This window comes from Myzus persicae, unplaced genomic scaffold (genome assembly GCF_001856785.1).
Source record: "Myzus persicae strain clone G006 unplaced genomic scaffold, MPER_G0061.0, whole genome shotgun sequence".
NCBI lineage: Eukaryota > Metazoa > Arthropoda > Insecta > Hemiptera > Aphididae > Myzus > Myzus persicae.
The window spans coordinates 174,291-246,379 of NW_019103839.1; the positions used below are offsets into that span (position 1 = coordinate 174,291).

Sequence of the window (72,089 nt, forward strand, 5' to 3'; positions counted from 1 at the left end):
ATATTCAATATTATAGAACTCACTTCAGTAACATTTTGTTTTTCAAATAAAGACTGAGTTGGCTGTATATTTAAAATAACCCCATCGTTCTAAAATACAATTTAAAAAATAAACTTTTTTGTATTTTGTATTATAGATTAAAATATGTAGTTGACTATGTTGGTAATTTGAAAAGTGCATTAATACAAATGTTTTCAATACAACCAACTTATTACTAACTACTAACTACTATGGTTAAAAATGATTAATAGGTCATTTAAAAAATGGCTAAATAAATCTGAGAGTATGTGAAATATATTGTTACCTTATCAACTCTAGAAGTAGCTGACTTAAACAGTTTTCTGGGTTTGAAAAATTTGTATTCATGGATTGCATTTGGTTTCTCCAAAGCTATCGAGTTCGATGTTTTATTCTAAAGTTCATTCATACATAACAGACAAAAAGTATGTGACAGAATATATAATTTTAAATAGGTACCTACCTTTGTTACAATAATTGTATAAACATATTATATTAACATTATATAATTCATTTTACTTACCTTCTTTAATAAAGAACTATTTACAATTCGTTGACTTCTTTTGGACATGGTGGTTAGTATAAAATATTAAAATTACAAAATAAAAAATGATGATATCATAATATTAATAATGTTAACGATTAAAATATATCGATAATACCTATTTTGTTATAAATATTATAATGATTAGGTATTAATAAGTCAATATTCCTATCAGTATAAAATATTAGTGTTTGTTGTATACGTATTACGTACTAATAAATGTTATTAATAGACGTCATATTGCTGGAAGGCCAAGTTTGAGCATTCTTATCTCAGTCAATAAACAACACATGATAACGAAAAATGTTTTGAAACGTTCCAAATGTTGTCTTGAAAATTAAAACGTTTTGCTCCACTATGTTTGTTTATCAATGTTATCAATATTATAAAGATAACTTTTTTTAAAACTTTTAAAGATTCGACTTACGGAAATCGACAGTTTTGATAAAAAATAAATATTTTGCCTATACTTATAACATAGGGAAATAGGCATAAAATATAAAAAGTTTTTAAGCTGTATATTAATTACGTTGGAAATAGTGCATTTTGCAATAAATGGAAATGGTTCATTTTGAAAAAAACTACCTATTGATGGAAATAGGCAGTTTTGAATTAAATGGCAATTTTTATATCGAGATTTAACGAGGAAATAGTGCATTTTGTCAAAAATTAACCACGCCATTCGATTTCTCGTATTTTTCTACATATATTTCCATATAAAACTCAATTTGGTCGAAAATGGAAATAGGCAGTTTTGGAAAAGAACCCCTCATATATAGGAGGTCGATTTTTTTTCTCACTTAATTGTTGTCGCTTCACGTTACAATTGACTGGTTGCGTTTGCCACGTGAACCATGCATTCGAATGCCTTTGTTCTTGGATGTTGGTTTTTACATTTGTCACATTATTTGCAAGGGTATGTTTTGCTAGGACATGTACTCCCGTGGTGTTGTCATTTTTCTTCCTTTACGTGACATTTTTAGCGATGATATTATAAACGAGACTTGTATTATTATATGTGTGTGTGGATTATGTGTTCTGGTCGTACGTACTTTTATTGAAGTAGAATTAAATGTCCGTCATTGTGTCTTTTGTGTACATTGTAATGTGCATTGATTCTTGTAAGTTGCCTTTTGATGAAGTTATATGTGGTATAGCTTATCGGTGGTATAATTGTTCATTGTAAAACATTTAGCTATTAGGCATTTTATTGTTTGAGGTGATATTGTATTTTTGCTTGGGATTGTGTTGTGTACCTATTTCAGCTTGTGCAGAAATTAATATTAAATTGAAGAGGTACTTGATATGATTTAATGGGCCTTTGAGTGAGCATGTGGAATTTTGATTACGTCATAACGTGTTGTTGTTCGATATTTTATCATTGATTAATTTCGTTTATGCCCAAATATGGGCATGTTTTTAATGAGCGTCCGTCTGGGAATTTTAATGACTTCCTGTTGTTTTCACGATTATACGATGATTTTTTCGTTGAGAAATGTCGATTTTTAATATTCAAAATAGTATATTTAATTACGTTTATTTTTATACACCAAAATATGTCTTCACCTAGCATATTCATCCCATACGTTTATTAGAGTATAAATTATGAATTATAAATTATAAAGTATACTATTTATATATTACACATCGAACACTTTGAACAAAATGGTGTATTTTCCAAATTAACACTATCGTTAGATGGAGTTTGAAATTGTCCAACAGTCAGAACCTCTTCAGCCAAATTTTGAAATATTGTTGGGATTGCCTCAGGTTTTAATGTATTTTTTTGTTAGTTACTAAACATTTTATCTTCAAAATGCAAAGAACAAAGTTTATATTTTCGGTTCAGAACAGCAGGATTAATGTACATTAAACATTCACAATTACATTTGTCCAACCAACTTGCACATCTAGAACAATAATAATAATAATACATATTTGAAAACATAATAATGACTATAACATGACCTTATAATTTTGGGCGGTACTGGTTTGCGCACAAATACCAAAAAGACAACTTTTTTGGGCACAAAACTACCACTCGTTTGGGAACAGTTGAGCCGTAAACATGCACATGGTTTGCGCACAGTTACCTTTTGGCCTTACCTTTTAATACCCTCTTAATAAGTAAATTATTAAAGTACCTACATACATTTTCCTTCTCACTTAACAGACTATAAGGACTGTCTATGAATATATTCATAGGTGTGGTTAAAAATGAATATTTCAAATAACTATTTATAGAAAATAATATTAGTATAATATAGTATACATATTATATAATATCATTTTTTTAAGATATATCAATTTAGAAAAACTACTTATATAAAATATTTATTTTGGCGCAAATGATATGTCATTTTTAACAGTTAACAGTTAAGTTAATGAAAAGCCAAAAGTAACTAGTTAAGTTAAAAAGTTAATATAAAATTAAATTATTAACTTAACTTTAACTTTTTAACTCGTTAAGTCCCAGCCTTGCATTTTTGCACCTTTGGCGCTTATGTCATATAGCCTTATTTTCGTGTGCGCAAACCAGTTGTACATTTAGGATAACCGTGTGCGCAAATGAGTTCCGATTTTTCATGTAAAAATTATAAAATGTGCGCAAACAAGTTGCAGCCATAATGTTTTAAGTTATTATTATAAATTATAAAGTATAATATTTATATATTACACATCGAACACTTTGAACAAGATGGAGTTTGAAATTGTCCAACAGTCAGAACCTCTTCAGCCAAATTTTGAAATATTGTTGGGATTGCCTCAGGTTTTAATGTATTTTTTTGTTAGTTACTAAACATTTTATCTTCAAAATGCAAAGAACAAAGTATATATTTACGGTTCAGAACAGCAGGATCAATGTACATTAAACATTCACAATTACATTTTTCCAACCAACTTGCACATCTAGAACAATAATAATAATAATACATATTTGAAAAAATAATAATGACTATAACATGACCTTATATTATTAAATAAACTATGAAAGTACACCAGGTATTTTTACAATGTTTAATACAAATACAATTTACAATTAATGTTAACAAATATGTAATCAAAATTACTTGTTTACAATAATTACAATGATTTTTAGTTTTGGTTAGCTTAAAAATCTATTTCCGAATCTGAGTTTGATGTATCTTCTTTGGGTTCAAGTAGGATATATTGTGGAGATCGTGGTTTTAATCTTAGATTGGCGAATATTTTACCAACTTTGTAGTGGAGTGTTCCGTCAGCTTTGTGAAGTTAAGTTTTTCATGGACATTTGTAAACTCTTATGTTATCCAAGTAGATAGGTATCAGGTATGGTGTTAGCATACCAATGCAGTGTATTTGTTTGTTTCTCATTAAGTACTAAGTCTAAAGGGTTATTTTTAAAAATATATTTTGATTAGTTTTAGTTTTTTAATTTTTGTTTGTGGGGCAGCTGCCTATAGTGCGGTCGACGAAAAGTAGGCCGCGATCGTCACGTGCCAACCGGCCGTTTTACGGCATGGGTCTCCAAACGTTTTCCCGCCTAATATAATTTCAAACCGTGTAATGTACTAACGTTTATAGTAAAAAAAATATGAAATCATTATTTTTTTAAAAAATTTTTTTACACTTATGATGATAAGAATAGTCAGAAATAATAATAAAAACATATATTTACATATAGTTAGAAACAAAGTCATCGTTTTTTACTATATTATTATATTTAATAATTTTTTTTTACATTTTTTATAATAAGAATAGTCAACATTTACAATAAAAACATATATTTACAAATCAAGTAATTTGTCATCGTCGTTTTCGTCTTCATCAGTCGAACTTTCATCGGGATTTATGGAAAGTATGATGGGCTCTAACATTTCATCCTTTAACACTTCCTTTACAAAATCTGCATCCTGGAGTTTGCTGCAATGTTCGCCACATTTTTTCCAAGCCTCTTTGGTGATCTCACCTAATGCATTGTTTACCAACACTTCAACATCTGCCATCTTGAAAGTGCTATTCTTTTTGGCGACTTCACCCTTGACTTGCGCCCAAATCAGCTCAATTGGGTCGTACTGACAGTGGTAAGGTGGAAGTCTTACCACTTCATGACCCATTTGTAACGCTACTTCATCAAGTTTATATTTTTTTTAATTAAGAAATAAAAAATTTAACTTTTTCTCGTAGTTCACTTAATGTTTCTACAGGTGAATATTGAATACATTTTTTTTCGAGCCATTTTTGAACATCTGCCTTTCGCGCGTTTACCTTAGGGTAATCATCGGATAGCACAGAATGGTAGGAAGCATTGTCCATTACAACAATACATGGTTCTTCTAAATTGGCCAACATCTCAATAAACCATTTTTAAAAAATGTCCGAGTTCATTTGCGAATGGTAGTCTTCTGTACTACCCGATTTACATCGAAATACCAATTTAGAATTTTTTACAAATCCAAATGAAGGTGAACCAGCGTGGCATACAATGAGTCGAGCGCCCTTCCCAATTGGTCCTTCTGTGTTTTCTGGATTTTGCGATATGTAACCTCGTGTATGGTTCTGGTTTACCCATGTTTTGTCGAGGTAAACTACTGGCCTTGTGTCATGATTCTGTCTCAATGCGTACATTTTTCTTAAAAATTTTACCCGACGAGCAACGATTTAATTTCTCGCCATCAGAGTCTACGCCCATCACACTTTCTGCACTTGAAATTCAAATTATGCAAAATAGCTTTAACTGACGTTTTTGAGCCCGGGTAATTAATTTTTTCTCGCGTCGCCACTAATATTTTTGAGGACGTCGGAAATTCGCCATTATCATAAAAATTATGTATAGTTCTTCTGACAACTTCGTTGTCAAAATCTTCAAAATTAGTCATAACTTTTACACGTTTATAACTTTTTCTAGGAAACTTGAGAGCAATTTTGCTAGAAGGTCCGACTTCAACTTCCTTTTTCGCTTCAGAGCAAACTCTTTTACACAAGCAAGACTTATACCACATGCTTTAGCAGTCACTTCATGTGTTTGTAGAAAAAAATCTGAAAGTTCTGGCTAACTTTTATCAATTGAAATCGTCTTGAAATAATTATATACATGGAAAATCACATTTCTTGTGTACGAAAGAAACGTGAGTGGTAACGTGTTACTAAGTTGTGGGTTAGACCTCCATAGCATTGTAGATTTAATTCAAATTAATGATTAATAAAATGTGGTAACTGATGACATGTGATAGCATTAATGTGTGATAAGGAGGAGAACGTATGTCGCACGTACGCGATCAGGCGACGGGGGATTATAATCACGTTTTAAGATATATGTATAGGTTGCCCAACGGCATATGTAAAGGTGAGTACCAAATCAGATCTTCATAGTGCTGGATACTACAGCAAGCGCTCTTCAAGCGCAATTTAAAAATATTATATTTTTTATGCTATAATTTGATTGCATAATTAATGTATTAGTATAAAAAGGTTAGTTTAGGTTATTGTAGGTCCTATAATATTCGAGGAAGCAAGGTTCAATTATTTTCGATCTTAGTATAATTAAGACAAAGAACATAATTGGTCTTTATTATAACTGCGCAATAAATACTTTTAAAATGTATGTATAAATACATCAATGTTAACCTTACTTGCCGTGTTGCATAGACCAGCATTTTCAACATTCTTCAAAACTTTCACACACATTTTGTCGTACTCGTCGTTAAAATCCTCGTTTATCTCATTCAAATCTTTATGCTGGTCTGTTGTATTCAGAGTGATATATTTTTCACCTTGAGGCGGTCAAACGCGACCAAGAGCTTGTAAAATATATGTCAAATTTAGATTTTGAAGAAAAAAAAATTAAAATAAACATACCGTGAATTTTTTTCATATGTCTGCTTAAAATATCTTTCCAATCATTTTTTACTGCAAATACTACACACTAATTGGTATCCATCATGAGTTTTCATATGTCTGAGCAAACTTTCTTTGCACAGCACAGCAGCACATTTTTAACAGTTAAACATTGCGAAAAAAAATTGGTATAGAGAAAAACTTAAGAAAACTTAGGAAAAAATCGAAAGATAAAGTTATAAGGACGTGTCAAAAAATAAGTTCATGACGAGGGTGAACGATAAAAATACCTTATGTCTCCTTATTGTCGAATGTGTCTTTCAGCAATAATAATAATGGTTTTTGTGTGTGTGAATATTTAATTGAATCAGGATACCTATATTGTCTCTTAATGTTTAACCGGCTTATTCATCTATTCCTAATGTCAGTACAGCGCCATAGAGTTCTAAGTATTCAGGTGCAAGCTTTTAGTATAGTAGATTTCCGCAGCCGAATAAAGCTTCATATAGAGGCGTTTTAATACCAGAATGATAAGCTCAGTTCTTCATAAGCTGGATGAATCGAAGTCCCTCGCTCCAGTGTCATTTTTTTCATCTCGCATCCAAGTGTTCAACATATTTTCTATATCTTGATTTTCACGTCCTTCACTTCCCAGTTGGACTATGCCTCTGTTTGCCATGTACTATTTTAATTCGGGCCATATGTTTCTTAAATGCAACACTATTTGGTTTTAAAATTCTCGTCCATTAACAGACTGCAAAATAGTAGGAGCTCCAAGAAAGGCAAAAGTTTCTATAATATTTAAATATTATAGGCTACCTCTTCAGCCCATTTACATTCGAATAATTTTTTTTTACATTTTTTATAATAAGAATAGTCAAAATTTACAATAAAAACATATATTTACAAATCAAGTAATTTGTCATCGTCGTTTTCGTCTTCATCAGTCGCACTTTCATCGGGATTTATGGAAAGTATGATGGGCTCTAACATTTCATCCTTTAACCCTTCCTTTACAAAATCTGCATCCTGAAGTTTGCTGCAATGTTCACCACATTTTTTCCAAGCGTCTTTGGTGACCTCACCTAATGCATTGTTTACCAACACTTCAACATCTGCCATCTTGAAGGTGCTATTCTTTTTAGCGACTTCACCCTTGACTTGCACCCAAATCAGCTCAATTGGGTCGTACTGACAGAGGTAAGGTGGAAGTCTTACCACTTCATGACCCATTTGTAACGCTACTTCATCAAGTTTATATTTTTTTTCTTTAGGTATTGCAAATTTAACTTTTTCTCGTAGTTATCATCAAATCACATTTCTTGTGTACGAAAGAAACGTGAGTGGTAACGTGTTACTAAGTTGTGGGTTAGACCTCCATAGCATTGTAGATTTAATTCAAATAAATGATTAATAAAATGTGGTAACTGATGACATGTGATAGCAATAATGTGTGATATTGAGGAGAACATACGTCACGCACGTACGTGATCAGGCGACGGGGGATTATAATCACGTTTTAAGATATATGTAAAGGTTGCCCAACGGCATATAATAAGGTGAGTACCAATTGAGATCTTCATAGTGCTGGAAATTACAGCAAGCGCTCTTTCAAGCGCAATTTAAAAATATTAAATTTTTTATACCATAATTTGATTGCATAATTAATGTATTAGTATAAAAATGTTAGTTCAGGTTATGATAGGTCATATAATATCCGAGGATGCAAGGTTCAATTATTTTCGATCTTAGTATAATTTAGACAAAGAATATAATTAGTCTTTTTTTATAACTGCGCAATAAATACTTTTAAAATATATGTATAAATACATCAATGTTTGTTAAAATTTACTGCGTTTGACGGTGACTTTGGACAGATTTGGTTTCCTCTAAGGATAATAATATCGTATTGTAATACTGTGCGTGCAGCAATAATTTGTATTGTGTTACGGATGTGCACGTATTATCGGAAGCACTAGGCCGTGACAATTGCCAGTATACCCCGTTCTTCTAAATTCTAAACTAAACGTCCTTTATATACCTCAGGAACTGGAAAACGTACTGTTTAATGAATTGGCACCGGTAATAGCTTCTTATCCGACCACTACATCATTTTTTTTGCTTGATTTTCCAGATTTTCTCTGGCTCTAGTTCGCATGACATTGGCGTTTCGGTTATTTAATTTGATAGTTGTAGGTAGCTAATTGTTGTTCTGTGTCTGATGTTTCATTTTTGATGTTTTGTGGTTGTTCTGTAATTTGTTCTGTTTCTGATACTTCATTTTCAATATTTTGTGGTTGTTTTGTGATATGTTCTGTGTCAGCAGATACTTCATTTTCGATATTTTGTGACTGTTTTGTAATTCATTCAGCTAAATTCTTTTCATTTTCTATCGTACTTATTACATCGTCTGGTAAATTTGAAGTGTTTAGACCAATTTTCGCAGCCAAATAAAGCTTCATATGGAGACGTTTTAATACCAGAATGATAAGCTCGGTTTTTCATAAGCTGGGTGAACTGAAGTCCCTCACTCCAGTGTCATTTTTTTTCATCTTGCATCCATGTTGTCAACATATTTTCTATATCCTGATTTTCACGTCCTTCATTACCTTGAGATTGACTGTGCCTCGGTTTGCCCTGTACTATTTTAATTTGAGCCATATGTTTCTTAAATTAGATACTATTTGGTTTGAAATTTCTCGTCCATTATCAGACTGCAAAATAGTAGGAGCTCCAAGAAATGCAAAAATATCTATAATATTATAGGCTACCTCTTCAGCCCTTTTAAATTCGAGGGGCTTGAGAACAACAAATTTGGTCAGGGGATCCTGTTACACCATAATAAATTTAAATTTTCCATCAGGATGAGACCGAAAGTCTATTAAATCAACTCTTGAGAACATGTTTTCGACGAGAACTAAGCAAACAAAAACATGGAAAATCTGGTCAAGCTGCTACTAAACGGCGAAAATACGTGTTTTTTGACCAGTTATTATTCCTCCTTCCTACAATGGATGATCGACCAACCGTCTCGGATTATAGCCCAGATAATACAAATGAAGACAAAAGAGGATGTGAACACAATTTTGAAGTTGTAAAAGAAACAAATATATCGGTTGATGACTTCCCTGCAAACACACTTCAAGCTCAAAAATCAGCAAGTCATGGCAAAATCAGTAGCAAAAAGAATCCGAGTTATGACGAATCTCTGTTAAACATTTTTAAGGAAAGAAGAAAGAAGTTCTTGGTGAAGATGTTCATTAAAGTCTAAAGATATTATTGGTTTAACTACCACTCCTTTTTTCGAGCCTTTTTGTTTTTGCTGACAAGGTTCTCAAAAATGCAAAAATGTCTCTATATCATTGCGTGTTATATTATTATATTTATTACCAAGTTCTTTGATCATTCGATCACGCCTACCATGTCCTATTGATATATGTGTGGTTTGCAATATATATCAAAATATAGCTCACTGGTTGACACATAAAACAGCACAACATTGTCGTCTTTTACAGGAAATATAAGTTTCGTTTTTCCTTGTACAACCAGGACATCATGTCTGCGACACCAGAAATAAATAAATTTAAAGTAAATCTAAATAAAAAAATAGTTGGTTGTATTTTATAAAAGTAGTTTATGCAGAGCTTCAAAGGTGCGGATTTCTATGTACTAAAAAGTATCGAAATACGCCATATAATATGCAGTAGAAATCATGAAAATATTTTATTTATTTCAAATTTACAAGTTAATTAATAATAAAAATTAATGATTTATTAACAAATAATTAATTACTTAAATACTTAACAACAAAAAAAAATGAATTCTATTTGAACGTGTAAATTTAAGTATTTTTTTCTAATATGAATTTCTTACCTTTTGATTCAACGGAAGTCTTTAGGCTCTTTTTTCTTACGTCCAGCTTTAATTTCTGAAATAATTTCTATCAATTCATTATATTTTTCATCAGACAAAAAACTAGTGTTATTAGCCAAATTTTTGGTTCTTATGTAGTTCGTTATAAAAATTTGACTTCATAATAATCGTATCCATAGTAATGTCACACTGCGACGAGACAGGGAAATGACGATAAAGTGATAAAAGTATGTTCAAATATAATACACCGTCACTTCATCGTGGCTATTTCATCGCCATCTTATTCGTTGTGCGTCACTTCATCGCCGACTGTTCATCGCTCTAAACACCTTCGCCAACATTTCATCGTGTAACAGTTTATGGAATACATTTCATCGCATGGCATATCAACGTGCATGACACAACATCGCAATATTCATTAATACATAAATACATTCGTCATAAATATTTTAGATATTATTATATAACGTGTAATTTATTAGCTTCATTAGTGTGGGAAATTTTCAATTTTTGACAACGAATAAAATTGTATTACAATTTATAAAAAAACAACTTAATATATATATTTTATTAAATTAGTCAAAAATTATATAATTATGTACTTACTTAAAATATATTTGAATAATTGTATAATTAAAATTAACAACTTGTTGAAGAAGGTGAACAGTAAAAGGCGAAATAAAGTTACTCACAATAACGTATAATGTCACTACAATAGGCTTCTGACGAGATCCTTACCTACCAAAGTTCCGAGTTGTAATCTACCTATAACTAATTTTCTATTATGATATTGAGTTTTAACTATCATCAGTTATTATAGATAATTATATTATATGGAATTAGATATCGTATATGGTTCTGAAACCTTCTCTAAGACTTAAAAATATTACATGGACACCTATACAACATAGTGCATAAAATGACGACGATTAACGCGATAAAGTGATGCACGATGAACTTAAACGAGCGACGTAATGGTCACGATAAAATAACCACGAAGAAATAGTCGCGATAAAATACTGCACGATTAACAAGCATGCGATAAAACGTCGACGATAATATTCCGCGCGATAAATTGATGCGCGATCAACTGTCGCGGAATCGTTCAATATAGTTCATCAGAAATATTATTTTTATAGTAGGGTATAAATCTGATGCAATAAAGATTAAGATTCTTATCTTTATTGTGCCAAATCGTGCACATCACGCGGCGGCCCACGCATTTACGAAAGACAATAAGTAAAGTCGTTGGTAAAGCGTGGATTTCCAAACCCAATTTTGTTTATTTTGATCATATTTCTTGTTTCACTTCTGGCATTATACATAATACCTAGGCAAAGCTCGTATTATGTATATTTCCGAGTGATTTTTGGCATTTTATATGGTGCCTAGGCATTTCGCAGAACACCCTATTATCCATATTGCCGGTAACATATAAATCAATACGAATACAATATTACAATTACAATATTACAATATTACAATAGTTACATTATTACAAAATTTCAATTATTATTGCAAATTTAAATACTGCAAAAAAATATAAGTGACTAACTGTGGCAATTAATCATGAGAATAATAATCACTGGACATCTGGGAATTTTAATAATTACTATACCCAATCAAAAGTACGGAATCGTGTTCTATAAGGTAAAACGTAGGGAATAGTTCTTTACCGACTATAAATACAACTATTTATATCAATACAAATACAATATTACAATATTACAACTACTATTATTACTAATATAAACCTAACTTATTACTATAAACATAAACCTAACGTATTACTATACTACTATTATTACAAATTAAAATACTACAATAATCATTACAACCACCAGTATGATATTCCAACATTAGAAAACTGTAAAACATACAATACACTTTTATTTTAAATCCAAACATAAAGCACATGAGGACATTTTACATTACTTTCTTTAGTTATTCTAACTAGATACTTGTTTTTAGGATAACCTATTTTTTGAACTTAAAACTTGACATAAAATAACTATTAAGAAATTAGATGTCGTGACGTTCATAATTTTAGAAACAACATATTAACATTATAATACAATACGACAATGAAACAACATACGTTAATATTAAAAAAAAATTAAATTAAGAAATGCATCTCAGGAAACCAATACAAGACAGAAGGGAATATATTATATAAATATACATTTAAAAAATTGATTTCAAAAAATTCTACAAAAAATAATAAAATAGAAGTGTTATGAGAGACTGAGACATATATTATGTAGTATGATTGAATTGGAATATAAAATAATTATTACAATTGTAACACGCTGTAGGCCAGTGATGAAACCAGAATCAAAAATAATTAATGTAAATACATTTGTTATCACAATAGTATTTATAAAACTAATATTTACTCACCATTACTAACAATACTAGATAATATTTATCAAGGCATTTTTATTAAGAAGTATCATTTTTGTTTCAACTACAAAGTAATTTATTACTGTAAGCCATTATTCAAATGTATTAATGTATAAACGTGTAAAATCTATGATATAATTGTAAACAGTATAATGGCACTTAACTAAAAAAAAAAAATGTCAACTCTGAATCATATGATACATTTATTTGATTTTCAATTTTTACTTATTATAAACTACCTACTTAATCCACTATTATAAAAGAATATGTATATTTTATATTTTATTTTAAAAGCATACACATAATATTGTAAACCATAACTCAAATCTATTAATGTGTGAATGTTAAAATAGAAGATGAATGTAAACATTGAGTTTTTCAAAAATATGGTATTTTTTCAAAAAATTATGTCAACATCTAAGAATATTACTTCTTGTATGTATATTATAAGTTAAACATTTTACTAATATCTCCTCATTACTCATTTAAATTAATAAAACCGGTGATCAGCACGATGTAAAAAAAAACGATATAGGAATTAAACTTTTGCAATGTATTCTTTTTAAGTCATCAACAGTATACTACTACTCAAACATTGTGTCAATTCAACAGGAACACCAATTACAAGGGGCAGAGTAAAATAAAAAAGAGTTAGTAAATGACAGATATCCAGGGTTTGATCTGGTGGGAGGGTGTGCTAGGATGCTAAAGCACACCCCTGGGGCCGTGTTGACCATTTTTTGGTTGATATGAAATAATTTAAATTTAGATTGATAATAGATTATAAATAAATGGGCGCTTTCGTTTGATGGTTATCACCTTGAACATAATATGTCATTGTTAAACTGTTATCGGTGGTTATATTTTTATGTGAGTTTTATATCATTATCAATTTACGAAAAATGAAAATCCTTTGGCTACGTGGTCACATATTTCCTCACGGAAACAACACTGACACACTGTTAGCACGGATCACATGTACCGTCATTGACGACTGCGATGTCGTTTATGAAGGTTACGGCAATCACATAGATAAGAATGACCTATCGACGCTTTATTATCAATGGAAAACCAACATTTTGAAAAAATTTGGTTGTTGGAAGATTATCATGGTGAATTATCGAAATACATCGAAAAACCGAACATCTCTATATTGTGTTAAACAAAGAGTAATATTTGTATGACTACAGTCCAGCAAACATTTTGTATTTTATTGAAAATGCATTTACATGACAAATTACAATGGAGCAAAGTAAAAGAAAAAATCGTATACTGCAAATTTTCTCCACGATTCCGGTTACTACAGAAACTTCTTCACGACCGATCTCAACTTTAAGAAGACAGAAAAATTATTTACATTCAAAAATGGCGGAAATAAGGTAAATGGCTTAGCCGTATTAAACATTCACAAAAATATACCTGTTGACATCAATAAAATTGTGAACACCTTTTCCAAGAAAAAATATAAAAGAATACAGTTAGAAGACTGGTCTAAGTAAAAACGATGTGATTTAATTATGTTATTTTTTAAAAAAATAAGTAAGCAAATGATTTAATTAAATTTGAATGAAGAAATACAATTTTTTTCTAACTGTGATTTGTATTGTTTTTAAAAATCAAATTTGTTACAATGACAGTTGACTAGTAGAGTAGAAATACTCCAATTTAACCAGTTTGGTGAATGATGATCAATTCTAATAATGATCGTAGCACTCCCCATAAAAGAAGTCCGGATCCGTCTCTGCAGATATCTTGTCGTTAAAACAAAATTTTACTCTAAACCGAGAACCAAAATCAGACATCTCAAAAATAAAATGTACCATTGTATATATAAAGATTAAATTATGTAAGCATTATGAATGTTTTTGACACACGTTTAGAACTAACTTGTATTTAGTAACAATATATATATGTATAACACTTAAATTTATTAAATTAAAATAAAAGGGTATGGCGTTCTAATGGCGTGCAACACTATATTTTCATATTTTTATAATAAATTATAAAATTAAGTATAGTATTATGTACTATACATATATCACAGACACGAGTGTCATCTTTCATTAATTCTGTAATATAACGGAGTCCCCTTACATAGGCATAACTATTTTGATTAGTAAACAAAATGTATTATGATAATCGTTGAGCCCGCTAGATATACGTCCGCTGAAATAGTTTCGTTTCATCACTTGCTTCGTGTTTTGTTGCTGCCAGGTCATCGATAAGAAAAATAATTTATATTACATTTATTTTATTTTAAATATACGTTAAAATGTACTTGATATAACTCAGTGTCTTGCCGAACATCCAAATCTTCTCACATTCACCCGTTTGGTATAAATCCATTACTAAGGATACAAAATAACACACCTTATATCAGCAGTGAAAGACAACAATTGTTACCAAGTAATTTTTATGGTGGAGGTCCCAAACTTCTAAACTATTTAAAAAAAATGTAATTTGAAATAAACAAATGTCGTTGTGAGTAAAGACAATTAGTTATATCTGGTATATTTTATTTATATTGATTAACTTACATTTTTTTATATTATAATATATATGTCTCAGATAATTAACACAAATATCTAGATAGTTATTAGAAATTTTTAGGTAGTTAATTCAATAAACTATATAGGATAGAACACGATTCCGTACGGGTTGTACTCAAGATTTTAGTATAATGTTGCCAGATTCAAGGAAAATTACAGGAGACGTAATCCAATATTATGACACATTTCGCAAAAGCAAACAAATGGGGCCAAGACTTAAAACTAATTATGATACCATTATATTTACGGGACCAAGCATTAAAATTATTTGATAAAATAAAAACAAAAAAATGGGAAATAGTAAAAAATTATTTTTTAAAAAAAATATAAGCGACTAACTGTGGCAATTAATCATGAGAATAATAATCACTGGACATCTGGGAATTTTAATAATTACTAGTTAAGTTAGGTTACCCAACCAAAAGTACGGAATCGTGTTCCATAAGGTGAAACGTACGGAATAGTTTTATCCCGACTATAAATACAACTATTTATATCAATACAATACAATATTACAATACTACAACATTGCAACTATTATTACAAATTAAAATACTACAATAATTATTACAATAATCAGTATAATATTCCAACATTAGAAAACTATAAAACATACAATACACTTTTTTTTTAAATCCAACTTAAAGCACATGAGGACATTAATTTACATTAATTTCTTTATTAGTTAATATAACTTGATACTGGTTTTTAAAATAATCTATTTTTTGAACCTAAAACTTGACATAAAATAACTATTAAGAAATTAGAACTTGTGACATTTAGGAACACCATATTAGCAATTAAATAACAACATAAATTGATCATTGATTGATATTTAAATTTATCTAATGTATTAAAATTGATTTACCTATTGAAATGTAATTATTAATTATTATGAATGTTTATTTATTAAATAACATTATAATACATTGCTTTAGAAGCCAATATTAAACAATGCTGGTAAATATTTTTTCATAATATAAATAATATAAATTTCAGTCTTTGAAATCCTGAAATAAATAAGATAATTCATAATTATTGTATGTAAATGTTCATGTTTGTATTAGTTCATGGTAGGCCTATGCAACTCATAATCCAATGTACACAAATGTGTAGTACTCTGATTGTCGGGTCCCTCTCTGGTAGCGCGCTTCAGTAGTAATTTGTATTTTATAGAATTTATAGAAACACTTGTTTTGTCGTTTAAGTTATTTTAGTTTTTCTGTTTTAGAAGGAGTAACATTATGTGTACTCGATTCCAAAAATTAGATTTTTAATAACTGCATTATTAAAGAAAAAAGGGGGTGAGCATATTTGCTTTATCACCCTGTGTACATAGAATATATTATAGAATGATGTTTTAATTTTTCCATCGCTGATTCGACAATTTCCATACTATTATTTAAGCACATATTTTTTTGTTATACGACAGTACATCGATAAATGGCTGTTTCCTTAGCTTGGAAATGAATGAATGATGAAATGGTAGAATATGTTTGAAAATATTTACAAATTAGTGAAATATGTAAATATATGTAAAGTAAAATTGGCGTTATTTCACCAATTAGTAAATTTATATATTAAGTTATTATATAATAATAATAATTTATTAAATCGGATTAAACATGAGCGTTAAAATTACTTTAAACATTAATATTACTTGTAATTTGGTTACTTGTACATACTTAAATGTACTTTTAAAATGTTTAGCAATTCTATTTATCTAAGCCTGTATTACTTTATCTACTTTTTGAACTACTATCTGGTGATATTGCACTCGTTACCTTGGTTTTCCAAGCCACCTAACGACCGAAAGAAACCATAATTCAGTTTGTCGTCATGATGTGATTATAATCTTGTTAATTAAATAAACCACTTTGTGTTATCCATCACGAACTAAGCACTTCATAGTTAAAGAAAATATCCACTAACGAAACCCATAGAACAGAGAATGTGGTGCGAAGATTTTCTGTCTGCATACCGTAGTGCTCCAGTCGACCACATGTCCAAGTATTACGACCGGCAATCAGTGTTCGTTGAGGCGACTGGGGACGGCCGGTGGACTGAGCCGGCGACCGGCGCGCAGAAAATCGCCGACCGGCTGGCGTCGCTGAATGTTTCTGGTGGCTGCGGATGGCCAGTCGTGACTTGTCAGCGGACACGCTCTGACGGGCTGATCGTTGTACTTGCGGCTGAGGACGGGTACCGGCGACAAATACTGATCGTCCATTGGCGGGCAGCCAGCCGTCGAGCCGTCGTCTCCAACCACTTTTATCTGACCACCGCGGCTGATGGCGACGGCGTGCAGGATGGCAACAGCGAGAAGGATGGTGACCGAGTTGCTACATCGTTCCACAGCCGTTTTGAGGGCTGGGCCGGGCGACAGGATCGCGGTTCCCTGGTCCGTTTCCAGACGGCCCTGTGTACCGGTTTAACAGTGGTCCGCGACTATTACACAACCCTACCCGGACATTCGGTCACCCGGACCGACTATCACCAATACGACCCTGCTGCTCGGTTTTCGTATACGAGAGCATACGGTGGTGGTGGTGGACGCGTGTACACAGGTCCGCGAGCCATCCGCAAACAATATGGCCGACTGGCTATGGACAATCGTTGCGTGAAGCTGCGGGCTGTGGAGACTTGCTGGTCTGGTTACAGCGGCAGCATTCCTGACACGACAGTGGCGCTGATCGTAGGCGTCGTGCCAAAGGTGGCGCGGCCAGGACGTGCGTTGGCGTACCGCGAATTTGTCCAGCTGTTCGTCATCGACGTAAGTACGCGAAAGATCCTCAACGACGTACTGTGCTTCGAACCACGCAGACGAGGATCAATTTTGTCCTCGTCCAAAATCAGCGTGTCGTCAACATCGCTGCAGTCCTCGTCGTCCTCGTCGTTGTTATCATCATCGTCATATGCAACGTCATCGACGTCGTCGACACCGTCATCGCCAACGTCCTTGTCGTCCACGTCACCATCACAGACGCCGCCACTTCCGTTGTCGTACTCTACTTCCACGTCATCAAATCCAATGTTTTCGTATTTTTATACGTTTTCGCGGTTGCAGTCGCTATCACCGTCGTCTAATAAAATTGATGCGCACTGGCCGACCATACCCACCGGTGCTTCAAACGAAAATTCTGATCACAGACCTGATTTAAGCGAGTTGGCAGCTCTCCGATCACGTTTCACGACCAACACTCTCGGTATCCGGTTCGCAGCAATATGCTCTCCTTATGCCATCGGCGGCAGTGCCGGTGGTGGTAGTGGTCAGCCGCAACAAAATGTCACTTCGAGCAAGCTCAACCCCCGTCAGTTGTTTATCGGATGCGTGCCGTTACACGTCAAGTACGGCCAGCTAAAGTTACTATTTGAGCAGTTTGGTGAAGTCACCTACGTGAAGGTGTACGAGGGCTACAACAAGCAAACTGGAGCTAAGATGTTGCACAACTACGCGTTCCTTTTTTTTAAGGACGAAAAATCGGTGGAAAAGGCTATTGCTGCTTCACCCATACCGCTCGATTCGAACTGGAATCTCAACGTGTCCCGGCCACACCATCACACCACGACAGTCGGCACCTGTGACCGATGACCTCCGAACCGTCTGTTTTATTACCACCGAAAAGATATTACAACATTTGCAACTTATGCAAAAGGTTATTCATTCATTTTATGTTTGTTTTTGGTTTTTCCATATTGTAATGTTTATAATTGCCATGTGTTCATTTCGTTTGAGAATATTAAATTCTTTAAAGTTTATCTAAACGTTTCATTCATTTTTCTGATGTCTTAATTCTGGCATTATGAAGTTACTTGTATTTGTTATACCACACATAGAAATATAAGGCACACATAATTAATATAATAAATATTGCATGTCATCCAAAAATAATCATGATATAAAAGTTTCTTATATTTTTACATTCTTCGCCACTTATTCGGGACAACAATAATATGATTAATAAACAATGATCAGTTCAGTGTCTTACAATTTAATAATATCAATGTAAAATTTAAATTTTCCGTCTGAGTACGAATGCACTCGTTTTACCTTTTTGGTATACACTATGCGATTGCACGCAGTCCAGGGATAATAAAGAACATGGTTTTGCCTATTCAAAATAGTATGTTAGTGCGTGAAATTGGATGCAACGTTGGCAAATTGCTTGTAACAAATTTCAGTTATTTCATAACTAGTTTTTATATTTAAATATATAGATATATAAATACATCAGTACAGGAAGTATTTAAATACTTTTACTCAAATCTTTAAAAACGCTACTGATTATATGTATTAACACTCAGTCTAGGACATAAAAGACAGTGTACTGCCGACGTTTTTCACAACACCTCCTTCTGACATATTTTTTACTTCAGCTCAATTATGATTATTAGGGTTAGGATGTTTAAGACTTTTGCATATTTTTTCTTTTAATCGTACACATTGCAGACCAAGTTATAAATTCATTTTGTGCGACATAGAATCAGATACATTCAATTTTATTTTGCATATTTTTGTATATTTAGGGATTTTTATGAATAATAATAATGGTTTTTGTGTGTGTGACTATTTAATTGAATCAGGATACCTATGTTGTCTCTTAATGTTTAACCGGCTTATTGATCTATTCCTAATGTCAGTACAGCGCCATAGAGTTCTAAGTATTCAGGTGCAAGCTTTTAGTATTTCGATTTAAAAATATAGTGGCAATTAAGAGTTCGCGACATCCTGGCGACACGAGCGATTATTAAGCTATTAGACAGATCGTGTGAATTTTTAAATAGTCATTTATAATGAAGTCGAAGAAAAGTAGGCCGCGATCGTCACGCGCCTACCGGCCGTTTTACGGCATGGGTCTCCAAACGTTTTCCCGCCGTAACTAACGTTTATAGTAAAAAAAAATATGAAATCATTATTTTTTTTAAAAATTTTTTTACACTTTTGATGATAAGAATAGTCAGAAATAATAATAAAAATATATATATTCATATATATACGCTCTACAGTTGCAAATATAGGTACGTGTCGATTTCTAGGATCATAAATTGTAAATTCACGCCGAAGTGCCTTCGCTAGTTGGTTCTTCCCTGAAGATTTTCAAGCAATTCATTATAATTTTAAAAAAACCATAATTTATGCTTATTGTACTTTTTTTATGTACAGATTGTATGATTTCTGGATTAAAAAAAAAAAAAAAATTCAGCTAACTCTTCTTCATTTTCTATCGTACTTATTACATCGTCTGGTAAATTTGAAGTGTTTAGACCGATTTCCACAGCCGAATAAAGCTTCATATGGAGACGTTTTAACACCAGAATGATAAGCTCGGTTCTTCATAAGCTGGATGAATCGAAGTCCCTCGCTCCAGTGTCATTTTTTTTCATCTTGCATCCATGTGTTCAACATATTTTCTATATCTTGATTTTCACGTCCTTCACTTCCCAGTTGGACTGTGCCTCTGTTTGCCATGTACTATTTTAATTCGGGCCATATGTTTCTTAAATGCAACACTATTTGGTTTTAAAATTCTCGTCCATTATCAGACTGCAAAATAGTAGGAGCTCCAAGAAAGGCAAAAATATCTATAATATTATAGGCTACCTCTTCAGCCCTTTTACATTCGAATAATTTTTTTTTACATTTTTTATAATAAGAATAGTCAAAATTTACAATAAAAACATATATTTACAAATCAAGTAATTTGTCATCGTCGTTTTCGTCTTCATCAGTCGAACTTTCATCGGGATTTATGGAAAGTATGATGGGCTCTAACATTTCATCCTTTAACCCTTCCTTTACAAAATCTGCATCCTGAAGTTTGCTGCAATGTTCACCACATTTTTTCCAAGCGTCTTTGGTGACCTCACCTAATGCATTGTTTACCAACACTTCAACATCTGCCATCTTGAAGGTGCTATTCTTTTTAGCGACTTCACCCTTGACTTGCACCCAAATCAGCTCAATTGGGTCGTACTGACAGAGGTAAGGTGGAAGTCTTACCACTTCATGACCCATTTGTAACGCTACTTCATCAAGTTTATATTTTTTTTCTTTAGGTATTGCAAATTTAACTTTTTCTCGTAGTTATCATCAAATCACATTTCTTGTGTACGAAAGAAACGTGAGTGGTAACGTGTTACTAAGTTGTGGGTTAGACCTCCATAGCATTGTAGATTTAATTCAAATAAATGATTAATAAAATGTGGTAACTGATGACATGTGATAGCAATAATGTGTGATATTGAGGAGAACATACGTCACGCACGTACGTGATCAGGCGACGGGGGATTATAATCACGTTTTAAGATATATGTAAAGGTTGCCCAACGGCATATAATAAGGTGAGTACCAATTGAGATCTTCATAGTGCTGGAAATTACAGCAAGCGCTCTTTCAAGCGCAATTTAAAAATATTAAATTTTTTATACCATAATTTGATTGCATAATTAATGTATTAGTATAAAAATGTTAGTTCAGGTTATGATAGGTCATATAATATCCGAGGATGCAAGGTTCAATTATTTTCGATCTTAGTATAATTTAGACAAAGAATATAATTGGTCTCTTTTTATAACTGCGCAATAAATACTTTTAAAATATATGTATAAATACATCAATGTTTGTTAAAATTTACTGCGTTTGACGGTGACTTTGGACATATTTGGTTTCCTCTAACGATAATAATATCGTATTGTAATACAGCAATAATTTGTATTGTGTTACGGATGTGCGCGTATTATCGGTAGCACTAGGCCGTGACTCCAGAGACAGAGTTGACGGTCCGTGAATTTGACCAACGTTGGATCCCTCTCATTTTATTGTTATATCGTAGTGATGTCCGCCTCATTACATAATATCGTACAAACGCATGCAAACCTCTGCAGTATACCCATAACCTACATCCAGTGTACTAGACGACGGGCCTTGCAATTTTAGTCATATTTACTGAATAATATCTTGGGTTGAATCAAAAATCTGTAAAAATTGTATATTTTCGACTAAAGTGGACATATCATATTTAAAAGCTGCGAAATGACTAATGAGACGTTATTGTTGATATTGATCCTCGTCTTGTGTGTTAAGCAGATGGGCAGCGATCAGTCGTCGTCTTGCTCCAGGCATTTACAGAGGCCGGCACACGAATACCATCTGACAAAGGAATGTGCCGCGTCTAATATGCGAACTATTGCATCGTCAAACGCGACGGCATTGGAATCTTGTGTTCATTTGGCGGCGACACAAAACGCTTTTGCGTTCACGTACGCAAACTTAACCGAAGGTTCGACCACAATATTATAATTTTTAATAGGTCCTCGTTCGAAATAAATGTTGGTAATAACATGCAGATTTTATTGAAATGTATTGTATTAGAAGATTTATATAAGGGGTTTCCGTCTTCGGAGCTTGATATTTGGTAATTTTTTATTGATCTATTATACTGTATTTTACTTATTACAATCATGTATGATTACATGGTAATTTAACAGTACTCCTGCATAGTTGCTAGAAGCCATCCTCATTATTTTGGAAATTTTGTTTGTGTTTACTGTTTATATAAGTTTTGGACAAAATAGGGAGTCGGGCGTTGTGTACATTGTCTGATTTTCAAGGGCGAAGTTGGAATAAATTAACATTGCCCGGGCACTATAGAATAATTAAACATTAAAAAAAAATCTTACGGAAAATGTCATTAACATTCACAGCCTTGCTAATATTACTATATAAAAGTGGTTTGGCATAAATAAAATGAAATAAAATGAATACAATTTATTATTAAATTACAAGTATTTTAATAGTTTAATTTTAGTTAATAATTACTTAAAAAATAATGTAGGGCTATATACATTATTATACCTACATTATTTTATATTATTTATTACCACAAACATTTTGAGTTGCAAAGTCGACCAGATTTTTACATTTACACCGGTTGGTCTTACACAAGTATGATGTTTCATTTTCGATGTTTTGTGGTTGTTCTGTAATTTGTTCTGTTTCTGATACTTCATTTTCAATATTTTGTGGTTGTTTTGTGATATGTTCTGTGTCAGCAGATACTTCATTTTCGATATTTTGTGACTGTTTTGTAATTAATTCAGCTAAATTCTTTTCATTTTCTATCGTATTTATTACATCGTCTGGTAAATTTGAAGTGTTTAGACCAATTTTCGCAGCCAAATAAAGCTTCATATGGAGACGTTTTAATACCAGAATGATAAGCTCGGTTTTACATAAGCTGGGTGAACCGAAGTCCCTTACTCCAGTGTCATTTTTTTTCATCTTGCATCCATGTTGTCAACATATTTTCTATATCTTGATTTTCACGTCAATCACTACCTTGAGATGGACTGTGCCTCGGTTTGCCATGTATTATTTTAATTCGGGCCATATGTTTCTTAAATTAGACACTATTTGGTTTAAAATTAATTTTTACCTATTAACTTATTTACTTATTTACTTATTTACTAGTTGGATGTTTTGACTAACTTAACTTTAACCTAACTCATTTATATCTCCGTTAACTTAAAATCAACTCCTAATTTTTAATTTTAGGTACCAACTAAGTTAATTTTGAATTTTCATGTTTTCTAAAATATATTTTAGTCTACCTACAACGATTCGTCGATTTAAAATTCGTAGAATATTAGAAAATATTGTTGGAAAACAATTATATAGATAATAAGGTGGCACGTAAATTCGTCGCAAGTCAATTCATCGCGCGTCAATTTATCGTACCTAATCAATTTATCGCGACGTCAACTCATCGCGACGTCAATTCATCGAGAGTTAATTTATCGCATATAGGTATATATATTATGTAATATTTTTAAATCCAACATTTTCCTTCCCATTTTAATACAGACTTAGGACTGTCTACACATTTACTTTTATATGTAGGTATGGTTAAAAATGTTGTCTTTTTTTTAGAAAGGTCTGTCATTATTAAAAGTTATAAATAGAATAAAATTGTAAAAATTGTATAATGTATAAATTGTGAATTAAAATGTATAAAACAATGTATAATACACTTATACTTGCAATTGGAAATTGTGTGCTATTCCTTGTAAATATTCATTAGTCGTTCTATTTTTGAAATCATAACAAATATTTTTCAAACACTGTGCTTTGTCAAAGTATTTTTTTTTTTGCGGGTGGACGTTCGCCACCTATATATTGTTCAAGTTTTACTTTATTTATATTTTCTTCTTTTTTCAACGCGAATATGAATTTCCAAATACTTGGATGGCATTGATTTAAAATTGAAGTAAAACAATTATGCCATCCTTCTACTGCATTATTAGTTCTAGGTAAATCTTGCGAAACCAATGAATAGCAATTCCAAATTGAAATGTCAAATTTAGGTGCTCTTCTTTTTTGTCGTCTGTCCATACATCCTATCCAAGTTTCTTCAAAATAGTTGAGGATCGGTGATAATAATTCATCATGTTCGGTAAAATATGTTGTCTCCAAAAGATTATTATAAGCATTAATTACCTCATTTTCAGGTAAGTAAGCTAAACTTGGTAACTTTCGTACTTGTAGTGCGAATATTACATCATCCTTATATCTCGTTTGAAGACCTGCATCTTGAATTTGTCGCCATATACACTGTGAAAAATGAAAAAAGCATCCTTTTACTTCTGTTTCTGGAAATTCATAATTTATCGCGTTCATCGCAGCTTTTTCAAAATCAACCATGATAGTTTTAGGACATAATCCAGTAGTAATACTTTTTAATGCTTGAAACATACGTCTATACGTTTTTTCTTTTTTATCGGGTAATAAGACGTAAGCTGATGGTAAAACATTTGAATATTGTACTGCATGAATAGTATAAACTTGATAAAATAAAGTTGGAGCACTTGAAAATGTGCCATCACAAAACCAATTGTTGCATTGCGTCATAAGTTTTAATAAATTTGCTGTTGAAAAAATTAAAATTCTGTCTGTATTAATACCACTGTCATATTGTAAAAAAAGATTACCGTCAGTGGTTTTTGTCATCTCGTCAGGTATACTAAAATTGAAATCGGTTGGCTCTTTTGGGAATTGAAGTTGTTGTTTACGTAGTCGTTGTATAGTACGCTTGAGTCTATGAATATTAGGTAACTGAGCCGCACATTCTGTAGGGATTTGAGATAATGCTGTAGCTACTACAGAATGAGAACTTGCATCAACGTTATTGGTAGCTATTTCTTTTAGTAAATTTAGAGTTTTTTTAACATTAGTGTCTGTTGAATTCGGAACGTGGTTATGGTCAGTACTTTTTAATACTTTTCCATCACTTAAATGAACGCGTCCTCGACATTTGTTTTTAAAATATTGGTTACATTTCCATATTGATTTAACGTCACTTTCTTTTTCTTTTACGAAAATATAACCATTGAATGAAAGCATACTTTTTCCTCTTTCAGTTTTTAACATTTCAAAAGCCATAATTGTATAAAAGAAGGAAAACGCACTAACACAAAAACGGCGACGCGGCAATATAAATAAAGTTCAACAGTTGTCGATCGACTGGGGCATAAACTGGCCTAGTTAACACTCATCGTTATCGTAATGGAGATTATAATCAGCCACAGTAATAATATAACGTCATTCTAGGTTTTTCTGGAGTAGTTATTTAAAAATATAATATATATAAATTGACACACGATGAATTAGTGTCACGATAAATTGACGTCGCGATAAATTAACGACACGATAAATTGACCACGATGAAATGACACACGATGAATTGACTCGCGATGAATTGACGTATATCCGATAATAATATAATATTAATAATTACATCTATATTCATAGATATATAGAAAAATTACCTACTATACAAGTGATTTTAAAACCTTTTCAATGATTTTTTTTTATAATTAACTTAACTTTAAACTTAATTGAGTAAAAAATATTTAACTTAAATTAATTGAGTTAAAAAATCGTAAAAATATAAAAATATAGATAATACCATTGATTATAAAATCAATGATTAAACTTAGCCTAAAATATATACCTACTGAACAGTTCAAATTGAAATGAGTGCGTACAAAATGTAGGTAAAATGTGGAAAAATAGAATACTTTTTAAACTTTTTATTAAATTTTAATCATACAATTAGACGAAAAATTGGGTTTGTCATGAAATACGAGTAAGATATAAGAAATTTTTTTTGAATGGTTAAAATTCGTATTTAGAATAAAATAAATTAAAAATGTGGCAATGTGAAATTTCTAAAATTATTGAAATGATTATTTACATACCTATTTTTCTGACGCATTATTGAAAAAAAGTTTTCCAAAGCATCTTGAGTTAGCCGATTTGTTAGTAAAAAGAATTCCTTTTTCCGGTTGATGATTAATCATATCCAATTTTTCAGAACTATAAAGTTCGAGTAACGCAGTTATAGTCCAAACAATTCCTGTGAAACAAGGAGGTGTACTATTTTTTTTTGTTTCGTTACATATCTTCTCTATTTTTTTAAAAATCGACCGAGCTATTTCTAAGTTTTGAAAAACAGTTGAATTTTTTTCACACATTGGCTTTCTTTTTGGATTTGGTTCATATACATTTTTACTGTTACATGAATCGAACATATCATTGACTATATCAATAAATTCAGCTGTATTAATTGCAGTATTTGACTGAAGTTCCCCAGTCGATACGCATTTATAATCAATGGTATTACGTACTACGTTTGTCACGTGTGAATAAAACATTTAAGTATAGTTGTGTAGTGTTATTGTTTTATGTACATCCAATTCAATATAAATGTGTGTAGCACGTTGTATTTACTTCATTTTGCCCACTTTATTATGGACAGGGTTCTCTTTTCCCGAAAATCTAGTGCAATGTCCGCTCAATGTATGAAAAATATTTGAGTACCTATTAAATTAATCATTCTTACATTGCCCAAAATGTTTTTGCAATTATTATACAATTCCCGCATTTCCTACTTTTCCCATAACATATATAAACACGTCTAACATTTCCAAAATATTGAAGGGGAACTATACATTTTTCAGAATACAAAGCTATATATTCCTCGAAGAATTGAAATCGTACATTATTTATAATTACGTCACCTATGGAAGTATATTATATTTTAATTTACTCAATTTTAAAATTAAAAGTTTTTGTATAAAGCCCTGGGAAAGTGAATGTTAATATTAATTGGATTGAGTCCAGTTGAGAAAAAACATTTTAAAAAAGTTTAAAATTAAAATATATAAATTTGAGGACAAATACTATAATACTGTTGGGTGTTCCATCGTATCTTACAATAGTTTTCATTAATATGTTTGTCAGTTTAAATACATGGAAAAATGTATTTTCATTACGCTTATAACTATATTATACACAGATTACAGTCGGCTTTATTAATACACAGGTACGACGCAAATATTGAGTTCCACTTGTAATGTTTTCGATTGTCCGGAGTTCCACCCGTTTCTACTGACTGCCGATGAATCGGCCTACGACTATTATAGCATGTACTCAAAACCTTTGCGTGAGTACTAATACAAGTACTATAATACAGTAATAAGACATGAACTAATACCTATAATTATTATATTTATTACCAAGTTCTTTGATCATTCGATCACGCCTACCATGTCCTATTGATATATGTGTGGTTTGCAATATATATCAAAATATAGCTCACTGGTTGGCACATAAAACAGCACAACATTGTCGTCTTTTACAGGAAATATAAGTTTCGTTTTTCCTTGTACAACCAGGACATCATGTCTGCGACACCAGAAATAAATAAATTTAAAATAAATCTAAATAAAAAAATAGTTGGTTGTTCTTCTTCTGTGTCTGCAGAACTAGACGATTCTACTTCAACAAATTGTGGCTTGGAAAATATATTTCATCATCGTCCGTGTTGTTTAACGATGAGTTACTGTCGTCATCAGATGGTAAATCTTCAAAAATAATGTCGTTTATTTCACTTTCTTTTACCAATCGAGACATATTTAAAAAATATCTGTTATTTATAGATATTATTATGTTTTGTGACATAATAATAAATGTGGCAAAATTTGTTAATGGTTTATCATAATTTGCCACCGTCAAATTCTGTGTTCCGTATAGATAGTTATAATTTGTATAATGCTAATAAAAGTAAAACTAACCGTCCTAATGATATCATATTTTATCACAACAATATATATTGACCTATTACTTTCATATACCATAAAAACCTAGAAATTTATATTTTGGCAGATATCAGTTTCTGCTTCTTCAGTTCAAATATAATAATACTTATATTACATAAATGTAAAATTATAATATACCTAATTAGTGATGGGCCAAACCCTGATTTTTTAAATCTAACCGAACCGAACCGAACCTAGAATCATTTTAACTCAAACTCAACATTTTTAGCATGTGCAAATGAAATCAACGATAATACCAATTTTTTTTTTTTGAGTTTTTGTACTTTCTATTATAGAGATATAGAATGTATATCGTAATCAGGTTTTTATCAACAATACAGTCACGGTATCAGAATATTACCATGGGCTTACCTAAAATAGATTTTTCTTGTTACAATAAATATGATAAAAACAAAAATAGGAATTATTGGTAATTAAATATTTTATTTAAATAATTTATGGCAGCTAAATTGTTATTTCTAAATAGTAGATAGCCATTATAGATTTTTTTTTAAATATCATTTGAAGAATTTTACAAAATATCATGTTTGATTTTTGAACAATCGAAGCATTTTTGCAAGCCGAGTTCGAATTTCATACCGAACAGTTCAACCCATCACTAGTAATAATGTATAATATAACACACAGTATTAATATTTATATTTATATTACTTATAAATAAGTATTTTTATGCAAAGCAGACAATTTCTATTTTTTTTACCATGTAATAGATTAGGTAGCTAGTAATTACTAAAATATTTTATAATAATTACCTTGTTGCACTTCAATTTCGTTCATGTTTGTAGTGTTCATTTTTTTTTTTTTTAAGTGGAAACGTGAACGTTGCAACTGTTTGATGACAAGTGAGCTGAGACCCGTTAAAAGTTAATGACACAAAACAATTGCATGTAATCACGCAATCTAACGATTTGTGACAAAATACAAACTAATTAGTTGGTCAAACTGATAAGTTGCATGTGAGCTGATTGTCCTATATCACTGTGAAAGTCACTCTTGCAATTAAACTATTGAGCAACTATCTCGTAACTGAAAATTGCCAGTCAGCGACTAGCCTTATAATTTGCTTAATTTCAATAAGTTGTACTACAACCATTGGACTATCTCTAACCTCACCTTTATTTTCCAACCATTTTATTATATCACTTTTCTTGGTTTGCAAAGTAAGTGATTTATCAATCTAAGCACTATCCTTCTTGTACGTTTTACCTTTTTGGGAAGACGATTTTGAAGGCGATTCGATTGTTGTTTCGTTTTATATAATTGCTAGTGCATTCACCAGCATTTACCCAGGTCTCTAATAATACATTTGTACTGTTTCATCAAAGACTAATGACTTTGGATCTGTTAGCTATAGTATATGATCTAAGCCCTAAGGATACAATAAAACGCTCTATTATAAATTATAATAAGAAACAAAAAACACTAACTATAATGTTTAAAGCAAATAAAATAAAATATAGATGCTTTTGTGCGGGGCCAACTTTGTTTCATTATTATTTTTGACATCTTGATTATGAAAACTGTTTTTAACTTAAGCAATGAAAGTAGTCATTTATCTATTAACTATATTGATCTTAAGCTTCTATTATTCATGTTTTAACAGCTGTATTCTTATTACATTTTAATTTTATATGTAGCCAGTGAAAACTATACTTGTGCACCAGGACTTGGTGTGTTTGAAATGGTGACGAAACCTTTGAACTATTCTAACGCTATGATAGCGTGTGAGGACGTCGGCGGCCACCTTGCTAATGTCGTATCCGATTCTCGGACTTCATTTTTGGCTACTTTGGTATCGTCAGATTTGAAAAATAATACCCCCGCCAACCGCAAGGCATTTGTTGGATTATTCTTCGAAAATGGTTTTGTAACCATCACAGGTATATCTTGTTAAATATGTTCCGAGTTTCCACCAGGCACGGATCCAGAGCAAATTCCGGGGGGTGGGGGGGCACAATTTTTTTTAAATGTAAAATTACAATATTGAAATCACTGCCCACCACGAACTAAGGTAATACTATCTTCGTTTGTGCACCCCAGAATGATACGTATAATAATATATTACATTGTCAGACATACATGTAATTTGAAATATAGTGATATCAGAATCTGTAGAATTATTAAAAAAAATTCTGAAATAATATGTTTGGGATGAACTGGGACCACTAGGCTCTCACTGGATCCGCTCCTCGTTTCCACTATATACCTTTTCGTATAGAATTTATTTTAATATACAGGTATTAACGTGTAAAATAATACACATTATAGTATTACTACCTACTAATACTATATTAGTGATTATTGATTTTCTTAAATATTTGATGATTTGTATTAGTGCACATACAATAAGCATTATAATATATTTGGTAGCCGGTAGGTACCTGCCTAACTATATTATCATAGATAATTGTGTACAGATAGTTCAACAATAAAAAAATATTGAAAGTTATAATACCTAAAAATATTTATTATGTATTTAAATCATGTGGTGCTCAAGGTGAACCATTGAGTTGTTTGCCACATAGAGCATGGGCGCCAGGTCATCCAAAAACTGGTAGACCAAGAAAAGAGTGCGTAGTACTCTTGAGCAACAGGTACTGGGAAACAGAGGACTGTTCGAGGAGGTTGCCTTATATTTGTGAACTCGTACCGGATGGCCCGCTAAGCCCCGTGGAACGGTACTGCGCTCCGATTAGAAACATAAGTAAGAATCGACAGACCAACTTACCTACTGTCTTACACATCAGTGGCGTACACACGAGGTGGTGTTTGGTGTTCAACCCCTTTACCCCTCTTCTAAGAAATTATTACTATAATTATTATATATGTATATAAAAATAATTGAAGAAATATTTTTATATTTATACATAGGTAGGTAGTTAATTATATTTTATTTAACCCTTCCTATTGAATTATTGAAAATGGCACACGTTTCGTATGCTATCTACCAACAAATTGTCGGTGTCATATGCTATCTACTGTATCTACGTTATCTACCGTAATCGTATCGATATTGTATTTCTATATACTATATATATTTATAATTCCTTTAGGAATTTCAAAGTAATTTTGTATTTTAGAATTTAGTATGTGTTCGTTGATCGCCGAGATCAAACGTCATAGTTGTGTGTTTTTCATTAATTGTAAATGTATGGTTTTATAAAATGAGTACTTTGGGTGAATTATATAGAAAAATTATTTTTAATGACGAAACTTGTATACAATTTTATGATTTATTACCTAATACAAAACTGTGTACAAAATTAAATTCTATTGGAGAACAGTGTGGTGGTGAAATGAATGAAACTTTAAAAAAAAATCAAAAACGTGATGTAAATGGAGATATTATTATAACAAAATATTTACCATGTAAAAAAAAGGGTTGTCAAACATGGCAATCCATTCGTAAAGAAAATCCATTTTTTACTTACACCGACAAAAATGGAAAAAAGAATAGTGGATTAAGTTTATGCAAAATATCTGAACTTGTTTGGTGATGGGAGAATTTATTTAAAAATATACAAACAGAAAAAATTACTGGTAGAGGACATCACACAGTCTCAGATTGGTATAATTTGTGTCGAGGCGTTGTCGTCGAACAGTTTAAACATCGAGGAAAAATGGGAGGTAAAGGATACATCGTACAGATTGACGAGTCACTTTTCCAAGGCAAACGAAAGTACAATAGAGGCAGATTACGGCTTGACGATCATAGACCTAATGATAATGCAAATTCATATTCTGATTCAAGTTCTGACGAAGAAAATCAAAATATTGAAAACCAAAATAGAAATTACGGAAATCGCGTTCAAGGGCCTTGGGTGTTTGGTATGTGCTGCTTACGTCAAGATAATATTTTGGAGCGCCGTTATTTTATAGTTGATAAAAGAGATCGTGAAACATTACTTCCCATAATTGTGCAAAAAATAGAATCTGAAACCACAATTTATTCAGATGAATGGAGAGCTTACAGTACTCTTAAAAAACATGGTTTTCTTCACCATACTGTTAACCACAGCAAAAACTTTATAGATCCACGTACAGGTGATCAAACACAGACTATTGAAAGCTTATGGAAACACATGAAAGTAAAGTATGGAATCAGAGCTCGTGGAACGACTAATCTCCTTGAAAGACAATTGCAAGAAGAATGGTGGAGATCCGTCAATCAAAAAAATGTTTTTGAATGTTTTTTACAAGATGTAAAAAAAACATTTTTGTAAAAAAATAAAAAAAATATGAACAACTGTTAACAAACGGGCTATTTAAAATAGTACAACTGTGAACCAACAGGCATTGAGCAGGTTAGTAACTTGAGTTTGTAGATTTTTATGTAGGATTTATTTGGTAGATAACATACGACACGTATGCATAGATTTTTGTAGATATGATTTTCTTGGTAGATAGCATGCGACACGGGTGCCTTGAAAATTTCTATGTACGCCACTGCTACTCATTACTGACATTACTAATATTTATGATTTATCATAATAAGTATTAACCTAATACCGTAGAACAATAAGCATTTAACGATTATCTCGTGTGGCAAAGAAATTCTGGAGAATTATGGTACCATAGTTTTTAGTTCACCTATAATATATCGTAGAAAAGAGATTGAATGTTTGTTAATACTTTAAAGAAATAATTTTTATCAGTTTAAATAGGTCGATAGCTTTTAAGATCTTTAAAAAAATATTGTGGTTTTAGTAATGCTATCACCTACTTCCGATTTTCTTTATATTCTTGGTACGAATAATAAGGCTCTCTATGTTGAAATGATTGTTAACAGATAAGGACTACCTACCTATGTAATTTGTCTTATTGTCATGTACAAAATTTAAGCTCTTCCCAACTCTAGAAATTTGCCAGTAGATCCATGGTTAGTTAATGATACAAACTACTACTGTTGTATACACTATACAGTACTACCAAGGGTGCACCATTGGCCATTGCAACATCAAACTTGCCATCTTGGACAGTATTAAAAGCATATTGTAATTTGAAAATAAGTATTAACAATCAAGATAAACTAAACTATAAATGTAGGTGTATTTTCGTACGTTGCACCCAAGTCAACAACATAGGGCATTGATGATTTTCCTATGAAAAACCTATATGAACTATGAATGCACACTTTAACCAATTTGGGGGGACTATTTAAATTGTTTTTAAATAATAGACAATTTTCTTGGTGTAACAAATATATTTTGTAACTGAGAGGTAATTATATTACAATAAAATCAGAAAATAAAATAAAATTCTTCAAGTCATTATTTTTTTTGAACTTTTAACTAAAAAGAAGTTTATTATTTTTATTTAAGGGATCATTAGCTCATTATTGATTTGTTAAATGTTTAGTGATTGTTCACACAACCCGGCATCAGTAAAATAATTATACCGTTCTCTAATTTTTCATATTTTATTCCTTTACAATTTATTTATAGGAGAGTATAGTGTTATAGACAGAATAGTGTATTGTGTATAGAAGTTATTAGTGTTTAATAAATAATACAATTTAATTTTAAATATAGAAGTACCATGTACCATGTATCTTTTCTACATTCACAATGTATCTTGATCTTGTATCTTGACATACATTAAAGTAATTTTAAATATTGTTAAGGTAACAACCGAATATTTGGTATACATGAATTAAAATACAAGAGTCTGTTATAAAGGTAAAATTATAAGATAAAATTTTGATTTTGGCCTGTTTGATGGTACCTAGATATTTCTGAGTGTACTCTTATAAGTTATAGCTAACAGACTTATTGAATTACTATAAATATGCGCTTAATAAAGATATTCCAGTAATATGTTTTAGTGAGCATACCTAAAGCACTAGAGATATCCAGATGCATGCTACATGCCAGATTTTGGGTAGAGTTTCATGGTTTCTAGTAGAAACTTTCTAAAGCTTCTTGCAATAAAACCACAGTTGGATCCCCTATCTAATCACGATTCTGTTACAACTCAAGAGTAACACTATCTGTAACTACATTGTACACAATGTAGTCAAGAGTTCAGAATTTTATCGTTACAACACGTTTCATATAAATATCAGTTATGAGTTATAAATTATAACTTATAGAATATGTTAACATTAGCGCTTTCTTAGCCGTCATTGGGGATGATTGACATTTTTTTTTAACTAATAAAATTCAGTTTTCAAAAATACAAATTATCAATTTTAATACTTAAAGTACACATTTGTTATTTATCACTTAACAATAGTATGGTCATAAAGTATTAGCGACTAATTTCAAATACATACAATAAAAAAAATTTAAAAACAAAATTATGAATTATGAATTTGTTTTTGTTTGTAGAACGTAGAAAAAATTGTATTTTACGTAACCACAAACAATTTGAACATATAGAGCAAACAAAACAACAATGCAATGGTAATATCAACACAAACAAATCTGTAGCCATAAATGACAACAATTAATTTCTGATAGACAACATTACACAAAAATGTTATGTAAACATTATACAAGGATGAAGTGTTAAACTAAAATTAAATTTGCAAGAATTAATAACAACATATTTATTAATGTATACATCCTAAGATACTATTAATATAAAATTAATTAATTGCTTTTGGTAAAATAAATATACTCTAAAAGTAATAAAAAATGTAGTAGTTTTGGTCTTTCATTTTCCGTTTGATAAATTTTTTTCAAAATTGGTACAAATTATCAATTTGGACTTTATATTTATCATATATTTCTCTTCGTTTGATTTTGAAAGCAGCCGTCACTAGATTATTGTCTGGTGTCCATACGTCATTACATAATATAATTTCTGTAGGTATTTCAAACCTTTCAAGTTTATCTGAAATCAATTACAACCATACAGTACCATTACAACATTAATATTTAAGACTAGAAACTATCAACATCAACATACTTTTTCTACCGTGTGCAGCCAACTCATCGACAACCGCTTTCTCCAATTTTTTATTTGAAAACAACTCTTCAATACTAATTTCATTTACATTTTCAATATTTAATTTTTTAGCCATATCTATCAAGTGATGTCTGTTGGGAACAACCAATGCAATTGTATACATATGGAATGGATTTCCATAAATACATATATTATCAACAACTGGACAGGTTTTGAGTTGTGATTCAACCTTACCAAGAGACACATACTCGCCGCCTTGTAATTTTACCAAATCTTTTTTACGATCTGTAACATACGTATATTTTATGTAAAGTTATAGGGTTTCTTTAAGTTACAGTTGAACAATAATACTTGCCAATTATTTTAATGGCACCGTCCGCTTCTAACTGACCAATGTCACCAGTTTTAAACCACCACTTGCCATCCTTTTCAAAAAATTCTTCTTTCGTTTTTTCAGGATTTTTATAATAGCCAGGTGATATGTTGTCTCCGCCTTAGAAAAACATTAATGTTTTAACATTTTTAACTATAAGTTATTTAACAAATGTAATAACTAACCTATAATAAGTTCGCCTCTTGGATATGGCTTATCTGTTATCCTATAACTACCTTCTTCCCAACTGACTAACATGAAATCATTAACCGTTAGTGGAGCTCCTACTCGACCAGTTGACATGTCATCTCCTATTAAAATTATTTTTAAATCTGAATATTTTATAACTCTTGTTTTTTCAATATTAATATTATTGTACTAACGGCTCATTGCAGATCCACAAGAACTAGATTCAGTAAGTCCATAACCTTGTTGAACGGTTTCACATAGACAAATTTTGATAAGAGTATGAGTTTCTGGTGACAGAGGAGCTCCTCCACATAGAATGAAACGTACACGACCTCCCAATAATGCACTTGTTTTTTTAAATACAAACCTGACATAAGAATGACAAGTTAAAATAAATTGTGTTCAATGGTTCATATAAAACAAATTATATTCCAATTTTATTTTACATATTTATAAGTGGAGTTTGGAATCCACGTTCCATCCATTTTCTTTTGTATTCAAATGCAAATTTGAATAACGTTTTTTGTAATGTTGTCCCACTAGAAACTTTTTCATTAATGCCTTTGTAGATACGATCTAATATGAGCTATATAAACAAATGAACATAAAAATAATAGTTTTAAAATTACAAAACTTGTTTTGAATAATAAAATACAAACAGGAACTGCAGTCATGACGGTTGGTCTTAACACAGCTGCATCGCCTTTTGTACCACGTTTGATTTTACTAGATGTATCAATCATAGTTAATGGTGTGGAGTATCCAATTCTAATTCCACATAATAAACAAGCAAGTTCTGTAATAAATTAATTAATCAAAATAAACATGATTAAGTAAATTAAAATACATGGCCAAAACTCTAAATACACAATTGATAAATAGTGAATTCATTAAAACTAGAATGAAATTTAGTATCTGCTACTTAATAAAAAAAATAAAAAATTTTTAATTTTTATAAACCAGTTGTAAATAATTTTTAATCAACAGATAGTATTACACTTTATATGCAACTTTTATGTCAGATTGCATGAGAAATTAATGAATTTAAAAGTTCAAATAAATTTATTAGACCCTAAATCATTTTTAAGGGACCATTTAATTAAAAGTTTATTTAATGATCAGTGATTATACACGCACGACAGCATTAGAATACATATAAATAAATTTAAAAACATGTCTAATCAAGCAATTTTACTTACCACCAAGCAATTCAAAAACATGTGCCAATGGTAAATATCCCATAAACACATCTTTTTTGTAATCTATATTAATAGCATCAGTAAAAGCTTTGAGCGTTGATATAAGATTAGTGTGTGATAGACTAACACCTTTAGGAACGCCAGTTGATCCACTAGTGTACATAACAATTGCAATATCACTCTTTATTGGTAAATGATTTTCTACAACAAAAATTAAAAAATTATTTCTTTTTTCTTAAAAACTAAAAACATATTAAAAATCTAACCTGTAACTTTGTATTCTGAACCCCTTTTCAAAATAGATTTAAATGATATTATTTCAACTTCGTCTTTGTAGCCACTGGTGTTTGTCTTGGCTAATTGATCTTCCATGTAGATTAAAGTCTTAACTCGAGGAGTAAGTTGTAAAATTTTTTTGAATTTTGGTAACAGATCATGTGAAGTAATAACAATAGACACCTCAGTTTCATTTATACCATGTGCTATTGCTTCTTCTCCAAGAGTCGCATATAATGTTACAACTATGACGATTAAAAAATATATTAATATTCTCATCATAGAAAACAAAATCTTATAATAGATTATTTGTATTTACACAAAAACTTAAACTATACGTACTATTAACAAGAAATGTTGCTTACTAAAATGCTTACTCACCAGGTATATTTTGTTTGAAACAACCTTGAACTGAAATCATCCACTCAGCCCTTGTTTCAGCAAATATTGCTATATTTTCTTTAGGCTTTTGACCTAGAGAGACTAAGGCATTTCCAAAATTATCAGATGCCTCGTCCACTTCTGTAAATGTCATCCATCTATAATCTCCCATGACATACTAAAAAAAATTAAAACCATTTTTTAAATTTGGATATCTAAAAAATAAATCATGACAAACATTTTAGTCTTGTATATTAAGTACAAATCAACCTCGTAATAACATAATTAAATATTTCAACTCTATTTTAACAAATATCTTTTATTTTATTTTATTGTAATTATAATTAAAAGAATATTATTTGAATGCTTGATTCTGATAATTCTGTAGTAATAACAAAAACCAACAAAATTATGCAAAACAAAAACATTCAAAATAAAATAAGTTTTTATTTCTGTTTATCGTAGCTTTTAGTTAAATATCACAATTAGAAACATCGAATATCATAGTAAATCGATAAATTCTTGATTGGAGCTAGTATGATACCATATGTCATGTAAGTTTATAAAAAAGTATAGTCTCCAAGATGTATAAAATCAAAGACATAATTTTAAATAAATATTAAATAGTTAACATCCCGAAAACCACTTGGTTATTAATATATTCCATGAGAAAATTTGAACACTATCACTTAGAATTTTAGAATTTTATTTCATACATTTCACACATTTTGGATCATTTATTTTAAATTTGTTACAGTAGGTTGACTTGTTATTTAAAATATCATTATGATAATATTATATAATATAAGTAGATACTAACTTTTTTGAAAATTCTTCCATTTCGCTGCACTTCATCTTCTTCAGCAAGTACATCTCTAGTTCCAAGGCAATATGAATCAGCATATTTATGTACAGCATACTGAAATACTTTTTGTAATGTATCTATCTTATCTTTGACTAGAGTAAGATGATTAGATGTAGGTTTACTTAAGGTTTTAATGATAATTGTGTGATCGTCAAACTTGGTAATATCGGACTGAAAAAAAAAATTTTAAACAGTTTTTTTTATTAAACATTAGTTATGTTCTAAAAGCCAGCTAAGTTTACTTAATTTAAAAACTAACTCAATAATTACTACACAATATGTATAGGTACATATTACAATCAGATATCCTATAAATAGTGAAGTTAATAATACAGCCTACTCTTGTAAACAAATAGATATTATGTTAAATAACAATGATCAGATATTTACACGAGTTAAAATATGATAACTGAATTGACTTATTTATCAGGTTAAAAATACACTACTAAACACTTAGATATCATATATAATAATTAAAGAAGTATGATGATTTTTATTTCTTCAGAGAGTTCAATAGGTATTTTGTTGTAATATAAACCTTTAAGTTCAAACTCATAAAAAATATATGTGAATTAGGTATGTCGAAAATTGAAAGACCATGAATAGTAAATAGTTACAAACATAAGTAAACAAGAGCACTACATATTACAACAATTAAGATATATGATAAATTATGTTAATAGATAATAGATCATACTTTCATTTGCTTGGACTTATGCTTCTTATTCCATGGCTGTTGTAATATTAAATACACAGGATATGTTATGACATCATATATAAAGGATATTGTCTTGAAAGCTGACAATAAATAAGCATTTTCCATACTGAAAAAATTAATAATTTGATTTAATATATTAAATAGCTTAAGAAAAACATAAACAAACTTCATAACGGAATACTTATTAAATACTTAAAAATCAATTTTAAAATGTTCAAAAGTGATACATATTAATTTATATCATTAGATTTGATTGTTCTTTTTTTCAAAATGAAACCCAATTCCCACTTCTTTTTAAAATTAAATTAAGTAATAACATATTAATAGATAGTTAGACAAATGTAAACAATCAATTTTATTGTGCAAAAAAGTAATTTAGTGCAACACAATAATTAGACTATTGACTCTTAGAGGTTAATTTTGATAAAACACAAAAAACTTTTTCTTAAATGATATAATATTATGGTAAAAGATATTTTTGCTATAGGTTTTATTAATGTACCTAATACATTTATCTTTAAGCTAATATATAACTATACCTTTACTTATTAGACATACCAAAATAGCCAATTAACAATTCCTTTGAATATTTAATATGGATTCAGAAAAAGTAATTAAATATTATAGGCATAAAACAAAAAAACAATTTAATTACAATTTTTCATAATTAAATATACCTGAAATTATTAATCATAACTAGTTGATGTTTATAAACTATAAACAACAATTAACAACTTCACCAAATCAAATATTTATTATATTAATTAGATAGGTACCTACTAGTTAATTAATTTTTTTAATTTTAATAATGTATACTTCTAGTATCTGCTTTAACCTTCATATTAATATGAAAGGCCGATTATAAATATGATTAGCTACCTACTTAATTAAATGTATTTATAAGTAAGAATACTTTAATTATAAATCAGTCTATTATATTGAACATTATTTTATACATTTATTAAATTTAAACTTATTATTTTTTCATAACTTTTTTAAAATTATAAACCTACCTACCTATATTTTGTATTTTAAAATATTTACATTCCAATTTTCCAATTTTATATTTATGTTCAAAAAAAAACTATTTTTTTGTTTCAAATATATTATATAAATAATGTGTAGTTTATATTACTATAAAATATAATAGGGGGACGGGGTGGCCGAGCGGTCTAGGCCTCGGTTGCGGGGCAGTCGTCGCCGGTTTGATTCTCGGCCACTGGGCGGCATTTTTCTTCAGCCGAGTCACGGCAGATGTTGAGAATTGCCGCCATCCCCCCACCCGGGCATGGCAGTACCACGGGTGCCCACATAAAAATTCTGCCAAACACAAACACGTGTATTCCCCCATACCGTGCCAAAAAACCTACAATACAAACCTACAATACCTACTACAGCTAATGGCCACAGTTGCCGGGTTTAAGATCAATAAAAAAAAAAAAATATATAATAATTGGTCAATTTCTTTAAATAAAATAACAATTAAATTTGGTATTAACTTTAAAGACAGAAAGCACAATGTCGATGATAAAAGCATTTACTTGATATTAACTGATAAATAAATAAATGATGTGGAATTATGATTTATAATATTTAAGCTATTTAATGTATAGATAAAGAATAGTTACTTTACAAAGTACAAAGACACTAAACTGATAAATATTTAGTAATTACAAATGAATACTAGGTACCTAATCTTAAAAAAAATGTGGAACCTATCGTTATTTAAGGTGTGCTCATACAGTTTAACCTCAGACACTAGAACCTCATGTACCTAGATAATTTGTTTTTAGTAAATATAATAATTAGGGCATGGACTTTGATGCAAGACACATTTTTTTTTGTGCAGTAATACTTTCCGATCAAAATGTTTTATTCGTCAGAGAATTTAAGTTGAAACTTTAATTTTTAATGTTTTAGATGGGGAAGAAAAATAACTACAAATTTAGGGATAACTATAGGTAAAAGAAATTTTAATAATATGAACACAACATTGAACGTTGAGCAGTACTTATGTGAAATTATTAAATGCACAATGAACAATGGTACCTAGTATTATAGGTGCCAATATTTATGCTAATAGTTCAATATATGGGCATGATTGGATATATCTAGCTATTCAATTATTGGATGAGTTAGGTTGTAAGGTATGGTTGGTTCAACACAATTTACGAAGTGTATGAGACATGAATACCACAATGACAACAATGTATCAATTAAAATTTATAATTTTCTTACTGGCTATTGAAAAAAATAAAGATATTAAAATATTAACACGCTCCCACCATTGAAATGATTAACAAAACGACAAATTTTAATTCTTTAGAATGATGTCAAGTTATTGACCAAATTGGGTTAAATAGTCGTGATGGTACACAGCTAAGTAGTAAATAAAAATGCTGATGTTAGTGTAACAATAAGCTGATCACAACTGGAATGAATCAACGTAGCGAAAACAGGAATATAACACAAGATAATAACTTGTATATGGTCAAAATATGATATTAAGTTACACAAGCACAGTGTATCAAAGGTAGCGGCGTTCACCATTTGTAATATTTTTAAGATGTCACATACCTAATAATAATGTGTATTGATCGGTGTACTCACTTGCACGGTGTATGCACACGAAGACGACTAACGACAATTGGGCAACAATATGTATATTATTTGTATACACCCCCGTATACACCTTGAAATGAATATAATAGAGCGACTAGAAACAATACATGGTCGATGAAGTGTACGAAAGCGACAGTGGAGGTTAAAGTACGGTAGACCGACGATGTCCACACAAAAGTATGTGATTATACAATAACGAAAGAGACGTGAGATGTTCCAACCATCGACGTTGCGATACTATTCCGATGATGTCGAATCTTCAGGTCCAGACAACAGCAGAAAATAGTAAAATGGTAATCAATAATAATAATGTAAAAATGTAACTCGACTAGTATCACGGATCGGCTGGGTGATAATGATTTTCAAACAAACGTACTGTACACTATCAATTACATGCGTACGTAAGCGGGCATGCACGCACATACACGTCACGTACGCAGGCGCGAGAGGGGGATTGACGAATAATAATAATGATATTATAATAGTATAATATTATATCTACGACGTCATTCATGTATCATGGGCTCTATAGTAGTGGTAGCTTACCTATAGGTGTAATGATATTATTGAACATAAATTATTGTACAGATACAAGTATACTCATACATAAGTGTAGGTATTTTTTTAATAAATGTGCAGGCTTATAAATTATTGCCGTCAGGCGTCGACAGCGTCGAGGTCCAGTGAAATAGTAATGATAATATTAATAATAATAATAATTATTATTATTATTGTCGCAGTGCGTGGCAGAATAATTTTTAATAATAATTTTATATTATAATGCGTTTTTATATATATTATATGATTATAGGTAATGACTAATGTCAGAGACGTGACCTTGTGACCGACGATAAAAATACTATTATTATTATTATTATTATTATTATCAATACTTGACGGTAATAACTGATACTAAAACATTATGTAACAAATAATAATTCATAACCGGACAATTGGTGATGCGTGCTGCCGGTGATTGACGACCGCAGACTTCTACATACTAGATTTCTAATAGATAAACACTTCACATAGGTTAGGTTAGGTGTTATGTGTGTTGAAGACGGGGGGCCGGAGAGTTATAAATGATATTATAAGCCTATACCTACTTAGTAATGGGTACGTGTGCCCTATTTATCTAGCAGGGAGTGGGTCAAAAAATATTTATAAATATTTTACTTACCGCCACATGACTGCTATATATAGTTACTGTTGCAGAGTATAACAATATTACTATAATATTTAATGCACTGTTTTCTATGACTTCGTCTTGTCAGCCGACAATATTATTCGCACTCGTGTATACTGCCGACCGTGGTAATATTATACCTGTTAAATCTACGACAGTAACAATAATATTGTACATAAATTAAGACTCGAGCCGCACGTGACTATAATATTATTTAATATTTTATTATATTCTTCCGAGCTAGGTCACCATGTACATACATATGTGTACCTATTATTTGCACTTAAATTATTTTTATTTTATTTTTAACATTAAATATGCGGATATGATATTATACATAGTAGAAACCCTCGATCACTTTATAGGTACCTAGGCACATATCTATACTTGCAGTGAATAACAATAAAATCTCTTTTATAGATGCTTATTGTTGAATTGTTATAAGTAACGAATTTTATGATTTTATAACGCTTATATTAACGCTGTTGCCTGTTAAAATAGATATCTACCAAATAGATGTAAAGAATTATGAAATAATACCTAGTAAACGAAGCGCGATACTTCTCTGTCGGTCGGCGAGGTGGTGCAGCTCAAGTCAAGCAATACAATAAAATAATATTATTACTTATTACTGTTACGGTCGTGCGACTTCTATAATGCGGTTACGATTATTACTGATGTATTAAAATATAAAAATATAATATTATACAGGATCGCAGGTAGAGGTGGGTAATATACTGCTGACTATACGACACGTACCGTCGGCGATGACCGTCCGCCGCCGTTTCGATCGATTTCCGCGACGACATGACCACGGCCCTCGACAATATGTAGTGCGGGCGCGGATCATGCACTGTTGGTACGCAACACGAGTCATAGAGAGCACTGCCCCAATAGAATACTGACAAAAGAGGTTTAATACTTAACATTTAACATGTTTTGTTTTCATATATGTAGAAGTAAAAGCAGAAAGCGCCCCGACTAAGGGCAGATAAGGAAATTTGTCAATAGGGGGGGGGGGGGTAATTAAAATGTATCCAACAGATACTACCTATTCATACTTAATAACATTTTTTTTAATATCATCAAACTTTTGGGTAGTGGGACGTTATTATCGTTATAACGAAACGTAATGCTGAATATAACTAGTATTTCTCACAAGTCACAATGTACCTAATAAATTTGAATATAATAAACTCAAGGGGGAGGGGGTATTTAGTGGATTTTAGTTAACATGTTTTTAGTTTTTTAACAATATCTTTACAAATATTGTGTTTACGATAAAAATGACAAAAACATGAGCAATTAGCGATATGTCTTAGGACTTTTTAACGTTGTTACAAATAAAGAACAAGGACTGGAGACATAATGACGTAGGCATGTACTTAAGTAGTTACATAGGTGGCATATATATAAATATATGTTTAATTTCATGTTATTATACGGATAGCATTGTTGATATTGTTTATTATTTGTTTATTATTAATAAACCACCTAATTTGGTTATTATTATAAGTTATAACATTGATGTAACCTTTTATATGGGTAATAAAGTAAATAATAAATAGGTATAACATTTTGTGTGTTACATAAATTATTTTAAATGAAATCTATGGGTAGCATTTTTTCCACTGTGTTAGGCATGAGGTATAACATAATACCTAGGTAGTAATTTTCAAATTAAAAATAGTATGAATAATTAACAAATCTTTAATGTAATGTTTTATTACACTATAATAGGATACTACTTTCTTATTTATAATTCTTAGAAATAAATTATGAACCATAATGTTATGTATATTGATAATGTTGCTCAACATAAAATTTCATACAATGGTTGTGGAGAATCATACAGTGACGATCCACCTGAAAAAAAGTTTTTAATTAATCATTATGAATTATTATATTTATAATTAATTAATATTATAAATAACCTGTCTGGTTATTTGTTTCAAGTCAATATTAACAAATATGAATAACATCGGTAACAAATACATCTTTTTTACTTTTATAACATATAGATAAATAGATAATTGTAAAAATGTTCATGATTTAAAGACAAATTTCCGATGCATACTAGTTGCCCCCCAAAATATACGAAGTGCTTCTCATCAGCCATCCTTATCGTAAATAAAAAGGTACGATAGTTGCTTTCGATGAACTTTATGTACATCTACAATATCAATATTAAGTAGGTATATTATAAAAGTAATGTGCGGTATTGTGATTCATAAAATTCACTGAAATATAACACATGTAGATATAATAAATTGTGTTGTATATTTAAAAATAAATATTGGAGTTAAAAAATATCACTTTTAAATATACAATATACGGCATTTATACAAAAATTAAATACAACATATTATACATGATGATACAGCTATAAAAATAATAAAACAAACGTTCAATACAAAACAGGTGATAGTAATAAGTCAATAAAAAAATATTAACTTCAGTATAATGGTAAAAAAAGTTATTTATTATCATAACATTGCTTATAGGTTTACATTTTTAGTCAATATTTGTAAGTGCTCAAAATTCGATATTTTTTTTTCATTCGCCATTCTTATTTGAGTATCAATGAAAATTATTTTGTTTCTAATTTGTCATCATGCATGTGGTTTATTAAAACTTTTAAAACTTTGTATTACAATTAGTCTCGGCCTGAATTAGTATTAAAACTTCGATACATTTATATAATATATTAGGATGATGCGAGGCCTCATAATAGCTATTCAATTTGCTATGTAAATATTCGCATGAATTGGTTGTGCGCTGAGTGCTTGAACTTTTTTCTGTTAATAAATGAGGAAGAAAAATTAGATATAATATATGTATCTATTAAATAGTCTGAAAATTGGATTATTTTGTCATCTAAAGGCTGCTATTTCCACTGAAAACATATCTCCGACTTTCTCTAGGTTCCAAAACGATAGGTCAAATACGTGCGTTAAATATTGTTTAATCGAATCGTCATGAGAATAATATAATGAAGCTAATCCGAGTGACTGAATTTGAAGCCACCAAGCAAATCTACCTTTTATAGAAATATTTGGTCATACACATGTTATAAAATTGTGATTGTCTTTTTCAAAGTCAATATAAATTAGGTTTGGCTTAAAATTACTATCTATTTGTAAGCACTACATTACATATAGCAGTATATGTTTGTTCACTTATTATATCTTTTCAAAAAAAAAGCAAGAGGTATGTAATGATTATTTATTAATGCATGAATAGTAAATAATTGACAAAAATATTTGGTGAAATATTGAAATGTTCCATTTACATTATATAAAATATCGATTTTTATAAGCAAATTCCAAATTAGTTTTAGTTGAAGATAAAACAATGCCGCTTTTAAATCTTTATGTAATACACATTGTTAATTTTCGTAAATATAAGATATTTTTATTGTCTTATTTTATCACTCAATGTCAAATATATCGAGTTGGTACCAATTTGTTACCATCTTAAATTAATATTAAAAAAAGTTTTTAATTCAATTGAAATCTATTGTATTGATACCTATGTAAATGATTTTTATTATTACCTGTGTAATGAGGTGCTGAGAAAACTGGACAAAATATTTCTGGATGAATTGGTAAATCAACATTGGTAGCTAAAAATGAATCAATGATCAATATTTCGTGAATGAATAAAATTATTGATTTACTAATATAGTTAAAACCATAAATACTTGATTATATATACCTATTTTATACCTTAAATATAATAATTATTATAATATTATATAATCATTGCTTACACGCATATAGTGTAGGAGTTTTTGTGTATCTATCTGGAGGCACATGACATAGGTTTTGTGATGTGATACATGTTTCTGTAAAATAAATAAATAAAAATGTTACGAAAACCAGCTAAGGATTAATATAATGAACAAAATAATAATTTACAAACGCTGTGCAATGAAGAGGAAAATCGAACAAAGACCGTACCTATACATAGTTATTAAAGACGCAGATGATGTTTAATGAGGTACCGATAAAGAAGAGCGATAGTATAGAAGAAAATGAATGTGGTTCTGGTTCAACTTTTAAAGTATAATCAATGACATCGGAGCTAACGACTATATTTGAGACACATAAAATAAAAATCAGACTTGATAATAATAAATAAATAAAATACTATCAAGTATTAATGTACACGGCGGTGTTGGTCCACGCAGAGGTAACATGAAAATAACACAGAGAAGACGTGAAAAGATGCTGTAGCAGCGAGTGCTTCAAACAGTGGCTTGATTAATTACTATAAAAATGAATTATAATAATGAAATAATTTAAAATTGACTTAGAATATTAATATAACAAACGAAAAATGTACAGGAGACATAGAGGGAGGGCTGTAGCAGGCCTTCAACTAGTAAGATGTTTTCGAATATTTTTGAATTCATACCAGAGAAAGTTCGTTGATATTTTTACACCATTTATTTAGAGAAAATATGATTCTGAATTCTGATGTCATTGTAGACGAAAGAGGAGTGCCAATGGTGGTGTTCGTATGATATATGGTTATGATGTATGTACGAGTTTACACACTTTTTTCAAAAACTAAATTTGGTAAACCTTAGAAGTAGGTACCTATACTAATTACTTCCTACAGCTTTTAAAAATAATGTAAACAATACATTTGGACTGTTGAATGATTGAAAAAATATCATTATAGGAGGAGATAACGTGTCGTTAAAAACTTAAAAAATAATTTTTTCATAGTAACTTATTATGGCTATGAAACTGTATTGAACTGCAGGTATTGCAACCTACAAGTAATTTAAAACTTTTTACTAGAAAATATTATTATTTGTTCATTTTTAGTACAATGATTCCATACATACAGAAACATTTTTTCGTGCATGATTTTACGAGTCCTGATAATTATATATCTATAGTTAGGTTATAATATCAACAAAGTATCTCAGTGTTTAAATAATGAATTTATCGTTTGCCGCTGCCTATCACTATGTATAATATTCAATACCTATCGATTATTGAAGGGTTGAGTTTCTAAACGCGTCAAGCAATTTTTTTTAACTGTTCACATACAACATATCTACATAGGTAGGTACTTTAATCATGTTATGTGGTAACAGTTTAATACGAGCGTAATAGATATAGTATAATATGAAAGTTATTGTAAGCTGGGTCGCTCTGAAGTTAATAGTTCGACTGACCGACTAAATCCGTACGTAAAAACGATTCTTGAAAAAAATGTCATCTTCACCTCTACGACACCCAACTCTTCAATAAATAATTATTGATATGATATGTATTATTATGGCCGCCGTACGACATGGCTGTGACAACAACGACTTCAAAGTTGTGTATATAGGCGAGTCGCTGCTGTGGCCGTTATATGCCATCGTACCACGGACTTTGTCGGTGCTCTGCTGCGGCCACGGGTTTCGGGTGGCAGCGGTGTTGGCGTTTTCCGATTTGGACGCCCCATAACAGTTGAAGAACACCACGAACATGATGACGAACAGCATGGCGATGGCCACCACGGTCATGGCGAATATCCACACGAGCCTCGTCACCAGCTCGTCGTACTTCAAAGCCGTCGCTTCCAGCGGAGTGAACGTCGTCTCAGTCGCCGGCTGTTTCCCCGCGGTGCTTTCGATTTTCGTCTCGTTCACTTCGTCCACAGCCGTGGGTTCCCACGTAGCCGTCTGGAGTCGTATGGTGGTACTCAACATCCGGAATCGCGTCGAACTCGAACGGTCCACCGCCGCCACCACTTCGTCGGTTTTGCGTTCCGACGTGCAGTTGCGGCCGTCGTTGGTTTTGCGTACGGTACCGTTGCTGCTGCCGACAGCTACTGTCTGTCGGGCCGGCAGCCGACCGGTGCCGCCGCCGCAGAAAATCGACAATCCGGTAGCAGCCGTCTTACAGCATCCGGTCCGGTGGTCGCAGTCCGGGCACGCCTTGTCGCAGACATTCGCGCAGTTCAAGCCCCAGCGCCCAATATCACATCCTGAAACACACAGATTCCATGAATATTAGACTTTTAAGTGTACTGTGTAATGGGTAAAAATCACGGCGGCCGTGTTACTGTTAAACACGATTTAAGATATACAGGTTGCCCATCGACCTATGCCAATATGATTTAAGTTTGAAGACGAGATTGACTCACAGCTGTGGAAAAACTTAGGTAATAATTTGAATTTATGTCATAGATCCTATTCCACGATTTAAGATAATATATATAAATACTTTAAGTGATTTAGGTACTTATTACTTAGCTGCATACAAAACTTTGTTATTTTTTATAACGTATGGTATTATTTCCACTACACTTGAGATTTGAGACTTCATACTTTCATAGGATATCTTAAAACTATAAAAAAATACTTATTCAAATTGGAAAAATATAATAAAATGAAGTGATGCATTCCTTATTGTGAAACACTATACAAAAGTAGTACTTTTGGTATACCCTAAAAGTTATTAAATTTGTGGGGAAATGCACTAGGTATGATATTAAATGAAAACTTTCACATTTGCCTAAAGCGTTTCAAGGAAGAGGATATTATTAGGTCATGGATATCTGAGTATATTTAGTGGAATATATTTTGGAAGAATGTGGTTTTTCGTACTCGTATGTGTTAACTGCAAAGTGTAATCAGGACTAATAATTATATTGGTTGTATTACAGCTTGATTATTATAATAAAACAATAAAATCAATAAAACTTACCTAATAATATTAAATTACTGTGAAACTTGTACAGATTGAAGGCAAACTTCAATAAAATGTTTTCAAAATAATATAAAATTGTTAAATTAAATTAGCAAAAGCAATTACAAAATTTAAAATAGACAATTTAAAATTCAGCAGGCAGCCGGCAGCCACACGGTAATCTACTTTTCTCTCACAGAAAGTGCTTGCTGTTATTTCCAGTACCATGAAGATCTCATTTGCTACTCATCTTATCATATGCCAATGGGCAACCTGTGTATCTTAAATCGTGCTGTTAAATTCTCGCAGACGGTGAGGTGGCGTGCGATACCGAGTTGATTATCTACATGTTGTATAATTCACAAGACACATTCAATAATAATTATAACAAAAAAAAAAAAAAAACAGTACAGAGGTGATTATCGTGTGTGTGTGCGTGTGTGTGTGACCGATAATATATTATATACCTATTATTACAAGAGCTAGGATTTTGGTGACTTTTGCATTTTTTATTCTTTAATTCCTATACAGTTCTAACCAAAAACTAAATTTGTTTCGTGATATAGCAATTTATGCTTATGTAAATTTTATTTTTTTATTTTTATATTTTTTGCATTTTATGAACTTTTTATGTTAAATGCATTTTATTGCATTTTTAAGCTCATTTTTACAAATATTACGTTCAATTTGTTTATTTTAAGGTTTTTTTTTAATATGTGTTGTATAGATAATTTCAATCAGTACCTATAGTACACTTATAAAAATAGTATCTTTGAACTTACATCGACAACATACCATGTATGATTGCTGTTATACTCGTTTTCGATAAAATTATTTTCATCTGTCGTCGAATTGGAAAACTAGAAATTATGTTAATAAAATAATATTATTAAGTCTCATAAAATGGGAAAGAAAATATTGAAAAAAAATAATATTGTATTTAACGTTTACAATAACAGTACCTACTATATTATATCATTATAAAATGCCAGTACGCATATTAAGAAATATTTAAACAGTATAAATTGAATTTGCGCCGACACAGTATACGGTGCATATACACGGTGGCGCATCGTGGCCAAAATTTAACTTCACAAATTAATATTATAAAAACAATAGGCTCTTCTAGCCCTCACGATTATAAAATCGTGGCCTAACTGAATTAAATTATAATATAAATGGCCCTTTGCTCTTCGACGTCAACACCAATATTATAAGTTATAATTAGGGCGCGGATTTGTATGTATTCAAAATTCAAAAAGATGTACATATATATGTATTTAATTTTATATAAATATGTAATTAAAAATACAAGATATGTAAAAAAAATGTTTTTATTCTTGAAAAAAAAATGTGTAAAATAAGTAGGTAAATATAAATTATACAACACTACATTTTATTGCTATTTTATTAACATTAATTATTGGGAATACATTCAAATTAAGTATTTATTCATTGGAGTTAGGATGCTGAAACAACATCTATTTCAATTTTGGAAATCACATTTTCAATGACACTTAAATTGTCGCAACAATATACAGCGGCAGCATGTAACCAAGTATCTCAGCGAGATTATTACTGGCTCCGGGGGAAGAGGTGTTTGGGGGTAATTTTCTTTAAATATATCTACATGACAGAGTGCTTTAAGTACTATTATGAAGTATAGATGTATTAAACATCTTAAGAAAATAGCGAGATACTTAAAATACTAATAATACCTACACGGATAATAATGTATCACCCAATCCTGGAGAGCAATGTATAGTACATTGCACATACGGGGGTGCCAGGGGGTTAGGTTAGGTTAGGTTACCACCACAAACTGGTCCAATTTATATTGAGCTAAAAATATTGTTTAAAATGTAATTTTGCGTTCATAAGAAATGAGAATGAGTTTCTAGGTTGTATTGTTGTACCACATACTTTATATACATATTTTTCCGTATTAGGTGATTGGGTTTGTGGTGTTAGTATGATACCTATTTATAAAGCATGTTATCTTATCGGCGGTTTTAACACGAGTTTATTATTAGTATTATTTTATTACTGGAATACTGAATAGGATCTTGTTTTTGTATACCGCCCTATATACCGGTGTTATGGTGTATTGTTTATGAAAATAATGATATTAATTAATATTATTTAGTTTGATAGTACAGACATTTTCAACCGTCATCCGTCTTTTCTTAGTAGCAGTGTAATACCATGAAATATGAATCAAAGATAGTTGATTCCATTAGTTCAATCGTGTTCTGGTATCAGTGACAAATGACAATAAAACTAGCTAATATTGACTAATTTTATTTTTTTATTCTCTCCATTTTTCTACATAATATCAACCAAAAATTTACTTGTGCGGTGTAAAGTAATTTATGTAATTTATATTTCATTTGTGTCCTTAGATAATATTGATTGTTTAAATATATTTAGAATATTTAAATGTAATAAAACAAATAGAGACCTAACACACGGATTAAAAAATGACGATATAATTAATAAGTTTGCTAAAAAACTAAGAAGATTAGATTTAATATAATTTATTTTTAATTTGTAATTCTTTTAGATATATATATAGTTTATTGATTAGTAAAACAATTTAGTTCATTGGTTTATTATTTAAAGGAAAGTATTCAACAGATTATACATTGGAAAAAATAATACTTATTGAAAATTTGATTTACTACTTTGATTTTTTTTAATGTTGTGATTTATGATTTTATTTAAAATCAAATTAACTTATGTTTGGTACGTATAACCGTATAGGGGGAGTGGGGGCAAAGCCCCTCACGGGTCACTTTGGACTAAAACATTTTAGCACTCCCAAATTTAAGACTGAATGTGCGCCTATGCTAGAGAGTCGACAATTTCACTAATTAAATGTGACGAAAAATAAAACGATAAAACATCTTCAAAAGATATAGGTATTTGTAAGAATAAATTATATAAATGCTATACAAAGTTATGACATATTTGTATGCAAATTATATGAATATAGACTATAGAGTATTGAGTACTGCAGACTTGACTAGGATTATGAGTTATGACCCATACCAAACATGAACATCATCCAGTCTAGTTCTTCTAGGAATCGTGTGAGGTGTGAATCGTTCGTATATGGTATATTATTATGCCTTAAGTGACAGTTTACTTTTCAGACATCATATTATTGGTTGTAACAGTAGTTACCTACCCAATAAGAAATGATTACATTTTTTGCAATTTATTTTAGGGATGAATATATACTTATTATAGTGTTATATTATGTATATATTAATGCATATTATTATTATTATTTATTGTCATAAATTATAATATTATTGTTACATTTTTAAAATTATTGTTTGTGCACAAAAGACATTTTTTAAATTTTACTATTATTAAAATAAATTGGTAGGTAGGTACTAACTTTGTTTACATAAATGACCTATGTATCCAGACTTGCATTTGCATCTGTCAGTACCTGGTGCACATTGAATATTTGGACACTGGTCTTCAGCACATCTAGGGACACAATTATCGTACAGCTGGATTTGATCCTCACAACATCTCTTCACCTTACGCATTTTAGGTACTGACTAAAAAAAAAAAATAAGGAAATTTAATACGGAAATAAAATACGAAAATGTCGTTTACCGATCACTAACAACGTTCCTGCGTACTGTCCTGAATTCTCGTTTGTTGTCTGGACATCTTGGTGGTATGTCCAAGCACCATTTGTACTTGGTTACTTGCACCGGTTCGTTGATACTAACTGTGATGACCTCATCGTAACTTTCAACACATAATATTGTTAAATTAACTATATATAGGTGTATTCTAAGCCATTAATATCATATGTTATTTACGGAGTAACTGTTCAAATAGTAGGTGTCAAGCCTATTTTTTGAAAATACATACCCACCATCCAGTGCTTAAATATGGTTAAAACATGTTCTTGCAATTATTATATTTTCATAATAACTCAAATAAGGCACAGGTCACAACAACCATACCAAATTGTATAGCAGACACCCTTGTACCGATTAAAATGCGCCACTGTTATTTAAAAATGTAGGTACCCACCTTTCAGTGAAATCACAGTCAGTGTTGTAGCACAGGCATGAGATCGTTGCCCACAGGAACGTAAACAGAACCGCGGCATTTGAATACGACATCGTTTGATGCATTATTATAATACGTATTTACCTAGATGCAATTCTCCGCCGGCCAACGGGTATCTGATATAGGTACCTTCAATAAATGGATCATATATACTAAATATAGGTATAATATACTCGCAGAAGATTGCAGTCAGAGTTCGAGTAGTGTCGAGAAGTGAATAGATGATTAAACGAAAAAAATAAGAACCATGTATGTTATTGAATTACGTACACGTTTTTATAAATCGATAGAGCGCCGGGAGACTACACCGGTAGTCGCTAATATTACATTAATATAATAACGCGCACGACGACGACTAACAACGTATACGATGCCACGATGGTTGTCGGTAGTAGAGCGGATTCAGTTTGCTGCTCTGAAAGGGTCAATTAAGTGATCTCGCCTGAAGAAGGGGAACGTTAAACGGTGTATTTAATCTATACGAGTTAGTTACATGACACAAGTGGACTCCTAAATTGAAATCATCTTTTACACACAAATTATTGTATTCACAGTATGAACAAATATAATAGTACCTATATTATAGTTGTACCTACATAGGTACTACTTACTTTTATTTTTTCCATGGTATATAAGTTATCTCTACGTAGAGTTATGATACATATTGACATATTGTTAGGCTTGAGTATAGGTATCAATAAATACAACTATCATTAAAAGTATATAACTATTCAAATGTATTACAATATATCACTTTTGGATGTGTACCTAAGAACATATACACATTTTCAGAAAGTAAATTATAATTTTGATTACACAAATTAATTTTCATTGCGGCTGCGGGAAATAATATTTTCATAGTCAATTGGTGTTGAACTAGTCTAATTCTAATAAAACAGATAGAAAGTATAGAGAGTATATAAGAATACAAGGTTATTTGACGATTATAGGTAAGTACATACTAAGATATTAAAAATATTTGTAATGATTATAACAAATCCAAATATTGAACTTCTTTTCTTTTTTTTATTGCACTTTTTTTTGCTTTTTAAAAAAAGCAATATTACAAAAATTTAACTTTACTATTATAACAGTCAAGATATCAATTAGGTACTGTACGTCACATGAGTTGCGTTCAAGTAATATGTTATGTGTACTTCCTAATAACGAAAAATATTACAAAAAAAAAAAATTAATAACAGCAATAAATGACCATATTAAGGCTCTCAAAAGTAAATTAAATCTATGGAAACACAATCACAAAATGAAGATTTACGCATTTCCCAACTTGTCGGCAAGCTTTTTTTATGGACTATGGGCATCATTACTCATGTTGTGGGAATTTTTTTTTAATTTTGTGAATTTTATTTTAATTAGTCTCATACTTAAGCTGAGACGGTTAAGTTGATTTTTTCTAATTATATTAAAATTGATCAATTGACTTATTGCTATTTATGCTTTATGACATTTTTATCCTGTTTATTAATTTTTTCTGTGTACCTACCTGAATAATATTTAATTGTATTATAGAATAATATTTTTTTTGCATTTACAATAACAATGGTATAGACTGTTTGTTTATTTTGCTAACCTTCATGATTCAAAAAATATTTCTAGCTAAAAAAATATAGTACCCATGCATTTATTTTAATTGGTACCTACATGCAGGATGCATATAATATAGTATAATATCTACTATACAATATGATTATTGTATGTGTAGATATTTATCAATGTCCGGTGATGTTTTTTGCAAAATATATATTTTTAAAAAATACGCAATGATCAGTCTATATCTAATATTGCGTATTTGATTATTTTACTTCAGTTTTTACTATACTATATAACTTAACATAGATGTGTACAATTTCGATGCCTGTTGAATTTTATTGTGTTTAAAATGTCAGGATTTCAAATTGATTCGTCCGAATGTAAATTTACATTACAAAAAGAACTTAATGAACCAACCGATCCTCAGCTAGCTATTGATGAACTACGTAGATTAATTAAAGGTATTTCAAAAATTAAATCCAATAATGACAGCATATTTGTAAATCATTTTATGAAGCAGTCAAAATTCATTTCACAATGGTAATCACTACTATTAGTTTTACATAAAAAACAAAGTAGACCTGTGTTAACAAAACATTTTGGTGACTCAATGTGTACAATGACGAGGCGTTTAACTTTGCTAGTTTGGTGTCTTGCACCTAATGTCAGTTCTTTTTGATATGCTTTGCTGTTGCGAGAAAGTAGAACCCGATTTATTTTGAAAACGTCTCAATCAAATAATTCAAAATTTGTCCTTAGTCTTGGTTTTTTTTTAATTGGTTAAAAATGTGAGATACGATAGTTATGTTGGTTTTCCCGTCCAGTCTCCAAATATTAACAAGTCATTGTGTGTTCATCTAATTCTTCATCCATATTTTTACTGGATGTATTAAAGTTATTTGGGATTTTGTTTTGAATCGGTTTTCTATGTAAATGTTTTATTACTGCGATATCTTCCTTTGTCTTATGTCTTTGCTACTTCGTCAACTACATGTTTTTAAAATGCTAGAGAAAATAGCTCTGGTTTAACATTGTCAAATGTTAATTTTTTTCTGTTTGAGCCATTCCATAATATCTGTCTTTTTCTACAACGATACAGGATTTTCTTCTTCCTTCATGGAATGAAGTTTTACATAAAAAACAAAGTAGACCTATGTTAACAAAACCTTTTTGTAACTCAATGTGTACAATGACGAGGCGTTTGCCTTTGCTAGTTTAGTTTCTTGCACCTAATGTCAGTTCTTTTTGATATGTGTCGCTGTTTGATTTTATGGTATTGTTTAAATTAAGTTTTTGTATACAGTCAAAAGGATTGCACCAAGTCTCATCCTCATGAAATATAACCTCTTTTTGTGAAGCGGTAACCGAATGTTTTACTTTTATTTATTTAATTTTTTGAGACCGACTGCAAATCGTATTTTCTTAAAACTATATAAGGCCCGGAACCTTGATACGGTTATAGGTAAAAAGGTTACTTTGATCCGCAATCGGGCGAAGCTCAACTATTTGCAATTTTTATTATGTATATGTGTAAATGTTGTAGTATCCAATACACTATATGTAGCTGCATGAAGATACATTTCCTAATAAATTATAAAAAAATAACAAATATCTATGTGTTCTTACAATACATAACTTCTTATTTATTTGAGATTAACACCTTCATTAGGTACATAAAAATATTTTATTATTGCTAAATAGTCTGTTAATCTTTAAAGGTGATATTCTTTTGAAATCAAGAATGGATGATGCATTTATGCTGAAATTTTTAAGAGCTAGAAAATTTCAAGTAAAAAAAGCATTTAAATTGGTAAGTTGTCAATTATAACATTCTAAAATTTATAATTCTTATATAAATATTTATACCATTTTTGTGTTCCTAACATTTATAGTGATTAAATACCTATATTTATTGTATAGAGTTTTTCGTTGTAAAGAGTTTCGTTATAAAGAGTTTTGACTGTACTTATATTTTTTTCTTATTTATAATATTTTTGTTATATGTTAAAGTCAATGAGTTTAATTTTATACCAGTGGGTTGTTACCTATGTAATTTTACATAAGTACATGAAATATATATATATGAAAACTACAATTAGATTATAATTAGCTATAAATGCAGTTTAGGTACCCAATCCATTCCTTGATAATTATCTTCTTTAAAATTTGTGTTTAAACTAGCTTAATTTCAAATTTGATGGTACTTTCAAGTTAAGCTCAAAAAACTTTCAATAGTTTGAGCCACTTTTTTGGAAGTATCATCAAATTAAGCATGAAAAACACACATTTGGAAAAAAAATGTTCAGTCATCTCCAAATTTCGTAAACACATTGATACATAGAAACAAAATATAATGTTAATTAATAATTAATAATTACAAAATATGTTTTAATGTTGCTAATTTTCTACTTTTTTTTTAGACTTTTTAGCTAATATGTTACTTAAAGTTGCAACAGTTTTTTCCAAACTCTTAATTTTTTCCTCGGCTTCTTTCAATTCTGTTCTTAAAACAACTTTCCTAGGTGTAGAGTATGATAAATGCTCTGGTGTCTGAGAAGATGAGTCTGAAGTATTATTTAAAAATAAGCCTAAAAATAATAACAATACAAATTAATAAAATATTTATAAAAGTAAAGATTTGACTGAATTTTTAAAGTATTTTAATTAAGAAAAAACTAGAAGTAGGTACTAACGACAACCTTATTATTACTTATTATTGAATTAACTTACTTGTACTTGTACATAATATAAAGCTTGAGCATGCCATTGGTGTCGAAAGATCATGTGTTTCATTTATTGTTGAATCACTCTCTGATACTCTTTTAGCAAGAAATTCATCTAAAATTATTTAGAATTAAATTATTTAGTAAAGGGTATCTATTTTTGTGAAAACCCAGCCAGTGAGCTATCCACAATATAAAAGTCTTCAATAATAATATTCAATTGAAGACCTAAGTACATCTAAATAATATCTTACCACTGAATAATGTAGGAACAGCAAAATCTGACAATCTGTTTTTTTTGTTGACATTAAGGAACATTTTGTCCTCAAAGTGTTTACTACAAATTCTTAAATTCTGAATATATGCATTTTTGTTGATACATTCAGGCAGATATAGCTCAATCCACTTGGACCGTCTAAAGAATATAATAAAATAGATGTAGCCATGTATGTTATGTTAAAATTAATATTATTAACAATTAAATTAAATTATATATAATATAATATGCCATATATTTACCTTTCTGTATTTTTTGGCATAGTAAAATAACTAATACCAACAGAGTCCTAGACTTATTGTTGCAGTATTTCACTGCGCATGATTAGCCATGACCTCTTTTTGTATCCATAATAATAAGAAAATCAAAATCAAGCTATCCACAGTATAAAAGTCTTCAATAATAATATTCAATTGAAGACCTAAGTACATCTAAATAATATCTTACCACTGAATAATGTAGGAACAGCAAAATCTGACAATCTGTTTTTTTTGTTGACATTAAGGAACATTTTGTCCTCAAAGTGTTTACTACAAATTCTTAAATTCTGAATATATGCATTTTTGTTGATACATTCAGGCAGATATAGCTCAATCCACTTGGACCGTCTAAAGAATATAATAAAATAGATGTAGCCATGTATGTTATGTTAAAATTAATATTATTAACAATTAAATTAAATTATATATAATATAATATGCCATATATTTACCTTTCTGTATTTTTTGGCATAGTAAAATAACTAATACCAACAGAGTCCTAGACTTATTGTTGCAGTATTTCACTGCGCATGATTAGCCATGACCTCTTTTTGTATCCATAATAATAAGAAAATCAAAATCAAGCTATCCACAGTATAAAAGTCTTCAATAATAATATTCAATTGAAGACCTAAGTACATCTAAATAATATCTTACCACTGAATAATGTAGGAACAGCAAAATCTGACAATCTGTTTTTTTTGTTGACATTAAGGAACATTTTGTCCTCAAAGTGTTTACTACAAATTCTTAAATTCTGAATATATGCATTTTTGTTGATACATTCAGGCAGATATAGCTCAATCCACTTGGACCGTCTAAAGAATATAATAAAATAGATGTAGCCATGTATGTTATGTTAAAATTAATATTATTAACAATTAAATTAAATTATATATAATATAATATGCCATATATTTACCTTTCTGTATTTTTTGGCATAGTAAAATAACTAATACCAACAGAGTCCTAGACTTATTGTTGCAGTATTTCACTGCGCATGATTAGCCATGACCTCTTTTTGTATCCATAATAATAAGAAAATCAAAATCAAGCTATCCACAGTATAAAAGTCTTCAATAATAATATTCAATTGAAGACCTAAGTACATCTAAATAATATCTTACCACTGAATAATGTAGGAACAGCAAAATCTGACAATCTGTTTTTTTTGTTGACATTAAGGAACATTTTGTCCTCAAAGTGTTTACTACAAATTCTTAAATTCTGAATATATGCATTTTTGTTGATACATTCAGGCAGATATAGCTCAATCCACTTGGACCGTCTAAAGAATATAATAAAATAGATGTAGCCATGTATGTTATGTTAAAATTAATATTATTAACAATTAAATTAAATTATATATAATATAATATGCCTTATATTTACCTTTCTGTATTTTTTGGCATCGTAAAATAACTAATACCAACAGAGTCCTCGACTTATTGTTGCAGTATTTCACTGCGCATGACGAGCCATGACCTTTTTTTGTATTCATAATAATAAGAAAATCAAAACGGGAATGCTCAAAAAAACACAATTAGCAAAATTGTAGTAGAATAAGGGAGTGTTAAATGATTTGAACTTAAAACAGTTAAAACTCGCTTGTTAGCATGACAAAAGAATACAAAAACAAATTGTTGTCATGAGAAATACTTGATAACATACTGCATAATATATTACTAAACTCACTGAAACATAACGAATTTAGTTTTTTTTATCATTGGCACACTGATTTGAGAATTTCAAAGATTTGTTTACATTTTCACGATTTCGAGAGTGCACTATCTGGTTTTATTTAATCTGTGGTTGTACTATTATAGATTGTGCCAGTGTGCCATCCACATATAGACACCCCCTCCTTCTTAGTACTTATTGGCATTATTTTAGTTTTTGTTACCTACATATTATGTTGTGTTATGTTTCCGGTTTATGAAATGTTTTTACTCGTAGGGAGCATTCAAAATTGTTCCGTTTTATTGAGATTCAATGTTCATAATAACTATGACTGGAACACGACGGGACTAAAGAAGAATTCCGTCGTTGATAGTTTTCCATTTTATTCGGGGTAAACCTTAGACAGTTTGTATGCTGCTTACGGTTTACCTATTAATTAAAAGTGTTAAAGTGAACCATTTTTATTATACCTTTGTGATATTTTTTAAAATGTATTTTGTAATTATATGTACACACTTTTATATTATCTAAGTATAAGTAGTTACCGTATGACAAAAAGTCGGATTTTCAGCCAAATATATTATTAATTACAAAATGCAATTATTTTGTTTGCGAAAATATAAAAATGTAAATAAACAAATTTCTGATTTTATAAGATTTTTTATTTATTTTTATAAAAAATAATAGGTGCAAAATTATTTTGAAGCTAAAGAAAAGAATTCAAGATTATTTAATTTGAATTTTCCATCCAAATATAAAGTTTTTTTGGAAAGCGGAACTGTTTTCATGTTACCCCACAGAGATCAGCACGGACGTGAAGTATATGTTTTTAGAATGGGTTGGTTTATTTTTATAATATTATTAATGAGTCCAATTAATTTTTTAAACAAACTGCATAATTAAAGTAGTTAATTTAATAAATTATATATTTAAGTTAATTCTAATAGTTGTGTTATATAAAATACTGTTTATGTATTTGAAGTAAAAAATATTAGTCATGGCATAATAAATTAGCCATTATTGTTAAAAAAAATTCAGTACGTACCTCATCATAGATTTATTTATATAACGTAAAATAATATATACACATTTAAAGTGTGTAATCTGATTATCTGAATGTAGATGTAGTTTCATGATGATTCATGGAGATCTTTGCCATATATTTTAGCAGCTTTTATAATATTTTTATTGTCGTACATATTAAATATGCCGGAATAAGTCCTTCAAGAGGCATAACATCAGTAAGCCTTTTATTAAAACGAGTATCCATTGATGCCATTAAATAGTCAAGAAAATGAATAAACGTAGGGTATTTATTTTATATTATACTACTGGATTTTCAGAAATTACGTTTACACTTTGAGTTTATCTTTTACATATCACCACATTATAACCATATCTTATAATCTGATATTACATAACATTGTATGATAAACACCAAAAAGATAGTAATTACCACGGCAGAAACTAGGAGTAATCTGTAATATCTACGCCAAAGTCAAGCTCCCGTTACCCGTCGATTATCAACATTTAGTTAGTACCAAAGGATTAAAATACTTAAATAAAAAATAGTAATATACTAGTATTTTACATAGGTAAACTATGTATATAAACGTGGCACATGCGGGGGTGGGGGCTATGGCCTCCTTAGCCCTCCCTCACCCTTTTTGGCTACGCCACTGGATATTATGCTTATATAGCTGAACTTGTATTACACATAACATAGAATAATATATAATTTGACATTTATGTTGTCAAATACTTAGGTTTAATGCTTAAAAATTACAATCAATTAAACAGCAAGTAATATCATTTTTGATTTATTGAGTTATGTTTTTTATATTGCTAAATCGATCGATTAAAAAAGATAATAAACACTAAGAATTCTTAAAAAAATATCTAAGCCCGTGGTCATCATGAATTATTAATATTTACCAATGCACTGTACAGTATTGGTACATTAAATTTTCTTAATCAACTCATTGGCTCGTTGTATAGCAGTATAGCACATTGTTTTTTCAATAAAAAGAATTCACTTTGAAGGGTGAAATGTACATCTATGATGTAATAATATCGACTATTCGTTAAAAATATAGAAAACAAATGTAACAACCTCAAAGTCAAAAGTAGATAACGTTTATATTAAAAATCGATTCACAGCAGTAACTGTGTACAGAGTTGCATTGCATTTTACGATCTCCCCACTTAACAATCATACACATTTTATACAGGCAAGTGGTGCTGTTACAGTGTTGCTCACCGATTTTTGAGGGCATTTTACATAACTGATTTTACTTAAGCAGCAATAATGTTATATCACAGAGAAGATAAAATAAAATTAGTTGTATTTAATCTGTGATTATATCGTACATATAATAAAAGCAGTTTTATCATTTAGAAAAAGTTTTATCTGAAATCACAATAGAAGATGTTTTCAAGATAAACTTGATGATTTTGGAAGTTATATCTGAACACTCAGAAACTCAACTTGCTGGTATGATTGTAATTGCTGATTTTACAGGATTTAAGTGGCTGAAACATTATCAATATTTATCACCTTACTATGCTAAAAAGTCTGCTGAAGTTGTGCAAGTAAGAAACACATATTTTTAGTATAATAATGTTTTAAAAAGACGCAGTGAGGAAAATAAATTAATCAGGTATACCACTTTATTTGGTTTATGTTCCAGAAATCTTAAATATTATTATACTAGTGATAAAATGCATGTAATCATAGGTATATCTTAAAAACAGATATTAAGTAGGTATTTTTATTAATACAATAATTAAAATTTCTCGTATAATATTGCACACTTGTCCATAAAGTTTCGAAGTCCAAACGATTATAAGGTTTAAAATCAATACTATTATTCATTTGACTTTTTGGTAACTTATGGGCTATTGCTTTTGTATATTTTGTGCAAACATGTACAATATAATTGTTTGAGATATCGATTCGTTAATCTCTGTCTTTCCACAATTTATTCGTACACCTTTCTACCCTCCTTCCGTCTGTACCTATGTGTTTGACACGTGTCGTCACTGTAGTTGTTGTTTTTGTGTCACAAATTTTTTCACCATCGAGATACCACCAGCACCTTTGCACATCATACAATCGCTACCACCGTCAACTGCAGGTACCAAGCACAAAACAACATCATCACACAGCATAATCATTAACCTGGTTTTTACATCTTTATATAATATGTAATTTTGTGTTTTATTGCAATATTAGTTGTTTTATTAAATCGTTTACCTGGCCATCACAAATTGTGCCACATATAATACATTATATAAAACAATCGGTTTATTCCGATTTATTATATCCGTTGCCTGTTCAATCCAGAAATGAATTTATAAGAAACGGTGTATACTGATTTCCACCATTTATCCTAAGCTGAGTTTTTTTACAGTTTACATATACAATCAAATTATCACCTAAACAATGATTGTTGAAATAGGTATTTAAGTATCTATATTTTATATGTGTATAATCTTTAAAAAGTATAATTACCATTCAATTATTCACATAATAGTCATTAAAAACAGACTTTATTCATATTTTAAGGAGAGTTTCCCATTAAGATTTCAAGGCTTTCATTTTATCAACGAGCCATTATACTTATACACAGTATATTCAATCATAAAACCATTTTTGAAAGAAAAATTACGATGTCGGGTTAGTTTTTCCCTCATTGTAATTTTTTTCGGTGTAACATTAAACATTTTTTTGAAGGTACATTTTCACGGAAGTAATTTCAATTCTTTACACAAATACATTGCTCCTAATATTTTGCCGACATATTTTGGCGGCAATTTGGAATTTGATCCTCTAACTTGGGTACAACAACTCTTGAGTAAAGAACAGTATCTTAAAGGTACGATATAATTAACATATATGTAATATAGTTAATAATTTGTAAATACCATAAAGGTACATTGTTGATTATTGTTTGTAGTTACGTTGTATTCAACTTATAAATAGAGAAAGGATTACAATACAGCATAAAATTAAAAATAATTAAATTTGTTGGTACATTTTTTTTTCAGAACTAGGACAATATGGATACAACAAGTTATAATACAATTCTAAATTATACATTATATACCTAGATATTATTATTTTATTACCTACTACTTACCAATAATATAGAAATCGGTGTTTCAAGTCATATTTATAAAAAATATATTTATTTTTGGAAAATGTGTTACCCAATCAAAAATATACTATACATTAAAATTAAATTAAACAATCGTAACAAAATAATTTATAGTAAGAAATATGTTATGAAAATAATAAAAGTTGTAAATTGTAAGTTATGTTTCTTTTTAGAGTTAATTTTTAGTAAATTATATGAACCTAATAAATACAATTTTGAATACCATAAACAAAAATATTTGTTTTTAACTTCAATCAATTATCATTACAATGATGTCGGACGGACGTGCGTGGTGAAAGAGGTGGTTAGGCGGAGAAGCGGAGGAAAAATATACGTCGCGCACGTACGCGACCGGTGGTGCGATGAGCCCCGGTATGGTCGGGATGAGCAAGCCGGTATAGGGAAAAGAGCCAGCATAAAGAGTGGCTAGCGTTCTCTTTTCTATACTACTTAAGTTGTCACTTGATCGAACGTGCTTCCAACTTTCATCGTGACCTTATGGTGACATAGGGTGACGAGATCGGCCAAAAATGTAGTTCATCGATATGGTTCACTGGCGTTCCACAAAGAGCTATGGTGGAATCACTACACATGGACTAATGGGACGTTCAGTGTTGGCACCAACTCGTAGACAAGCAGCCCGGGTAGAAGTGTGCCACACAGCTCTAGTCCAGGAACCGACATTTAATTGAACGGAGCCACTCGTGTTTTAAACGATAACAGAGTGGTGGTGCAGCTGTCCGGGATGGGCAAGATACTCAAAAATCAGTATCACCATACTAGACACTATATACTTGAATTTGGAGTATAGATATAATAGATACTACAATCCGCAAGGGTCATAAACGCTACCTCGCCTAGAATCTGTCTTTTGGTGATACTATTTCATAAGCATTGTATGAAACATCTAAGAGCTTAATGTAAATCTCCAACGGCTACCTACAAAATGTTTAACTGGAACTACCTGTAACACCGAAGTACAATTATTATCCCACATTCAGAATGATAGTCCATACCTGGTTTTAACAAACTAAGGAGCTCTCGTTGTAGTTTCACTAACTCGGAGGCAGCATCACGTCCAGTCCAGTCATGCTCTCGTACACATTAAAATCTTCACGTTGAACTTGTTACGTCATTGAAGGTGAAATCGTCTCATCATCAGCTAACTGACGTAATGTCCTGATAGCTTGATATAGTGATGCCGGTCAGCTGGGTGTATCAGAATTTCTCGGAACATTTGTTTAATATCGGCACTATAGACTAATCATAAAATTGGAATTTGGTCATGAGACTCGAAATATTGAGTTGGAGGAACGACATATTCACTGCGTCGTTACTGTTGGTGCAACGGTGTATCCTGACATTTTGTCAACAAGCCATGCTTCAGGACAGTGCGTGTAATGGTCCACTCACATTCACAGATATTTGCAGTGGTTAGATGGAGGCAGTAGGCTGACCTAACCCAACCGACACTGGCGAGGAAAAATGCATGCTTTGAACGATTTCGAGAGAGACTTTTTTAAATTAATGAACAATGTGGTATTTGGTATGTTTTTTTTTTAAATTATCATATTCACCTCTTCCTTAAATTATACTACAACAAAACGTGAACAAACTATAGTTTATCAAGTAAAAGTATTCAAGGAAGAACTTGATGATCATCATGATTTATTATTACTTGGAGATGAAATGGGAAAACAGCATTGCTGTTGTATACTAATTTAGCAACATTAATCGGGGCGCAACTAATAAAGAATTGGCACGCTGTGTTATTATGTAAGTGGGGTTGTAAAACATACTTTGATGTTCTAAATTAATAAATATAAAATAATGTATCTTCTATAATCAAAAATAACATTCAGATATTAAACTACCGAAATTCATATCCGTCAAGCACTAACCGCCAAAAAAAGATAACTCCGCATATAATTAAAAATAATATCATCGACAACAGAGCAATAAAAAACTACAAAAATGTTATTTTCATAAAATCACCATTGAAAGATTATCAGTTTTGCACAACAACAAGGCTATTAATTGCGCAGCCAACGAAAATGACGCAACTAGTTACAATGTAATGAAATCGTCAATAACAAAGCAATTAAATATATCAGACATAAATCAAACCAGATTTATTAAAAAGCCTCAATTACTTCGAACGATAAGTACGTCACAATGTAAGTATACTATACATGCACAAATGCGCGAGTTTCATAAAGGTAAGGTTAAATTCTGCGCTGCAGACACCCGAAAAAGGGGCATTACTTGCTATATAACGGGTACACACGAGCAGCAGCTCTCTAAGTCTTTTCCATACACACAACCAGTAGCACCCTCAGTCTTTTTCATACCCGCAAGACTTATGACACATGCCGTCTGGGCGATATACCATTTTCAAATCTTAAATAATAATTCGTATTCGTTCTTTCGTTTATTCTAGTTTATTTTAAATTGCGTTTATTTAATACACTAACTGTAATCTCATTGATTTGAATTCATACTTGTGATTATATTCACACAAAAATCGCATGTTATTATTTATAAACCCATTATTCAATTTTCCCACAGCCATTTATAATTCTTTCACACTCCATAATTTGCTAATACAAGATCAATTAATCAATCATTTATCAATTCAGCTACAAGATTAATTTGATCGCTCACCGAAAAACACATTTAAAATTATTTAAATGTCAGCAATGAGCTTCGGAATTCACGGCGAAACGTAATTTGGTTAAACACGAAAAAAAGCATGCGTTTATGCGTTACCCGTGTACTAGGTGTTCCATTACATTCAGTTACAAGACCAACCTTATTAAATATTATATAAAAAAAATTTCATGGTACGTACTTTTTGTTTTCCGCTTTAAATATTTATTTATATAATATTCATAACTAGGTGGTATTCCAGCACCACTGGTAGAAAATATTCAGATCGCACCGCACATTTTTGTTCCCAACATACCAGCTGGACCGTCTTCTGTACGTCCAGGACCGCCCACCCAAAACGATCGCTTATTAACAGTACAAGATAACCAAATTACACCCTTATCAACTGAACGAAATAATCCGATGGACGAATTTTTGAGCAACCTCGATGACGATGATTGTATAGAAGTTCTAACCACCGTCAAAAATCTTAGACTCTGTGATATGGAAGGTTAGTAATTTAAATTTTGATTGACTGGGCATAGGTTAACTGGGTTTTTTTTATTTTTTCTTGAAGATTCATACAATATGGGTGAAAACGGCAAACGTATTTCCTCGGCCAATACAAAGTCAGCTATAATTGCTAAAAAAGCACGCTTCAATCTAGCACAGTCCCCTGGTTTTGTAGAAATCTCGTCTTCGTCGAACCGTACAATCACTTGGTATCACGTTAGAAACATCAGTAATATAGAAAACTATGTATACTTCCTTGATTCAATTCAATCAGAACTTGTCAAGTTATTAAAATCAATTGCGACATACATCCTATAAAGTTCAATTTAAAGCTAGAGGCTAGATACAATATTCCGCACGTAGAATATTCGTCTGAAAACCGTGCATTTAAAACTTCAGCTAGGGCGATTTTCACTGATACTGGAGTACAAGAAATAGTTGAAGAGGTATTTACAAAATTAATGACAGATGAAACTGAGTATTCGAGCAAGGGTAGTGGCTTTACATTACAGTGTATACATTTCTTAATGTTGGGTGTATATAAATATACACCTTTGAGTGGATCTTCCTACATGGCATTACCAGATTCAATAGAAAATGAAAAAGCCACTATAAACCCTCAAAACCTGGACATGCAATGCTTTAAATTGGCAATTTTTGCCAGACATGTGACAGGAAGAAATAAAGCTTATGTTGGTGAAAATTATTTTGAACACGAAGGACGATATAATTTTTCTGAACTATCGTTCCCGACACCTCTTCACCAAGTAAACATTTTTGAAAGAAAAATTCCGAACGTCTCTGTCAATGTTTACGGTATCGAAAAGCAATGTCAACCTCCAAAAGTTATTAAACATCTAGTATTTCCACTAAAAGTAGTAGATGAAGAAAAACCCAATCATTTCGATCTACTATTAATATCAGACAAAGAGAACAGCCGCTTTACCTACATCTCTAATTTTTCTAGACTCGTTCGCTCACAAAATACCAGACATAATGGACAAATAATTTTTTGTAAACAGTGCTTTACATCATTCGACGGACAACAGTACAAATATAAATTGAATGGAGAGGTTGGACTAGCACAACATAAGCTAAAATGTGGCACACATAAACCCATTCTACCTCAGATGCCTGAACCTGGAACAATGCTAGAGTTTACTATTTGGAAAAAAACAAAGTCTTCTGATAGTAATTTACGTCAATTTTGAAGCATTGCTAAAAAAGTGACGAGAAAATTGGATCAACAGCTTTTCAAAACCACGAAGCGATGAGCTATGGATTTTTAGTTAAAGCGAATGATGACATACCGCTCGAACTGATCGAACAATTTAATATTCCGACTTCACCAGTGATTTATCGTGGAAATAAAAACAACGAGGACGTTCCAAAATATTTTGTTGATAGTATTGTGGAAATAACTGAAAAAATTGAAAAACTACTTATAACAAACACTCCTATCAGTAGGATGAAATAGCCGATTCAGAAACCTCACCCTCACCCAACTCAGTACTCACCCGCCACCGGTTCAAAAACCTCACCTACCCACCCGCCACCAATATTCAGTATTGTAGACCTACGAATAGATTTTGAAACGGACACAGTTCTTCCAGAAAAGACTGCAGCTTATTGTTTAATACTACATGATCAGATTATAACTTACAATCCGTTTAGTGGAGATGTTAGAAAATTATAAACCTTGTATATATTTTATAATTTTTTTTATATACTTTATAAATATCTTATAATTATTTTTTATACCTTTTAAATATTTTATACCTTGTTTTAAATATAAATTGTAAAAACTTAATCTAATAAACAAAAAAAAAAAACTTGTTTTTTAAATATCATGCTTGTTTTTATTTTACACAAAATTATTTAAACAATATTATTCAGACAGTTTACGTTTTACGCTCCGCTTAGTTGATTTTTTCGTGGGCTTGCCGCCTGTGAAGTCGATCAGTGATGGTGAAGTTGATGGCGAGTGGTTGAAAGACGTCGGTCCGTCGTTCTCATCGACTGGGGGGGCTAGCTGGTTCTATATATTGAGGGGTTGTATACCATGGAGGGTACTGTGCACAATTGTCTGAATTACGCCTACGACGTTTGGTTATGACCGTCTGTGAGGATGATGCTTGCCCATCGGTATCATCAATAGGCTAAACAAATAATAATTTGTTAATATATATATATATTTTAAAAATTAAATGTGAGTATTACCAATGATTTTGTTGGTGCCCATGTCGCCTGTGTAGAGTTGATTTGCGTTAAAAATTCATATTTTCTATCGAGCAATACACGACATCCTTCCTTTTTTTTAGACTCTATGACTAGCACATTTTCTCCTTGATACACCATACTAGACAGCGAAATAATTTCTGTTTCCATTAATAAATTACGCTTGTATTTTTGAGGTATGTCAAGTATAAACGATAATATATTTCCCATTAAGGAAAATATACGTCTTAGAAAGTCGGCTGGCATATTTACATATATCGAAGGTGTTATTATTTTTACTACGGTGTTGAATTCGTCTGCAGGATCAAGTCCTACATTCAAAAACTTACGGCCGGTGAAGTCAAGTATAAAATTACTGCAGTGCTGGAGGCACATAAGTGAACGTGTTCTTTTTGTACAGTGCAGCGTTGTTGGCGATAGAACCAGCCATGTTTAAAATTATTTTTGAAAATAAAAACACACACTTTAAAATTTACTAAAATGTATAAAGACGGAGCGAACGAAAAATACGTGTACACCAGTTTAAGGCAGCAGACGGACTAAATGGCCACCGACTCCTTAAGTCAGGAGTCTCTATAATAGGTGGGGACATTTTTCAATATTACTGGATTTTGCTGGAATGTGATTAATTGAAATCTCTACCGTGGAGTTCTAAGTATTGATATATACTGACTATTAAGAGTCGGCGACATCCTGGCGACATGAGCGAGTATGACATTTTTAAGTATATCGGTTATTAATGTGTATTATTCACTAATAGGCATTTTAATATCATTAAAATATTTTTATAATACAACGTCCGTATTTTTTTTGTGGACATTATTTAGCGTGTATTTAAAATATATCAGTATTCACTATATTGTTCAATGGGTTAGAGTCGAGGTGGGATACGTTCATACCCTCCCGGTAACACAAATATTATATTTTTAAATATATGATAACTGATAACATATGATAACAAATGATAACATTTGTGATAACTGATAATGGTGCTCGCGTATGTGATATGCGCGAAAATGATAACTGATTAGAATAACAGCGGCAAACGTATGTCACGCACGTACGCGATCGGATCGGCGGCTCGTGAGGAGTGGGGTCAAAACGGCGGCGGATGAGTAGGTGAGGTTTTTGAACCGGCAGCGGGTGAGTTGTGTGAGGGTGAGGTTTTTGAATCGGCTATTTCATCCTACTAATGTACATTTTACAAAGTCTTTGCTGTAAGAAAATGGTTTATAAATAATTCTTAAAAATGTAAATATGCTAATACAAAATTTATATATATATATATATATATTTTCATTTAATATACATTGATAAAATTTTAACAAGGTGTTTTTCTTATATAAGTTAACATTTACAAGGTATAATATATACATTTATATGGTTTACAATATTTTCAAATTTAAACTATGGGGATAATGGTTTATGTACAAATAGGGTTAAACTTCGTTATCAGCCATAATTTCAGCCAACTCTTCGTCCCTATAAAAAATAATAAAAGTATGTTAATTAAAAAAATAAAAAATATATAAAAATATAAAAAAAAATATTAAAAATAAATTTTAAAACTTACTCTATTCTAAAATGCCCGTGAGCTAGTGTATGGATTTTGTCTTCTAGTACTACCATCTTGTCGTCATAATTGTTGTAAGTTATTTTGTTGGTTTGGACTGTCTTCAATTGGTGATTGAATGAACGTATACACATGTTCGGCTGTCTATTATTGTCAACCTGCTCCTTACCTTCAAATAAACATCACCGATGATCCAAAAATGTCATATGGTTCTTAACCACATATTATCTTCTTATGCCTTTTTCCAAGAACTGCTCCTTCGGAATAATATCATCCACTTCTTGGATTTTATAAGCGTACGATTTAGCACGGAGCGCGCAAAACTCTGTCATAATACGACCATCCGCCTCATCCGAAAACAGTCCCGGGATCTTTTTTCGTTCGGCAATATAACACGGATGGTCTCGTGGTAAATTAGTAGTATCCATATGATCGAGCAGATTGACATTATTTACAAGATCTTCGTAGAAGTCGTCAGTGTGTATATAATATACCAGTGGATCTATAATAACAGTTATTTAATTATGTGAATAAAAATAAATAAATAATATAAGTTTATTAA

At 30.7% G+C, this 72,089-nt stretch overlaps 6 protein-coding genes and 3 pseudogenes across 9 annotated transcripts; 3 read left to right on the plus strand and 6 right to left on the minus strand.

Annotated features, from left to right (window-relative positions):
- Nucleotides 1-4,329: 4,329 nt before the first annotated feature.
- On the minus strand, nucleotides 4,330-5,170 carry LOC111035407. The gene is made up of 3 exons (XM_022317014.1): nucleotides 4,976-5,170; nucleotides 4,735-4,894; nucleotides 4,330-4,667 (listed from the first exon to the last, which is right to left on the minus strand). Exons 1-3 carry the CDS (start codon nucleotides 5,168-5,170, stop codon nucleotides 4,330-4,332), a joined length of 693 nt encoding a protein of 230 aa, XP_022172706.1.
- A 3,383-nt stretch (nucleotides 5,171-8,553) lies between these two features.
- LOC111035408 lies at nucleotides 8,554-9,040 on the minus strand (annotated as a pseudogene).
- An 11,218-nt stretch (nucleotides 9,041-20,258) lies between these two features.
- LOC111035410 lies at nucleotides 20,259-20,696 on the minus strand (annotated as a pseudogene).
- Nucleotides 20,697-22,019: 1,323 nt separating this feature from the next.
- Nucleotides 22,020-34,843, plus strand: LOC111035416. Its single transcript, XM_022317026.1, has 5 exons — nucleotides 22,020-22,484; nucleotides 27,588-27,707; nucleotides 30,021-30,263; nucleotides 30,881-31,087; nucleotides 34,713-34,843. The coding sequence occupies exons 1-5, from the start codon at nucleotides 22,238-22,240 to the stop codon at nucleotides 34,832-34,834; spliced, it is 939 nt and encodes a 312-aa protein (XP_022172718.1). The 5' UTR covers nucleotides 22,020-22,237; the 3' UTR covers nucleotides 34,835-34,843.
- Nucleotides 34,559-43,859, minus strand: LOC111035415 (long-chain-fatty-acid--CoA ligase 4). 3 transcript variants are annotated; one of them, XM_022317023.1, is made up of 14 exons: nucleotides 43,645-43,859; nucleotides 43,099-43,253; nucleotides 39,276-39,402; nucleotides 38,534-38,749; nucleotides 37,714-37,891; nucleotides 37,323-37,577; nucleotides 37,057-37,257; nucleotides 36,517-36,653; nucleotides 36,304-36,443; nucleotides 36,052-36,224; nucleotides 35,854-35,979; nucleotides 35,651-35,788; nucleotides 35,296-35,580; nucleotides 34,559-35,220 (listed from the first exon to the last, which is right to left on the minus strand). In XM_022317023.1, exons 2-14 carry the CDS (start codon nucleotides 43,104-43,106, stop codon nucleotides 35,066-35,068), a joined length of 2,139 nt encoding a protein of 712 aa, XP_022172715.1. In that variant the 5' UTR covers nucleotides 43,107-43,253; nucleotides 43,645-43,859; the 3' UTR covers nucleotides 34,559-35,065. The 3 variants fall into 3 exon arrangements, with proteins under 3 accessions (XP_022172715.1, XP_022172716.1, XP_022172717.1); XM_022317024.1 differs by lacking the exons at nucleotides 43,099-43,253; nucleotides 43,645-43,859 and adding an exon at nucleotides 41,907-42,292; XM_022317025.1 differs by lacking the exons at nucleotides 43,099-43,253; nucleotides 43,645-43,859 and adding an exon at nucleotides 41,874-42,292.
- Nucleotides 43,860-44,590: 731 nt separating this feature from the next.
- On the minus strand, nucleotides 44,591-54,288 carry LOC111035420. The gene is made up of 7 exons (XM_022317030.1): nucleotides 53,865-54,288; nucleotides 53,447-53,573; nucleotides 53,209-53,377; nucleotides 48,493-49,098; nucleotides 46,877-46,951; nucleotides 46,661-46,729; nucleotides 44,591-44,970 (listed from the first exon to the last, which is right to left on the minus strand). Exons 1-7 carry the CDS (start codon nucleotides 53,966-53,968, stop codon nucleotides 44,918-44,920), a joined length of 1,203 nt encoding a protein of 400 aa, XP_022172722.1. The 5' UTR covers nucleotides 53,969-54,288; the 3' UTR covers nucleotides 44,591-44,917.
- Nucleotides 54,289-54,734: 446 nt separating this feature from the next.
- Nucleotides 54,735-64,557, plus strand: LOC111035418 (clavesin-2-like). 2 transcript variants are annotated; one of them, XM_022317028.1, is made up of 7 exons: nucleotides 54,735-54,853; nucleotides 57,173-57,264; nucleotides 61,082-61,232; nucleotides 62,793-62,986; nucleotides 63,963-64,073; nucleotides 64,131-64,272; nucleotides 64,445-64,557. In XM_022317028.1, exons 2-7 carry the CDS (start codon nucleotides 57,196-57,198, stop codon nucleotides 64,474-64,476), a joined length of 699 nt encoding a protein of 232 aa, XP_022172720.1. In that variant the 5' UTR covers nucleotides 54,735-54,853; nucleotides 57,173-57,195; the 3' UTR covers nucleotides 64,477-64,557. The 2 variants fall into 2 exon arrangements, with proteins under 2 accessions (XP_022172720.1, XP_022172719.1); XM_022317027.1 differs by lacking the exon at nucleotides 54,735-54,853 and adding an exon at nucleotides 55,681-55,915.
- A 3,375-nt stretch (nucleotides 64,558-67,932) lies between these two features.
- On the plus strand, nucleotides 67,933-68,927 carry LOC111035411. Its single transcript, XM_022317015.1, has one exon. The coding sequence runs from the start codon at nucleotides 68,178-68,180 to the stop codon at nucleotides 68,925-68,927; it is 750 nt and encodes a 249-aa protein (XP_022172707.1). The 5' UTR covers nucleotides 67,933-68,177.
- A 2,547-nt stretch (nucleotides 68,928-71,474) lies between these two features.
- Nucleotides 71,475-72,089, minus strand: part of LOC111035419 — a 952-nt pseudogene continuing 337 nt past the window's right edge.

Excerpts from the sequence above, each read along its gene's own strand:
- LOC111035420 (XM_022317030.1), bottom strand. The coding sequence starts at position 53,968 with ATGCATCAAACGATGTCGTATTCAAATGCCGCGGTTCTGTTTACGTTC. Across the intron at positions 53,378-53,446 it reads GGACAGTACGCAGGAACGTT|TCAGTACCTAAAATGCGTAA; the intron begins GTTAGTGATCGG and ends TTTTTTTTTTAG. Across the intron at positions 44,971-46,660 it reads CTCAGCACCTCATTACACAG|GTGGATCGTCACTGTATGAT; the intron begins GTAATAATAAAA and ends ACTTTTTTTCAG.
- LOC111035407 (XM_022317014.1), bottom strand. The coding sequence starts at position 5,170 with ATGTACGCATTGAGACAGAATCATGACACAAGGCCAGTAGTTTACCTC. Across the intron at positions 4,895-4,975 it reads TTGTAAAAAATTCTAAATTG|ATGTTGGCCAATTTAGAAGA; the intron begins GTATTTCGATGT and ends TGGTTTATTGAG. Across the intron at positions 4,668-4,734 it reads TTCACCTGTAGAAACATTAA|CGTTACAAATGGGTCATGAA; the intron begins GTGAACTACGAG and ends TTGATGAAGTAG.
- LOC111035411 (XM_022317015.1), top strand. The coding sequence starts at position 68,178 with ATGACAGATGAAACTGAGTATTCGAGCAAGGGTAGTGGCTTTACATTA.
- LOC111035416 (XM_022317026.1), top strand. The coding sequence starts at position 22,238 with ATGACTAATGAGACGTTATTGTTGATATTGATCCTCGTCTTGTGTGTT. Across the intron at positions 22,485-27,587 it reads GTACGCAAACTTAACCGAAG|GTACGACGCAAATATTGAGT; the intron begins GTTCGACCACAA and ends ATTAATACACAG. Across the intron at positions 31,088-34,712 it reads CGCTCCGATTAGAAACATAA|AACGTAGAAAAAATTGTATT; the intron begins GTAAGAATCGAC and ends TTTTGTTTGTAG.
- LOC111035415 (XM_022317023.1), bottom strand. Across the intron at positions 36,225-36,303 it reads CAAACTCCACTTATAAATAT|GTTTGTATTTAAAAAAACAA; the intron begins GTAAAATAAAAT and ends TTCTTATGTCAG. Across the intron at positions 35,980-36,051 it reads TTGTGGATCTGCAATGAGCC|GAGATGACATGTCAACTGGT; the intron begins GTTAGTACAATA and ends TAATTTTAATAG.
- LOC111035418 (XM_022317027.1), top strand. The coding sequence starts at position 55,804 with ATGTCAGGATTTCAAATTGATTCGTCCGAATGTAAATTTACATTACAA. Across the intron at positions 55,916-57,172 it reads ACTACGTAGATTAATTAAAG|GTGATATTCTTTTGAAATCA; the intron begins GTATTTCAAAAA and ends TAATCTTTAAAG. Across the intron at positions 57,265-61,081 it reads TAAAAAAAGCATTTAAATTG|GTGCAAAATTATTTTGAAGC; the intron begins GTAAGTTGTCAA and ends AAAAAATAATAG.